Consider the following 72089-nt stretch of genomic DNA (forward strand, 5'->3'; position numbering starts at 1 on the left):
AGAAACTGACATTAGGAATCAGCCTGATGTGCCACTACCAACACAAAGTCAGCTTGGAATCATCACTCCAGGATTATTTCTGCAATAGCGAAGTGTCATTCACTGTTATATCCACACCCGTGAATTTGCACCAACGAATATTTTAAACCAACATTGACCGAACTGAGAAGAAAAATATCTCGACTGTTATTCGACAAGGACGTGTGACAGTTATTGGACAAAGAGAATCGTTAGATGTCAAAGGTTCTAGAGTAATCGGTGTGTTTTTGAATGAGAGGAGTGTCAAACCACCAGAACCGAAGATTTAAGAAATCTCGTGACAGAGATCTTTTATAACTGCATGTGCCAGTCGAAAATAAGAATTGGTAAGAAGTGCGCGTGCGTATTGCGCATGAGCCTGAGGAGACGGGATACGTTCTGACTACCGTGCATTTTAAGGTGGCGCTCTTACAGTTTTGTATTTTCGATAGGTTAGAATTTTATAGAAAATAATTTCCCGTGGTTTCCGCACTGGTTATACTGGCTATTTAAAAAAGACGTCGTATATCTAAGACACTGTTTAAAGAACCTTCAATTCCCATTATTTTGGTATATGGTTGATAGGTGTAATATGGGTTATAGAGTATACAGCTTGGCGTTACTCCAGATATGCACCTTTCAAAAATCTGCTAGCTCCACTTGATCATTCTCCCTTCCTGAACTTCAGAGACAAATTGTTAAAAAAGAGAGAGCCGATAACTGTTTTTACATTCTATATATTTAGTAATTCGTCCAATGCCCTTTTAGAAGCTGGTATTCTCTAGTTGGATTAGATTAATTTTCCCTATTGTAATAGGTGCTAAAGATACTGTACTATAGGCTAATTCAGGGTGATACTTTTCAGAACAAGGGAGCATTCATTTTATTTAGCAGTGTGCTTAGATCATGTACAATTTCCATAAGTACAATATTCAAAGAAATGTCAGCCAAATTACATCAAAGTAGCATAGAGATATGTCACTATTCTCTTCACTGCGCATGTTTCATATGTAAAGAACTTGACCTTACATACGTCACTCTCTCAAAAGTACATAATAACTGGCAAGCGCCCCCTCAAATACGCGATTGTCTTATTAATAAGAGACCTTTGACAGACCCATAGTCTTACCGGCGTGCAAAAAATTTATTGAAGCAAAACAACAGCTGCGAGATGAGATTACCAAGAGAACTGCGTTGATTGTAAATTACAAAAGCGCGTGTTTGATCATATACGTGCTATCTGTGGGTTTGCTGCGGCAACCACTGTGGGTTTTGGTGTGACTGGAATCACGACCACATTCACCGTTGTATGTGCACCAATCAGTATTGTTCTCGGGGCTATATAGTTGCCGGTGTCTCTGATGGCGCGAGCAAATTAATTTCGATGCCACAGCATTACTGATTACGCATCTATTCCGAATAGCTGGCTGACACACAAAGGAGTCTCAGTACGATCAGTATACTGTACTCGGTCGCAATCGAGTATAAATTAATCAATGCGGCCGAGTTTGAGACCGTTCTGGCTGAAACGAAACATCACAGACAACTCCAACCACAAATAAGAATCCGAGTTATTGACAATAAAAATCGAGTAAGAAAAAAATCTTCACACTGCGTGTATGTATTAATCGCTGTCATAGACTTGCATGTCTGAGTATATCATCACTCACTCACTCACTCTCAATTAGTACGAAAGTTCGACTGTTTGACCTTTTTCAATAGCCTATAGAGTTAAGGACAGCCGTAGGGGACTCTAACCCTCATGGCTGACTCACTCGTGTCACGTGTGTGTTGACACCTCCAGGACCCCTCAACAAAAATGTGATCAAATATATGTGGGCTGTGCGGGATAACTTATCATGGGGTGTTAGAGACGAAGACGGGTGTCCGGGGATACATAGTGTAGCTGGCGTAATTAGCATGGATATTTGTTGATGCAGTTTGTTTGTGGGGGGGGAAGGGTTGCATATCTAAAGTAAGGCCAAGCTGTACACTTTATAACCCAAATTACACCTGTCAATCAAAAACCAAAATAAAGGGGAGTACAAGTTATGTTAACAATACATAAGATATACAATACCTCTATAGTCAGTATAACCCTCGAGGAAAACTAGCGAAACTATTTTTCTTTAAAAATGTAAGTCATTGCAAAATACTAAACTGTAGAGTGCCACCATATATGGGCGGTAGCCCCATAGAGTCCGGGAACGAGATTAATTTCTTGTTATATGCTGTCAGTAATCCAGCCTTCAGAATGTTAACAAAGAAACTAATTGCCGTTACTATCAATCAATTGCCATAAAACGTTATTTCCTTTTTGCTATAAGGTGGCAGTACACATTTTTGCATATTGGCCCCTGTCAGATTTCTTACCTTAAGGGTATGATGTCACCTTTTCTGCTATTATTGTGTAATAATTAAAGATATGGACATATTTATGAATTTGGTGTAACCAGGTAGTGTTGTTCTTGAAACTGATGTTAGGCATGTACACCTCATGTAGTCACTGCCCAATATGTAGCCAGTGAAATACCAATAGTCGGCTAGGAAGCAGAGTTAGCTACTTATAGCAGTAGACACGTTGGTTCGAGGCAAGTAGAATATATCAAAAACTGATTGGATGAAAACTATTTTGAATTGCACCAAGCTATAAAGTACATAATGTTTTTCAAAATTATCAACCAGAAAATGGCTTGTGTTTGCACTGTGAGCACCACTTGTTCCCAGATATGGTCATCGGGCATGAAAAATGCATGTATACATTTGGGGGTTGGGTGCAAAAACTTTTATTCTATGAAATTCCATTGACTTGTTAGATCAAGTGAATGATCTTCTTATGTATTGTTTATTATACCTATCCAAAAATATGGACTTTTTTATCTCACTCATGTATTTTATATTTTATGAATTTTTACATTAGGTAGGTGTATGCAACATTAAATTTGTGGATAAAAACTGTCCCCTGCCCCCTAAGAGTTTATATATATATAATGAAATACTGTATTATAAATAATTATTGATTCCCTATTTTAAAAACTGCTAAAGATAGTGCACGTTAAACTAATTCAGGCTGATTTTTTTCTGCACAACTTAGCAGTTATTTTAGTTATCTGTGTGCTTAGATCATGTACAATTTCCACAAGTACATTATCCAAAAGAAATTTCAGCCACAGTACATGAAAGTAACAACATTTTCTCCATTCTGCCTGTTACAAATGTACACAACTTTACTTCACACCCGCCATTCTCACAAAAGTTCAGATTTTATGTAGAACGGCCCTTGGACCGGTACCCTGGTCATGTGCGGAGCTTCAAGTGAGGCCAGGGTACCAGACTATAGACTGGTCGCTCTGCGCTCTGCGTCATAGTCGCTAAATAAATGTCGATTTACTATTCAATTTTGGATATTATCCCTACGACGACTAGCTGTAAGTCTGTATGTTAAGAGTAACAAAATAGTTCCAAACACTTGGTCCAACTACTTGGTTCATTTTCCTGGCTTACTAAGGTCCTTCTGATATATGCCTTGATTATAATTTCAGGGAAGTAAAATTCTTTGTAATGATGTCTTTGCACATGTTTTTGTAAAACTTAATATTGCTCATGCTTTTTGGAGCACGTCCATTGTCTAATCTTTAGCTTCGAAGGTGCATAGATTCACATGTTGTCAAGCTCTTAAATTTCGGAGGCAAGCAAATCTTGCATGCAGACCGTAATCTCATGGGGGCGCTCTACAGATATTAAAAACTCGATAGAGAGAGAGAGTGGTCGCTATAAAACTCACGGTACTAATTAAGTTCCAATAGTAAACCTGTGCAAACACCATGATATTAAAAATTCAATAACTTAACATTTTCGAGTGCTCATGATCAAACGTATCTTTATCAGTAACGATGAAACCTGGATGTCAGCTTCTGTGTAGAGGAAAGGATACGAGCCGCGGCATTTTCTGGACCTGTATGTGTTTGAAACATGTGCTTTCAATTCCACACCTATAGCACAGGCACTTGATTCTGTGGAAACTAATACGTGCCTGTGACTGGCCTCTATAAGTGGGTGGGAGTAAGGCTAAGTTATTTTGTAGCAGTAATCATTCGCTTACTATTTGGATACATTCAGGATTTAAAGTAGGTTGCTAACAAGAAAGTTAGGATTTTCCATCAATAAATGTAAACAAAATTTGACCGTCACTTAAGCGTATTTAAAATGGCTCACTTCTTGTCTGATTAGTCTATCTATCTATAAATACGTTGACAGAGTTTTCTCTGACCCTTGCCTGTACCTCCACCCCCTTTTTTTTCGGGGGGGGGGGGATATCTGGACAATTATGTTGGCATGTAGGGTCAGAGTCAATTACCTATCGAAACGTTGGAGTTCGCCGACACCATTTGGTGTCGGCATAGGGTAGACGCTTTCTAGCCGGCCTAGAAAAATTGAACAAGTTTTCATCGAGATATACCTGCATGAAATCGATAGGAATATGATTTATTTTCTCAAAAATCGAGAGCATAGCATTCGTCATCTCTTTAATCCGCTGACAGACGAGACGGAAGTGCGTCGTTACTGACATTTGACCTGGATCTCGCTATGCATTCCGAGTCACATGACTATATAAATTTCTCAAGCTATATGTCAGTGGCAGCAGAGGTCATATAGTCACGTGCTATCAACAATAAACCATTTCTATTGTTGCTGTAGGAAAACAAATCGAACACATAACTGAAAGTCGTGTAATCTTTATAGAAAGGTAAAAGAACACAAACTTCTCAAAATATTTATTTTGAAAACAACGACGGGAAATCAGTAAATGTTGCAGCAACTTGAAGAAAACAAGATCCAATAAGCAGAGAGTGAATTTCAATGCGGGATTATGGACATTTCGCCATGGATGTTTCGGCCCAGGAAATTTCGCCCCACTTCAATGGACATTTCGCCCCGTTTCAATGGACATTTCGCCCTACATGGTATATGGACGTTTCGGCCCAGGACATTTCGCCCCACATCAATGGAAATATCGGACATTTATAGAAATTCACAAGCATTACACCAATCTATGGCTTGCTGACGACGGGTAACTGGTTTTCTGCAGTAAATGCACGAAGACATTGTTCAGTCTATTGATTTACCTGATATTAAAACAACTAGTACCAAGAAGAAAAAAAGACTCTAATTTATAGAGCCACTGATAAATTTCCATGCAAACACGTGCACGAGCTTCTATACCAAACGATCTGTCGGACAATGCACTTGAAGAATCATAATTTTTATCCTAAAACTCAGATTTTGATATACTAAGATCAAACGTTTATTTATATGTCATTGTTTTTGTTATTAGTGAACACCTTAACATCTGTGCTAAATTGTAATTTCCTTTTCATAAAAGCTTACACGACTTACTCAAAACCCTGGCTGCAGCTTAATTAACTTGATACCACATTTAGTAGATTATTTAAATATGAAGATCAGAGACGTTGCCTGGCTGTAATTAAGTCCTTTTAACACTTGCTGGAAGCAATAGTGAACGCCAGAACATTTTTTTTCTCTTTATGACACCAGACAGATGCGCCCCTACTTATAAAAAAAATAAAGTTGTTTTACATGTGTATGTTTTCTCCAAAGGTATGTCGTTTGTTTACTTTATAAAAGATTTTTGAACAAAAAATTTCAAAATTTTGTCGGGGTATTTATGTATTTCCCTAGTGTAATCTATAGGGTTGTTCATCCTCGTCTGGTTTTTTTCACTTACTCGAAATCCCTCCCCATAATTTCAAGTTGACCTTGGCTAGAGGAAGGACAGCCACTAAATCAAATTATCCATGTTTTATTATTATATTTTCTTATTGGATACAATCCATACAATGATAATTTTTCATTGTTTCATTATTTTAAATTTAATTTGGGATTTTTATTTTAAATTTAATTGGAATTTGGGCGAATAAATGGTGTATTATATTTAAACGACAAATACACCATATTGTTTTGTATGATTGATGATGTGTGTCGTTTCTTGCATTACCATTATACTGAAACAGGCTGTACTCGAGTGAGAGTTCATACTTTTTTTAATTGTACTTCTCCTGACTGGAGCAGGCCATCTCTTTAACTATTTAAAATAATGCCAAAGAATTCAGATCACATTGGACACTTAATTATATTTTTGAACATTTTAAAGTAAAATGAAGAACGTGGTGTAATGCTGATGAATTTCTATAAATGTCCATTATTTCCATTAATGTGGGGCAAAATGTCCTGGGCCGAAACGTCCATGGGATGAAACGTCCATGTACCATGTGGGGTGAAATGTCCACTGAAGTGGGGCGAATGTCTTGGGTCGAAACGTCCAGGTACCCCAACAAGTAGTTTCTCTGCCTTTTTTTCTCTAACATTACTGATGGGGAGGGGACCAGAAGCGTGGGACACAATTTGGGATGAAGCTTTCAGCATCCTTTCAGCTGCGACTATCAGCCACTCACAAGTAATTAATACATTTATTTCGACTGACCTTTGTATGCGGACATTTAGGTGAAATGCCTCGTATTTTGACCGATGGCCTTAATTTAAATCCTTCAAAACACTCACTTTTGTATTATCAATCCCAGTCAGAACAGAACATCTTTGTATCCATTCGGTTGTTGACCCCTTTTTTAACTTGCCAAGACATGCACGGACAGCAGCAGCATCCCAAGGCAAGATTAACTTGCCCCATGAAGAACTCATCCCTTGGAAAAGTTGCCTCTTTGGAGAACTCATCCCAGGTCTCATGAGAAGTTGGTGATACTAATTTAGGTATGTCATGTAATGGTGATTACCCCTTTATTATAGTGCCTCATGAATTATTGTATTATGTAATTGAGATTATAATTCATCGTGATTAACATTCTCACTAAAATGTGAATATACCCCCACCCTCTTCTTTTTCTATAGCAAGTGTTTGCTTAGGCCATTTATGTCAGACCATTATTATCAGTCATCGCAGAATCACTGTTTGGTGTTGTTAATGCTTTTTAGTACTGTCACCATTATGAGGCATTATATCAGACTTGTTTACCAAAAGCGAGATGATATGTCATCTGTTTGGTGTCCAAGATGGTAATAAATTCAGTATAGCTCCATTTATTACATCATATATCAGATTATTTTATAGTTTCTAATTTCCCACAAAAGATTTTGCTTCATTCCTTCAAAAACAGACCTTTCATTGTAACTGTTTATTTTAAATGAACCTCATTATTTTCAGTTGAATTTAATCTTTGCTTCTTATTGTAATAATATCAAAACTGTATCTCCAAATACCCTTTTTAATAGAAACAAACTTGGGTAAGAATAACTTAGTTATGTGGGGATTATCTGATCAGGTTCACTTCATCTGTTCATCCATTAACTTTGCTGATGTACCCCCCTCCCCCCCACCAAATCAAATAGGTCAAATGCTTAAAGAGTTGTAAAAGCCAGAGAAAGCCCTAATTAACTTTGGTTAAGAATTAATTAAAATAAAATACAACAATGCTTACAATTTGAAACTCGCTATTTGCAAGGGAACATTCTGTTAAAAGTACAGACATGATACTAACCCTTTGTTTTCATCACTCACAATATGTCTGCCTATTCTGTGCATGGCTTTGAAAAGATGTAATTTTTATGTGTCAGGTTATAGTAATGGAATTCATTACTTTGGACTCATTCTTTCAACATATCAACTAAGGAACTAGGTCAGGTTTTTACAGTTAGTTTTAGAAAATTTAGTGTAACAACACCACTAAATGGCAGATAGTAAGCACAAAAAACGATTTTAAAAATTTGATAAGTTCAGCATTTTATAAATTTAATAAGTTATTAAGTTGAAGAGAAACAACAATGAATAGATCTAGTGTGTTTATACCATATCCTTTATGACAGATTCAAATTATTGCAAAATTTGAAACAGAATACACACCTGGGAATTTCTTGACGATCTCGCTTGAGCAGCAAGTTGACAATAAAGTAGTTGTGGGACAACTTCTTGCAAAATTAGAAACTTGGATTAAGATGCAGTATTGTTCTGAGCTAAACATTTCTATCTTTTAAATAATGTATTTATCTGGATGATTCTAAATGGTAAATAATATGTTTTTTGGGTTACAAGTTGAAGGTCATGGGTCTTCATATTGACAGTGAGAAATCACATGTACATATGCATTTAGAATAGAAATATGGGGTCTTTTTGTACATTTTATGAATATTACTTACCTAAATTAAAGGATGGTTGTTCTTTCTTGATACAAATTGGATTTTTCACCAAAAATAACATATGATCTAATCATTCAGTGTTTACAGAAATGATGTATCATTGTGTAGGAAAGTGGTTATATATATATATATATATATATATATATATATATATATATACAATCACAGACACCACTTCTCCGTGGGACAATTTTTCTTAAAGCGAGTTATCGATGTACCTCAAAAATGGGATGAGAAAATTCAGAGGAAACCTTTTGACACAAGAAGTGATTTCCTTGCCCAAAAAAACTGTCTTAAACTTTTGTTAAAATGATCTAGTGCAAAAACTACATTTTCATTTAAACTTACTTATTTAAGATTTTTAACACCTGTAGAAATATCATTACATGCGTGTGGCTTTCCCTGAAATGTGATGTAATATTGCATTTATTCAGGCCTTGATTTGTAAGAACATGACGTTGGATGAACAGACCAGATATTACTCATTAAATGTTTTATTTAACATTTTTCATTGACTGCAAAGTTTTCACTTACCTGTATAATCACCTGTGCAAGATCAAACTTAATTATGATCATATTTTTGTCTTCTTTACATTGATACCAAATATAATTAGAAAATGGGGTAAAAGATCATTGAAAATGAAACCTTATGTAATTATAAATAGACATGTATCCAGTTTGTTTGGTACTGAAAGATGATGCAAAAGATGATGCAGGCAGTAGAGTTACACTCGCCAAACATTTCTGTCGTGTAGTAATTCTAGACAATACAATAAGAAGCAAATGAAAATATTAAGGGGAATAAAGGTAGGTAACATGACTTATGATTTTTCTCAGTATGATAAGAACACATTACTTGCCCTCAATGGTTGAGTTAAATGTGTAATGTCTCCTTTACATCCTGTGTATCAATATTGCTTATTTTCTGATATTAGTAGAAATACTGAAAAAAATAGAGATGTAGTTTGGATGGGCAGTACAACAGGTAGCAAGAAGCAAAAATGTTCCCAACATATTAAAAGTAGATAGAAGTATAGTTAGTGTTACTTACTGTCGTTGGTGGTTGCTTTGGATGTATAAGTCAGTGACAAGGAGTCGATTTTGTTTTAGGACTGTTTTCCAAAGCTGTTAGGAAGAAGTAAGTGATAAGGATTTGGCAGGGTGGTAGATGAGAGTTGTAGGGGAGAGTAGTAAGTTATGCAGGAGTTTTGTCGAAAACCCCTAGCGGTAGTGGATTGTTCGAGAGTTGTAGGGGAGAGTAGTAAGTTATGCAGGAGTTTTGTAACCCCTAGCAGTAGTGGGTTGTTCGGTAATTCTATCCGACTGATAAAGGAGTGTTAGGTCGGTTTTGCAAAGCTGTATGGGAGAAGTAAGTGATAAGGATTTGGCAGGGTTGTAGAGGAGAGTTGTAGGGGATAGTAGCATGTTATGGATGAGTTTTGTCGAAAAGACCCAGCGGTAGTCGATTGTTGGGTAATTCTATCCGACAGCGGTAGTGGATTGTTCGGTAATTCCTGTCCGATTCCAACCAAGTGATGAGTCTCACCTGCTTGGAGAAATAGTTTTCTTGCTTATAGAAGGGAGGGATTTATCGCCAGGTAAAGCCACGTTTTGGCACACGACAGGATAGACATGGCGGCCGGGAAATCCCGTTAAAGAAGCACCGACCACAATGGCCGAATGTGAGATTCGAACCCACTCAGACAGTGGTGAGATGGCAGTGATCCGTAACGGAGAGCGCTTTAGACCACTCGGGGCCCGACCTCCATTCTTGCATTTTATAATTTGAATTTTTTTCTTGTACATGTTGAAGAATGTTTCTCCATATTTCTTGAATACACAATATGATGAACTACCTTTAGCACTGGAAGCTGAACCATACTTCATATGGGTTTATATAGAGCATTTTCCACCCTAATCTTTGTTCATATTTTTGTGTGGATCAGTATTCAAACCAGTGCTGTCTCATTGGTGGAAGATTAAGGATTAGTGTCTGTCATTTTTTTATGTACTATATGGTGCTACATTTGCACAATTTTTAGCAAAGAAGAGCACCATCTAATGAATCCCACCTCCCATTTATAACTGTTTTTAAAAAAATATATTACAGTTCCTTGCAGATAACACATTCTAAATACAGATTTCAGTGCCACCTATAATCAAAACAGAGGAACATGTTACTGTCATACATTTTTTGTTTGTATGTTTGGACTAATTGTGTGTTTGATTTGGATTGTGTATGTAGCTTTAACAATTTGTCAGTCATATCACTATGATATCTGCAGTGTTGCAGTTTATAGTGAAGTCTAGCAATGGGGCATCATGCTGCAGACATATAGCATGATGTCCCAGCCAGTCACATTATCCTGACACCAGGCAGACCAGTCCTAACACTAACCTCTTAATGCTGAGCATCAAGCGAGGCAACTAGAATTTTAATATTTCCCACTTCCAGTCAGGACAAAGTTGATATGACACACTTATTAAGTCAAAAAAACCAGAGCACAGAGTCATGTATTTTGAGACGATTCCAGAACCCAATTTGGTTCCATTAGATGACCTGTTTTTAAAATCCTTTGTACAATTTGTCTTTCCGATTTATTTTTTTTGGTCTCTGACATTTTTGCAAAACCCTTGTGACAAATCACTTCAGGTTGACATGGAATTTGATAGGCATATTTATATTACATTAATCTAGCCTAATTAGCATGACTTTTGGTAATTTTCATCTTGTACACATTTGTAAACATTGCAGACTTAAATCTCTTTGACATAAATCATGTTAGGAAGATCAAGCTATAATCACTTGAGGTAGACGAATTAAATTTAGTTGGCATATTTATAATACATATATTTAGATGATCAGATTAAAATTTCAAGCCATTGATGCAAATTTTTTTGTTTTTTTAAAACTATTTATTTAAAGGTTGGTTTTGCATGTGTGGATATGTTTGCATCCTGCTGCCTTGTATATGTAGTCACTTTGCAAAAATACACGTGTATCCACCCAAAGGAATACTTTTCTTCCATACCCCAAGTAGGTGATAGTAACACACAGTTGATAAGCCTCCAACTGTTTTCAGTTCCTTGGTGAGAAATGCTTGTATGAGACCATATTTTCAACTCTTAAGCTTGTGTCGACTTTTCATGCTCCTGTGACTCATAGTACTATCTGCCCCCCCCCCCCCCCCATTTCCCAGTTCCCAGGGAATACAACTCTGTTATCACCAGGGTCAATGACTGAAGCTTGCAATGACTTCTCATGCCCCTGTAACTGTAAAATTTGAACAGACTACTGTTACAGCATAAAGATGTTTCCCACCAAGCATGGAATACAACTGCACCATCACTCGATTCCACATTTCATGTGCCCTGTGTTTGCCTATAATGTTGGTGTTAACTGCACCTTATTAACAAAGCCTAATGTCTACTGCAAGTCTGAGTCATCTGTAAAGACAGGTGAATCACTTAGACATACTTTTTCAAATTTTGTTCATTATTTAAAGCTTTCATTTTTGTTTGTTTAGTTTTGCAGTTGCCTTCTCTATTGGGATATGAAATAATATTTTAAAGTCATATCTTGAAATCCACACCTCAATAATTTATGCAGCTTACTTTTAATAACTTGCACTGCTTAAATTGTTTTTTTTATAGATCACTTTGTTTGCATAGTGAGGAAACTTGATTAGAGCATGCATCTAGAGCAGCACACATCATAATGTCTGGAATAAGTCACTGTGACATACTTTGCCCAGGTGCTATTATCATTATCAATGTTTGTTTTCACATCTCTGTCAACCAACAATTATACCAATACTTGTATATGAAAATGAAAATGAAATAATTCTGACTTTGCCTCTGATCTCCAGAGGAAAAATAAAATTATTTATTTTACAGTTTCGTGTGTATCAGACTTATATGGCAACTTTAGACATTTGGGTTACATATAGGATTTGGAATACAGCACACATTTATGCCTGGCAAAGGTAATACTGCCTTTTTTACTTTTGTGTCATTTTATATGTGAGTTGCATCAAGGCAATTTTAAGCCAGCACATTTAAGCCTGGCAAAGGTAATTCTGCCTTTTTTATACTTTTGTGTCATTTTATAATTGAGCTGCAAACTTGGATATCCCTTCCCACAACTGAAACTTACACAAGTCAACACCTGGCATTAATGTACTATATATATATATATATATATATATATATATATATAAGCATTAATTACCATCATTAAATAAAAAAAAGGAATAAGAAACATACAGAGCATATGTGCCCCCAAAAAACTGATTCGGAATCGACAAGTCAGCTGTACCTATTTTATGTATTAATAGCATAATCCTATCAGTAAAATGAAAGTAACTTTTTTAGGACTGTAGCTCAACATTCACTGAAGGTACTTTAATGAAACTTGTGTTTCAATCGTAACTTCTGAATGTGTCATTGATTCTTGTTGATAATTTCAATTTTTATATATTTCTGTGTCACGGCTCTAGTATTACGAGATGAAATTGTTTATTCATGCATCATGACATAAGGTCATGTCACATAAATTACTTATGATCCAATTTTAAGGTCATTGTCATTTATCATGTTTGGAGATCATGCCAATCTGACCTCTGCCTGCAACAGCAGCCATCTTTTTGTTTTTATTACTACACCAGATGAATATAAAGTATTTGATGCTGGGTTTTGACCAGAAATAAAAATTTCACAAAAAAATACAATTTCAGACACATTTCAATAAACTAAACTTTTTAATGATTTTTTGTAATAGCACTACGTGTAACTTTTGATTGAGCTTTCTTTTAAATATATTGTTGATTTAGGCTGCCTAAGGTCTAAAAGGGTTATAATTTGACCTAGCCACCAACCATTAGGAATTGGTCCCCAATTAGTGAGAAAGAGGTTAGTGTCATAATATATATAGATTGACAAATAAAATAATTTTAATTTTCCAGTGCTACTATAATCTCTCAATTTTGTTTACATGAATACATTAACCAATACACAGTAGGTGTTCACAAATTACATTAGGATTGAATTAATTAATATTTCAGTGAGAAAAGAATGTCAACAAGACTATATACATCATATTCTTACTTAAAAAGTATGAGAATTGTACAAGAACAATTTTTTATTATAATATAAACAACTCCTGTGTTCGTACTACCATGATTGACAGGTCAGCCCCTATGGGATTGGAACCCACCCAATTCTCCTTAGATCACTACCATCATGTTTCTTCACCCGTTCATAGTAATATTAATTTATATCATGAAGGTAAAACAAGTAAATTCAAAATTTCATTTGTTTTCATAACACGTAAATTCTAACACAAATCTATTTTGACATTGAAATCAAGCCTAAAACTTAATTCATCTAATATTGTATGTACATTCAACACTGCTTTGAAGGCAGTTTGAAGATATTTCATACATCAGGCAATAAAAGTTGTATCCTTTAAACATGACACATTTTTAAAGATAACACATATTTTACACCGATTACGTTAACACATTTGTTGAATATGTAATACATATAGCCTTACATTTTATTTCAGAGAAATTAGATGACTTTATTTGGAGAAACATGAAGAAAAGTCATGGAATAGAAAACAAACATCAGGAAATCAACAGCTTATAACATTCATGTACATTCTTTTGCATTAAATAGGTAAATATTCATAACTAAAATTCTCAGTAAAATTTATACATTTTTTTTAAATGTACATTGAGATCATGTATTGAGTTTTTATACATTTGCTAATAAGCTCTTTCTATGGATGTATCTGAATGGTATTCTGTAGTATACTTTAGGCCAAGAGGTCTTTGTAATTTCACCTTTCCAGTTTCCAGAACACAATCCAACCATTTCACCAATTTTAAACAAATTCTCAATTCAGCACAAGCTAAATATACTCAATTTGCATTCATTCAATTCCAAAACAATTTCTTTTAAATAAACTTCCTTCAGACATTTAAAAGTAAAAAAGGAAATCAATTTCTTGTAGTAACAGAAGCAGTATAAACTATCAGTGTCAGCAGTAAGATATTGTAGGCCTTAAAGCACTTCAATTTTCACAGTAGTTAGCTATATTCTAGTGGCCGAGTGGTCTAAAGCGCTCTTCGTTACGGATCACTGCCATCTCACCTCTGTCTGCGGCAGTTCGAGTCTAGGATTCAGCCAATGTGGGTATGTGAGAAAGTTTGCCAGTAGCTTCTCGTGGGTCGGTGGTTCTTTCCGGTGTTTTAACAGGTTCTTCCTCCACCATTAATTTTGACGCCATGTATAGCCTATCGTGTGCTGAAAAATGGCGTTAAACCCCACAACAGCAACACAACAAAGCTATATTCAGCCAAGGGGAAATAACTTCGCCAGGAAATGATTGGAGTTGGTCATGATATGTAGCCTTTCTTGTATTCTGAATTGTACTTTATTAAGTTTTTTAAATTATTTTAAATGGACCTATCCAGAGTCATTGTAATTTTGGATTCAATCTTATTTTTGGGAGATACAAATATCATACTTGTTAACCTGTATGGTAGTTATGGAGATTGACTCTTATGTCATGCTTCTTTGTTATGTTTTCACCAGAAAATGGCAGCTCATTTGCAAATATTGGTTACTGCATTTATATGGGAAAATATGAACATGTTTCTCGGATGGATATACTGCACGACCTTGCAAGTATATATTTTCACATACAAATGCAGTAACCTTTTTATTATATGCTCATTTTCTTATGCTACATAAGGCTTAATTTAATAAACAAAAATACACTACAGGAAACAAAGTAACTGAATTTATGTCATATTCCAAACTAAATACACAAGTGCAGATTCATCAGTACACAAGAACAGAACTCCAACCAGATAAATTTGAACTTAGTTGACATCACTTTCTAAAGAAAATGGCATTTTGGTCTACTTAAAATTGAAAATTAAAGTCATAATGTGAATGAATGCATGTTGAGCAACGTTTCCATTTGATCTGGAATGAATAGATTTTTATATTTTTTTTAATTCTACAAAATTTTGTGATTATGGGCTGGATTTATCTGTGCCAATTCAACATGGAGTACATCAGATTTCAGCAGCGAGGGAGCAGCATGTTGACATCTGCAAGTGTGTTTCTTTTCCTGTCATTGAATGTTTGGAATCATAATGTGGGAAAATATGAAGTCTTTCTGTTGCAATTATCAAAAAGATGCTTTGGAATATAATGTCCATTTTATTTTGAGTGCAGTAAAGAGGATGTAATTGCACTTGGAATGTAGTCGAAATTACAGGACAGTCTCGAAATGTATAATCAAGCTTTAGAACCCATGACATGGCTCATGTAATTCAGATATGCAGAGCTAAGAAACTACATTTTGAGGAAATAAAGAATGTAAAACTGTAAGTATATATTTTTGGCATTCTTATTACCAGCTAAAGAAGACAGTTTATGCCTTGTCACTTGCATGTTATGTGTAGGTTCCCAGCAATTTTATGACCTGTCTGGCATCTATCGCGAGCCTAAATCGGAAACGTTGTATCAAAAAAGTTAACGCAGAATGTGGCAAAGCACCTGGTATGTGGCAGTCAATGAAACATTTGCTTTAGTTCATTCAGAACAAATTTAATCAACCAAAACGTAAAGTGTCTACTATTTGAGTGTACATGACTTATTCACAAAGTAGTTCCTAATACACTATTGGGCACACGTCGTGCACACATGTGCTTTATGAAGTTCACATGAGTGCAGTATCACAAAATAATGCACGATTCTGACAATGTAAACTTAACAGAGACAAAAAAGAGCACATAATAAGGTCTGTTTTTATATTTCTGACTTTCAGACGGCTGTTTTTGTGGGGGTCCAACGATGAGGTCTATGTGCAGAATTATCTCCCTTCCAAAGGTCTTTAAAGATGGTTTGTCCAGTGGATTCATGAACTGCAAATCTGTAGGCCATCATTACTAAAGGTATATGTTCATTTCAATCTCTCTGATAATCAAACACAAAAGCTGACAGAAAATTCATTGTGTCATTGGCTTTGTCACCCACGCCATCTGATTGGGCCTTGCAGTAGTAGTTTGGGTTTTCTTAATACCCAGAACCTGACATATTTCTTGAAATAAATTACTTTAAAAATTAGATCCCTGATCAGTGTGTATGAGCAATGGTAGCTCAGATCTGGATATAAAGTTTCCAATCAAAGCTTTAGCTACATTCTGTGCTTCAATATTTGATATGTTTTGCCTAGTTTTCTTTTTGGTAAAGGACCCATACAATCAATTGCTGTTCTTTCCATGTGTAATCCCGTATTGTATTCTTTAAAGGGGGGGGGGGGACTTTGTTTTCTTTTGAGGCATTTTTCTTGCACATTGTACCAGAAGTACTAATCTTTATGTCATATTTAGCAATATCAGCCCAGCCATGTTTATTCATATTTTTCAACCATTCAAGTACAGTTTTTAAAATTGGAGCTTGTAATTGTAGGATTTTCTAGGTCTACGTTCTCCAGATCAACTAATGTAACATTACTACTTTGGGAATTACACACATCATTTATTTGAGTCAATTTTCTCAGAATTAGGATTTGATAAATCAGGTGCACATTTATTCTGTTTGTATCTGATATTAGCTTGTTCTGATTCAGTGACAATCTCATTCAACATATTACAGAACATGTTTTCACCTTCACTTAATTTGTAAATGCTATATTTTGACAGCCTGTACTATTTTGTTTTTGAGGTACATTTTGGACCAGATTTTTTCAAAACATTCCATTCATTTTCTGTATTCTTGCATAGGTGTTCTACCAAGATTGAACTCAAGCAAAAGAAAAGGACAAAAAATTGTAGCTGTTGTATTGGAGACTACACAGAGAAGTAAGAGCATACAAAGGATCATAATATTAATATTCTTTGTACACATCTCATTTATAGCACATGGCTCTGTCAAATCAGCAAGTTTAATTCATCCTTGTACATGCCAATATTATCAACCTTTAATTTCCTTGTGCAATATACAGTAGAGAATAAGAATACTTTAAACTTTGCAGATTTCATTGCTTTTGTTTCATTATTTACTGTTCCTTTGCAACATTCTTCAACCATATCACAATATTAGAGGAAATCTTGACATGTATTATTTGTGTCAATATTGTGTTTAACTTTTATCCATGAATGTAGATTGTAATGATCATTTGTAATATTACATAGCTAATTTTTGTCAATGATTTTACATTATATTTTAGGGTAATGATGATTTGTATGCTATAAATAGGTTCTTTATTTGGGTTTGAGTTCAGATCAAACCTTTTATCATGACCATTCTGAAAAAAGAGGTTACAGTTTGGAGTAATTTTCCATTAGGATGATTGAGTTACATTATGACACAATTCAGGTGGGGATGTACAGGGTTCATAGGGAGCCTAAAAACCTTTCTAAAAAAAGCCAATGATTTTATTTTAACCTAAAAGATCTAAACAATCCCGAAAAAGTTTATAAGATACCTTCTAAATTAAAAAAAGCTAAAATTATTCAACCTGAATCAGCAGTAAAAAGTTAAATAAAAGTTTTTTATATGAAAAGTCGGCACTGCATGATCAAGAAAAAAAACTACATTTGTCATACATCCAGGTTGTCAGTAACTTGCATATCTGGTTTATCCTGGCTTGCAGTAATGGCGAGCAAGACACGTTTTCAAAATGAGTTGGCTGTCCAAACCGCAGTACACTCCTTGATTGAAAAAATATAAAAATGTGTTTTCTGCTAGATGTAGATTGTGTAAATAAATTGTTCAGTATTATGAGATTGGGTGAAAGTGTCTTACAAATACACGCAAAAGGAATAAAACATCAAGCGAACAAGACAGCATATCCTCCACATTCGACTTGAAGAAAGTCTTGACTGTGAGTAAAAATATGCATCATCTTTGTGTCTGAAATATAGCGTCAAAAATAATTTTGCAGAAATCACATTGAATTTGAAGCCGGTCAAACTAATGACCGGAACAAAAGAAAATACTGGGAGCAAAAATAAAAACTAGTGAAAGGGTTTAATTTTCCAAAATATTCACTAATTTAGTATTTTTTAGGATATATATTCATTTTAATTACTCTTTACTTTTGCATAATTTTGCTTTATCATCATTATTATCTATGACTTAAGTATTTATAAGGGTATTAAAAAGGAAACAACTGTCATAACTGTAACAGTAGGTTTACCTCCTCTGATTTCAAATTGACAATTTATATCTAATTATTCAAGGTGTTTATCTTTTATTACTTTTACGGTGGGCTCAATTTAAATTAATAATGACAAAACTAAATCAAGTTAGAAAAGTAAATAGAAGTTGTGTTGAAACTCTTCCAACAAGCTATACATTGAGGTACACTGAATGCTTAGAAAGTACCAACAGTATAAAAATTATGGCATGAAAAAGGCAGAATTAAATTACAGTAAAATAATATTTAATATATTCTTAACAATATATAAATGTAAAACTTAAGTTGTTTCTTTTCTTTTTCTAGCACCAACAGCCTGATTTAGGAAAAGTACTGTTACCACAAAATGTGAATTCTCGACCATCCTGTTCGGTAGTGTCTACTAACTCAGCATCTCTCAAGATCATGTAGCAAAAGACACATTAAAAGCAGTGGCTTTATCTGGATTGGCTCCAGATTTTACATCTCTTTTGGAGGATCTGATAAAATGTGAAGAGTTTGTTTTTCTCTTTGATGAGAGCATGAATGCTGTCCTTCAAACTAAACAAATGGATTTCCTTGTTTGTTTTTGGGATCAGTGCACAGTCAAGACCAAGTATTTAACATAGAACTTCCTTGGTCATTGTACTGCCTCAGATATGGTCTAAGCATTTTAATCTGTGACAGCAAACCTGAATTTGAACAATTTGATTCCGTTAGCTATGGATGGGGTAAATGTTAAATGCAGGAAGTTGTTCACTTCACAAGGTCCATGGTGCATGCAAGACAGCAATGGATGCTGTTAATTGGAAATTAGATAAAATTCTGAGATCCCTTTTCCAGCTTTTTCATGACACACCTGCAAGAAAAGATGTAAATGTTATTGGTACTTCAACCTTTCCTCTTCAGTTCTGCAAACACAGGGGGTTAGAGAACACAACCGTTGCTCAGAGGGCTTTAAATCTGATGGAACCTTTAAGAAAATATGTTAGTGAGTAATGAAATCAAGTGTTTCTGACCTGAAGACCAAGTCCTTTAAGACTGTGAAAGAAACCCTTTTGAAGGATGAATTTTTGGCACCTAAGTTGGCATTCTTTATTTCACTTTCTAAGTATGTTGAGCCCTACCTTTCAGAATACCAAACTGATCCACCGATGCTACAGTTTGCTCATCATGATCTGAATGATGTTGACATAGGCCTTCTGAAGAGGTTTGTTATCCCAGAAAAGAATGAGGAAATCAGAACAACAAAAGACATGGTTACATTTCAAGTGACTGACCCATTAAATCATGTAACCAGAAAGAATGTTGCTGTTGGCCTTGTAGCAGTCTATAATTAATGAACTAAAAAAGGCAAAAAAGTGAGTGAACTTCAAATCTTAGAATTTAAGGATGCATGCCAAAGTATTATTGTTTGTTTTGCTGACAAATTCCTCGCAAAATCTCCACTTCACTATGGTTTAATGAAAGACATGGCATATCTTGATCCTGCTATCATTTTAAATAGTAAAGCAAAAGCAGAGGCTAAATTGAAGAGAATCATGCATTGGTAAGCAAGAGAAAGTTTAATATCAGTTGTTGTGATGCTGTTCTTATTAATAAGCTGCTAAGGATTTGGAAAAGAAGTTTAAGTCATATTATTAAAAATAATGTAAAAGTGATGAGTATGTTATTATTTGTGTGCATGAAAGTCTGAACACTGTGCAGTTCTTTAAACATAAATTCATATTATTAAAAATAATGTAAAATTGATGAGTATGCTATTATTTGTGTGCATGAATGTCTGAACGCTGTGCAGTTCTTTAAACCTAATTTTTTTACAAAGACCTTAACAATCTGCGACACAGAGTGATAGAAATGTATGTAAGAAGGAGGAAGTAAACAGTTAGTCTTTCCTATTCCTATCTTAATATCAGTGTTTTAGTGTTCAATTAAAATTTGAGATGCATTTAAAAACATTTTGAATAATATTTTAATACATCAAAACTGTTAGCACATTATCACATTCATGATTGGAATTCACTCAGAACACCACTGGAATTCATTTGGAACACTTCAGTTTGGACTTGTGACAGAACATTTAGATTATTTGCAATTTAATTCAAAACACTGCAAGTTTCTCTTAAATTTTCATTTTCTGACTTAGAGAATTAAATTATTTGTTGAAATTTACTAAACTTGTTGGTTTGCTTTTCCTGTTCCTGAGGTTAAGACCATAGAGAATTTATAATAACTTGTTAGATATGAAAGATTTTAAAAATAAGTTTAGCCATGCTTTCTTCGTTTGTCTGAATATAAACATGACAACACACTTCCATGCATCTTCCACACACATGATAGAAGGTAGTGCCTCTGATACAAATGTTAATAATTTAATCATCATAGTAACAAAGATCCACATTAATACCCTTTTCAAATGGAGCGACATTGGATGCCCGATCCGAAATTAACACCCCTCTTCAAATTGAGCAACATTGAATGCCAAACGCATAACACCCCTCTACAAACAGAAACATTCAATGCCTGATCCAAATTAACACCCCTCTGCAAACAGCAACATTCGATGCCTGATCCACATTAAGACCCCTCTTCAAATGAAGCAACATTGAATGCCCAAAGCATAGCACTGTTTTCCAGCACCAAAACTTTTAACAACATCCATAAGAACAAATATGGTGTTCTGCTGCATGTCAGCTGGTTTGTTGCCTCCACATTTAACATGAGGGGTTACAAAACAACCCATTCTCAAACCTCTATGGCTAGTGATTCTGGAAGCAAGATTTCCTTCACTAGTTCTACATAGCTTCCAATCCTCACGAATTTGGCGTGAATTTCATGACTTTCTACAGCGATTCATGGATTCACGCCACATGCAAAAAATCAAGAATTCCCCAGTTCTCAGTTATTTTAAATTTTCCCGTTAAGTGCTAGTCATGATGTTGGCAATTGCCAAAATGGTCCTGTTCTCCTAGCCAAGATATTAGCAGAAATATAGCCGATTCGTACAGTTGGACTGGTAGCAAGCATTTTAGCTTAATTATATATATATATATATATATATATATATATATATATATATATATATATATAAAAGAGTAGTTTTACAAATGCTTTTGTAAGAAACTGGACCTAACCGGAATTTTTCTCTGCATAATCGCCGCCAACACTGATTTGAATTACCGTTTGGCATCGCATCTTGAAAACATCTTCGCGACCAAAGAAAAAGAAATGTATTGCACAAAAAATGAAGTTTAGTTTGGAATATACCAAAAATTTGCCGTGCATACAGCCATCAAATACCGATATATATATCATGCTTTTTGCATATAGTATGCCACAAATTTTAGCATTGGACATGGTGGCACAGATGACGTGAGGAAGCACATTGGTAGCTAAAAGTTTATAGATGTTGGGAAACCACAAGAATACAGCTTTTTTGAGTGTTGAAATTTTTTAGATTGACAGATTAGCATATGTCGTAATTTGCTTGAGTTTTTTGCGCAAGCATCGACACCACTAAACGTTCACCATCCGATGTTTCATCTTCTGTATTAATACCATTTCGTAATTAAGCTACACTGCAGTTAAAATGTTTTCACCGCCAAGGAAAAAGATTTGTCTTCAACAAAAAGTGAAGTATAGATTGGAGTACGCCAAAATCTGGCCTAGCGTTCAGCCATCAGACATTGATGAACATTATGCTTTTTGCATAGTAGTGTGCCACGAATTTTACAAATGGAAATGTGCACAAGGGCTGGTATTGTTGCTTACAATTTACCTGTTATACATGTACCATGTAGTAATATTATTATATAGCACATGTATGACAGATAATTTGTAGGCAATGATACGAGCCCTTGTGGGCATGTGGCAGAATGATGTGAAAAAGCACACTGCTATAGCACCCCCAGCAAATTTCAGTTTTGGAGTACTTTAAGCCACCTACTCAAGTCCTGCATGGTACCAGTGCTAAAGCATTGTTTGTGAGCTTTCTTGTTGAACATAACCTGTCTTTCTCCGTTGGAGATCAGCTACAGTGACAGTGAAAGATGATTTCCTGTTGTGAGGAAAAATAAGACAAACTTTAGTGCCTCCTTAGGTGCTGAAAATCTGCATCAATTTTAGTCACCAAGATTAACCAGCAGGCAAGAAGTCTGAACTGTTCTGAAAACAAATTTACCATTACCTGAATGAGAAAGTTCAAGACTGCCACAGCATTATATCATGACTAATAGTGTGAAGTTTGTGTATATCAGTAAATTTGGCTGCAAATAAAGTAGTACATCTAATCAGTGTAAATAATATGTTTTACTTTTTGGGGGGATTTTCATATAATGCAGTACTGACGCTGAAGTGGATGTAGTTAGTGTCATGATATAATTTTTCACTAATTATGTTCAAAATTCACTAATTTTTTATCCCACTTTTCACTAATTGCATGTCGGGAGGGTTGGCAGCTCTGGTTCTATCTGGAATTCGCATAAATGAATATACCAGTTCCAAATTGTGAAGCATAATTGTAAAGTTCTTTCTACTGGTTTTTACTGGAGTTTTCCACTCTGAAAATGTATGATGGTCGAGTAGCATGAATTCAAAATGACTCTGGCTGTCCAGCCCATATGCAGAGACTTGGACAGCTGTGTGTTCCATTCCCAGTACATCGGTTTTGACAAGAATAGTGGGTTTTCGATCTGTCTTCTGGAATGGAATATAAGAATCATCAAGAATCTGGTTCTCAATTTTTTGGAAACATTGATGTCCTGTCCTTAACTTGTATAATGGGAACAATACCAGAAATGTTTTGAATACTGGGTATGTCTCTTGTTTATCATTCCCACTTTTGTCAGGTTATACAGAAATCCCCCACTGATTGTGTGTCCAAACTACTCGTGTTCTTGGAATTTTCCCTTTCCATCTCTGTTCACGTTTTGTCCCTCTAAGTATGACTTTCAGATTTGATTAACTCTCTTCTCCTCAAGTGGAATTGGGCTTTTAGAGCCTCTTCACATTTTTCTAATTAAAAAAAAGAACATTAAAGGAGACCAGAAACCAATGGAAATATACAATAATAATAAAAGTACTATAGCAGAAAACCTTATTCTGAAGTATCATCTGAGACCGTAATGCCAATATTTAAATATTGGCCCATCTTCTAGGAGCTGAATTTCCGTGACCTCGTATGCAAAATTTCCGCGCCTATTCGGTTACTTTCGGGATGTGACGTCATAGTAGCGACTCCAGCAGCTCAAGTGGGAGTTGCCAGAGTAAAACACAATACCGTTTTGCGTTGCTTACGGGTGTAATAGAACATTAAGAAAAGCCTGTGGACATATTTTTTTTTTCTTTTCCGAAAGATAAAGGTATAATGAAAGAATAGGTACATTATTACAAACGAGTCGATTTCAAAGCAACACCATACAGCACTATGTGCTCGTTAAATTTCTCAAAGGAATGTTACGAGAGGGATCATGAAAAAATGGCAGCTCAAAGATACGCAAATGCTAGGCCTAGACTAAAAGTTGGCACTCTTCCAGACATACCTTTGGACATTTTAAATCCTGGGAAAAGTGTTAAACGTGTGAGTTACGAAAATAGGCAGAAGGACGATTAAGTGACCACAAAATGCAACAACCAATCCACATATCTTTTATCTAAAACAGCAGTGCTAAAAACAAATCTGATAGCCCGACACCCTGGGCCCCTTCTAGTTTTAGTTCCGGCCCATCCTGTATTCAAAGTGAGGTGCCCGTCAGGCTTGTCGAAACAAAAATTGTTTGCCTGAGGAAACTTTGATCACGCTGGTGAAATGAGTAAATGTATTTTCAAGATGTTGACATACATGCCTTAACACGGCACAATCTAAATCAAATCACCACTGTCCTAGGTGAAATTTAGATTTGATTTTAATCAAATGGAAGCTTTGCTAAAAATAAGATTCTAAACCTGTCGTGTTTCGAGACAACACAATTTTCAGTAATCTTATAAAAATTAAATCTTTTTAACAAAAAATGCATTGTATACATGTAGTATGCATAAACGGTAATCTGTAATAATTGGAACTGATATAAAACTATTCCTTGGTCAGTTTAAAAAGCAGCGATTAAAAGAAAAGAGGTCAAAGTTTCACATTAACTGTCTGATAATAGAACTGGGGGGGGGGGACTATTTACCCTCCCCCTTGCCCCAATGTGCGACCGCCCATTTGACGTGCCTTTTCTCCCTGTGATACGCCTTATTATTCCCCCATGACAAGCCCCTTTTGCATATTCTGGTCAGTTCTGGCTAAATTGCAAAATTGCTAAAGTTTTGATTTAAGTACGTAAACAATAAAGCCGGTGTGACTAACAAATATAATCCTTATCCTTGCATTTTTGTGAAAAGGACTGCCCTTCGGACATACTTCAAAGAAACCATGTTCGACAGTGTGTGTATGTGTAAGCACCAGCAACTGATTGCCAAATAAACGATGCCTATTTTGTTGTTACTTACGATGCCATGGACTTCATTTTAACAGTTCAAATCTGCAGTCACAAGTTAACGTACATGTGGCAACTGTTTTTCTTACGTTTTATGCCCCACCTTATCTTCTTAGGTTTAAGTATTAATGCATGTAACACTGTTTGCTGAATAAAATATTTATTCAGAATTAGTTATTTAGGGCCACATATACTGCATGGTATATTTTATTTTATTCCTTGTATTTATTCCTTCATGGTAATTAAACTTTTCATATACGGTAGAGGAATGTCAGGTGTTAACTGGCCGAGTTTCTTTGGCGGAAACGGAGATGAGATTTTGTTTGCATAGAAAATTTCAAAGTGATCATTCATTTAAGCTAATTGGTGACAATTTTATTCTTTTCATTTTTTTTTTAGTATAGTACTGTTGTAGTTGTTTAAAAACATCTGGAATTTACTTGAATAATGTTTAATCTTCACGTTCTATTTACTGAAGAAGAAAAAAAAGAAGAAAATAACTGTTGTATGATATTAATTATTTCGTCCAGTGCCGGGTTTAGACGTGTGTGCGTGTGATTTGAATTTTTAACGTAGCTTTAACAATTTTTCAGTCATATCGCTACGATGTCTGCAGTGTGGCAGTTTAGACTGATTGCATACGTTATATCTATTTATAAATGGTTTGGGGTTGTTTTTTTTTTCATGACAAATGAAAATTGACAGACATAATGTAATAATCGGGACTTCGCTGCGCAAAATTGAGAGATATTACGAGATTGGGAGGTAGATGAGGAAATATCCCCAAAATCGGGAGTTTTTTCTCCCGGCTTGAGAGTTGACAGGTATGAGCTGTCCGGGCTTGTGGAATTTCATTCAGGACTTTAGTTTATTTAAGTCACCAGCCCGGGGCCTGTGCCTAACAAATTTCTTTTAGCACTTACCAGTACAGTACATAAACTATTATATCAGACTGCAGATTGAACTTTTGAATGTGCAACCCAAATGTGGTCTCCTCTTGTCTGCCTCGCTCGCCAATGTTTATGTTTGGCTAGTATTGCGTCACGGTACCATGTGATCTGTCGTCTCATCAAAACTCGGAAAAACTCGGCAATTTACGGAATCGTTGTATCTTCCACGTAATATAATCACTACCCGCTTATGATATTTAATTTATAAACATTGCAGTCGAATTAAAATTTGTAGAAAATTACATACGTAAAAGGAAAATTTTGATTTCTAGTCTCCTTTAAAGATAGATTGTTTGAAGTATCTGAATGCCGAAAGAGACATAATAAAATTGTTGTGATTTGCTTTTCCAGCTTCCAATTTGATGATATAATGATAATTCCTACATATTTTAATTTAATTTCTAAAAGAACATTTCCTGACAGTAAAATGTGTTTCAGTTGTTGCACTGACGGAAGCGTAATGTACATTTAAAGAAGGCTAAATACCCTGTTTAAGCTACACATCTGACATGTGATGTGTTCAGAAGTGTTACAAATATGTGTGATCAGCTACATGAACATTTTGCTCGTAAGAAATGATGGAATGTTTGTTTCCAGTAAATGTTATATACATACACTCACACAAACACAGAAACATAACCACCTGAACTGCATTAATCTATAATCCATAACCACCTGAAATGCATTAATCCATAATCCACAACCAACTGAACTGCATTAATCCAAAATCCATAACCACCTGAACTGCATTAATCCATAATCCATAACCACCTGAACTGCATTAATCCAAAATCCATAACCACCTGAACTGCATTAATCCAAAATCCATAAACACCTGAACTGCATTAATCCATAATCCATAAACACCTGAACTGCATTAATCCATAATCCATAACCACCTGAACTGCATTAATCCAAAATCCATAAACACCTGAACTGCATTAATCCATAACCACCTGAACTGTAATCCAAAATCCACAACCACCTGAACTGCATTAATCCAAAATCCACAACCACCTGAACTGCATTAATCCAAAATCCACAACCACCTGAACTGCATTAATCCAAAATCCACAACCACCTGAACTGCATTAATCCATAATCCATAACCACCTGAACTGGATTAATCCATAATCCATAACCAACTAAACTGCATTAATCCATACATTTTGATTTCATGTTCATTACTAAGACCTTACATGATCTATTTTTTTTCAATATTCGGTATCATATACCTATTATACTCGGTGAAATGATACACATATTTAAGAAAAACTTGTGATTATATATAGTAATAAAATTGCTAAAGTACCGATTTAAACAGTCACAACAATCATAATGAGATCTGAAAATGATGGATAACTCATGCATTGATGAACATAGATTTCAAACAGGAATTAGTGTGCAACCAGTGTTCCTGAAATTGACAGCAAGCTTGCCAACAACCAAAATCTCGGGTTTTAAATTCAGAAATAAACACAAATAGAAGCCAAATTTTCTACAAGTAAACTCATGATCATCAAAATTTGTCAGTGTATCAATCCACACAAGAAATGTGTTAAAGAAAATTAAAATTTTCATTTTCACATGAAAAATGTCATTGATTTGACAAAATAGACAATATGATGTATTATTTATACAATCTAAATTTGTAAAATGCTGCTGTCCAAACATTGTAAGGTTTCCAAACTTCCTTATATTATTGCAATAATGCAGTTGTGTATCCTACTGGCACAGAATGGAGTAATGTGTGTGTGATTTGGATTTTTAACGTAGCTTTAAAAAATATTCAGTCATATCGCTACAATGTCTGCGGTGTGTCAGTTTACAGTGATGTCTAGCACTGGGGCATCATGCCACACACATGTAACATCCCACCCAGTTACATTATCCTGACAGCAGGCCGACCAGTCCTAACCCTAACCTCTTAACGCTGAGCGCCTAGCGAGGCAGCTGTTAGTACCATTTTTGTAAGTCTTTGATATATGTCAGCTGGGGATCGAACCCACGACCTCATGCATCCAAGGCGGACTCTCTAATCACTAGGCCACCAGAGCGGTTAATGGAGTAATAAGCCCATGAAAATTGAAGGATTTTATCGTAAAATGTATGATAAAAAGTAAATACATGTACAGTATAAGGAAATATTTCATGAGTGATATCAAAATGTTTCCATTTCACGTGTAAAATATTTCCATATATGTACTTTAAAAAATTGTAGATATCCTGTACGTATTGTTACCTGGTCAGAACAATCTTAACAAGATTAAACCAGATTAAGCCAGGCAATCATTCTGTTCAAAGAGAAAAAAAATAAATGTAAGAGGGTTTTGTCACAGCATAATTAAAAAGTCACGAGTTTTCAAAAAAGGATGATCTAAAATAATTCAGGAGTTTCACATAAAAGCACCAGTCTCAGAATCAAGAGGTAACTTCTATTAGTTCACAAGTCTGAATGTAATATGTGTGACACAAAGAGATTAGAAATATTGATTTGTAAATTTGAAGCATCAAAATAGATATTCAGCAATGATACAGACAGCATTCATTGATAATACCATGGAAGTAAGAACCGTCAATTCCGATAGCTTGTTAAACAACAACAAAAACTGCATCATGAAATTGGATTAAATTATGAGTGCAAAGCTGATTGTTTTCAGCTAAATGTACAATATGAATAGAAATTTTCATAAACCTTGCATGATCAATCTACAAAGGTTTAACAAAGATGAACAGAATTCACAATAAAGGAATCAGAATATTAAGTAGCTATTTTTAAATCAGACACAGGAATGGAAACATTTGACATGAATCTGAAATCACTCATGAATTTGAAAGGATTACAATAACTCTGCAGATGTTTCAAAATAAAATTTCAAGTCCATGAGTGTCCTGTTGGCTTGCTGATAACACTTAAAGATTTACTGAAATATTGGAAATACAGTTGCTTGCACAAATATCAATAAATGGTGTGGACAATTTAAATGTGGACAAATAATACAAGAAAACTAAACTGATTTGAAATTATGGTTAACTGGGCAATCCGCTTACACATTAAACAATCAAATTAGAGAAAAAAAGATTTCCAAACTGAAGGGTCTATGTTAGTCATGTTAATGATGAGTGGCAGGCAGACATTGCTGACATGCAGAGACATTATAAGTATAATGATGTGTACAAACACATCTTGACAGTGAGAGACATATTCTCAAATACGCTTGGATTAAAATGTAAAAATAACAACAGGAAATGAAATACATGATGCTTTTTAGTTAGGTACCATGAAAACTTTCACACAATGACATACAACAATCTTCTACTCGTACCACAATACTGCTAAGCAGTTTGTGTTTTATCAGATCAGCTGATTTTAGTCACAATATGTTACTGTAGTAGAGCATATCCATTTTTAGATGTCTCTCCAGATATCAAAATGCTTGTTACCCATTCGCATATTTTGTACAACAATACAAGATTGTTAAATTAAATCACCTGCTTAATTAGTAGAAGATGACAGTCATATATTCGGGTAGGTTTGTCATGATTTATCTTATCTTCTAATATGTGAATTTAAAGGAACTGAAGCATGGAGTTGTGTGTGTATTGCAGTCATGAGGTCATGTTCCATCAGCATGGTTGATTTGGATTGACCAATCAATTGCAATGCCAACCAATCCATGTTTTATTTACCAGAATACTTACACATGTTGAACTTGTATGTAAACAGCATCATCGTTCAAAGTAAGGGCACAGATAGTAGAAAGCTAGAGGAGAGAGATGGGAGGGATAGAGTGTGACCCTTATAGATCCAGCACCTAGATTGAAGAATATAAGATTGAAAATGAGAGATGTAATAGATCAAAACATTTAAAAAGAACAGTTCCTGCATTAAATCTTGATGAACGGTTTGGAATGAAGAATTCAAACTATAAATTCTCATTAAGCAGACAAATTTTTTACATGCAAATTGTGGGTTGGATATTTTTTAATTCTAACTTTATTTTTTATTAAAAAAATAGCCCACATTATATTGTTAGCAAACAGGCTGAACCTTAAGAATTTATGAAATAATCAAGGCAACCCAACTATGTTTGTAATATAGTTATATTTCTGCATTTAAAATTGAAAATGTAAACCGGTCATGAGTGTAATTTTCTTTACCTATCATCCTAGATAAGTACAGTAGAACTTCATTTATCTATCAGAGTAAAGGACCAAGACCATGATGGATATGAGAATAGACAGATAATAAAATATGTACATTAAAAGTATTATACAATAGACCAAGTCATAAAAAATCAGAATACCTACATATGTACATGTACCTATTTTAATATTTTGACATACAATGACCTGACGGTTAACAGAGAATGACGGTTAATTGGGTGCCGAATAAGGAAAGTTCTACTGTACGAGAAAATATTAAATAAATCTGTTCTAAACTTTTATGTTTTTTTGATAATTGCTTTTCATCCCTATCAGCTAAAGTCAGTTGAACCCCTTGTAGCTTCAAGATCTGGAAAATCTAAACTCGTGACTAACTTTCCAGACCACTGAGATTAAAAGATTTGATGTCAGAAGTAGGATGACAATTATCTAATGCCATAACACAGTGTTTAAATTTTATGAATAAAATCTTATCTTCTGTCTTGAAAATCTAATCGAGTTGATCTTCCTAAAAAAGAGGAAAACAATGAAATAAAAATCTGATTCCAGGAGCAGTAGTAGATAATTTTGTTTTTACTAAATGTGACTGATGAGGTTTGGAAATGGAGCAAATGCTGATTTTTTTTTTATAGTTTGGAAGACATAGATAGGAAATCTTAAGCTAAAAGTGAAACTGAGAGTGCGACAACAGACACTGACGATAACAGTGATGTAATAAGATAAAAGGGTTCAAGTCCCTATGGTAAACTGGAGAGTAATTTACAAAAACAACTGTTTAGCAACATACAGTAAGTTAAAGATACAGTACTCTCCCTTGCAGTAGCAATCTTACTCTTTGCTTAATGAAACTGAACCAGAACAAACAAAACATTGCAATTCGGTTAAAGTGCTAAATTGAAGATATAAAACTTAAATACACAGGACTGAACTTAAATCTTGAGTTTGTAAAAAGGGAGAATCAATTTCTGAATTAGTACAAAGCATCATGAAACTGACCTGACAGGAATATCCTTATGCAACTGGTGATATTATTTAAATTGTATCCCTTGACAATTTTATTGATGCCATGCTGGACTCGGGAACTAGAATGAGATTTAGAAAATATGGTCCTAAAACAAATAATGAGCTAATTAGGACTGAAATGATAGCTGTTAAAACGGAAGCTCACAAACAAGGTGGCTGATGAAAAGAGACAGAAAAATGTGAGCTCCGTCTCTGAAAGAGAAACTGTACATAAGGAAGGCAGGCTGGTTGTTGTTGTTCTAGGGTTTAATGCCATTTTTCAGCACAAGATAGGCTATACATGGCGGCCAGTATAACTGGTGGAGGAAGAACCCTGGAAAACCCAAGGAAGAACCACCGACCCACGAGAAGCTACTGGCAGGCTTTCCCACGTACCCACGCTAGCCGAGCCTTGGACTCAAACCCACGCAGACAGAGGTGAGATGGCAGTGATCCGGAACGGTGAGCGCTTTAGACCACTCGGCCACTCGGGGCCCCAGAAGGCAGGCTGGAAAAAACTGTACAAAAGCTAGAAAATTTGTATGAAACACTTGAAAAATTGCAATCAGAAACACAAAATAAGATGATAGGAATGACAATGTCAGAAGAAATGATCGCAAAAGAAATTACAATGGAAGATGGTTTGAAAACTTTACAAACAGTACAAACAGATGTTACAAATCTATGCTCTTAAAACAAGTAACAGAAAAGAGTGAAGGCAACAAGCTTTGTAAAATTTAACAAAGAATTTTTTTCCTAAGAATACCAAGTGAAAAATGAGAAAAAGGAACTTAGTTTTACGAAATAAATACACAAAATAATACAAAACTTACAAAATAGATGTCCTAGCAATAAAAAGTCCTGAATGAAACTGAGTTTGAGTCCCGGTGAAATTCCAGAATGGAAGACAATGATGTATATTGTGGTCAGTGAAGTCCTGATGTGTCAACAGTCTCTTGTTGAATCACAGAAAATATTATTTCAGTTCTGAATTCAGTATAAATTCCAGTGAATGTTTTTGTACAAGAATTATGTCAGAGTACTTACGTATTTCAGGGAAAAGAATCACTTAAATCCAATAATTTGAAGAAAATAAAATTTCAAACCAAACTGGTCACAACATAATAACAACTTAATGTGTCAGTTGTTTGGAGCCCAATTGCCTAACTTCTATCAAAAACAATAGTTTGTTACTACATATCACGTAATCCAGGTATGACCTTGACTTAACTTTATGATTCTTACTCTTGAGAAAGATAAAAAAATGGTTGTTTACCAAAACTGTCACAGATTCTGAAACAAGGTCATCATCTAGATGCAGTGTTTCTATTATTAGTTGTTTATCAATGAAATAATAAAAATAGGTTAGACAGAACTGAACTCAAAAGTTACATTACAATAGCATGTAATGGAATTAAAAACATTTAAAACTAACAAACAAACTATTAAATTCAATATACATAACACTGAAAACAAATTTTTGAACAGAGAGAAACCAAAATCAAAAGTACAAACAAATCCATAGTTTTATAAATAAATGTGGAAAATACTGATAGTCCAAGCAGAGAGGTCATGGTCAGAGCAGTCTCAAAATTTGTGGAGAAAACTGGTCTACTAATAGCAAATGTTTTAGTACATCTTAAAAATGGATACATTCTGCTGAGAATAGCAAATTTAAGAGAAAAACCAGTTCAGTTTTATAAAAATAATGTTACTCCCGAATTACAACCAATTCAAGTTGTACACAGTACACATGCTGGTGCAATAAGCCAGAAAAGGGGTTGAGATCAATTATCGAACGGAAAACTGAAATGACTGTTAAGGTCTTCTAAAATCTGGGTAAAGAACAAACGGAACATTTAAAACAATTTTTGATAAAAAAATCAGTGTCCTTTCTGCATTTTCAAGTGATATAAGCCAACTCATAAAACATCAAATTGATGTCAGAGATGCAAACCCTGTCAAACAGTATCCCAACAGAATACCACTTGCTAAAAGGCATGTTGCTGAGAACAAAATTAAAAAGATGACAGAACATACTTTCAGCATTTGTGTCCTCGCATCAAGATGACTGGTATGATTTGGTGATGATGGCATACAGATCAACAGTACATGAATCATCTGGAATAAGTCCCAGTATGATGAAATCTGGTCGAGAAATACTTCTTCCCATTGAAATGGTACTTGGAAAACCTGAATGATAACGAATGAAGATACAAAACAGACTATGCAAATAATCTCAAAAATAAAATCAGAGAAGTACACGAGATGGCAAGAAAAAGACTGAATTTGTTTAGTAAATGTATGAAAAGAAATTATGACACAAAAACAAATTTTAATAAATACAAAGAAGGTGATACTGTTCAGTATTACAATCCAATCAGAAAAAAAAATTGAGTTAAGCCCAGACCATGGAAAGGTCCATATCAAATCCTGAATAAAGTTAATAATGTATTGCACAGAATAAAAGAAGGACCTACACAATGACCAAAAGTGGTTCACCATGACAAACTGAGGCTATATGAAGGTGCAAGCTTACCTCTATGGTTTAACTGACTAGTGTAAATAATATTTTTTAAAAGTCTATTATAAGTTAACACATCTTATTTTTTATACTACTTGTGAAAAATAGGAACATTGAATATTTAGAAAGTTAGATTAATACAACATTTCTAAATCATTAATACTCAAAATAGTTGAAAATCTAATAGTTACATGAATAATATTATTTTTAAGTACTGGTCTTGTCTTACTACCTTCTCCAGAGTGATATTCCAGTGAGAAGCAGGTAGGTTTGAATCCCACCAGGGCTTTATGCAGTCATGCATTGTATAGTTTTGAAAACCAAAAAATTGTTTTAGCTGAATTTTTTTAAAAAGTATTTGGAGATTAGCATCTGAAACTAAGTAAGAAGTGTGGTATAATGTTTTCCTATGAACTGAATACTGCTTTGATAATGATGAAATGAAAATAGATATTCTAATGAAAAATGAAACAGAAGTCTGGATATCATCTATGAAACTAATGTATGAAAACAGTTGAAAACATTAAAACTGGTTCCTATCTTGGAGTTCACCGTGATACATGTGATGTGATGTGATTTTGATTTTTAACATTGCTTTAACAATTTTTCAGTCATATCGCTACGATGTCTGCAATGTGGCAGTTTATAGTGATGTCTAGCACTGGGGCATCATGCCACAGACATGTAGCATGATGTCCCACCCAGTCACATTATCCCACCATGATACATAGTGTGAATATTCATCATGGATGTCTTTTTCCTGGGATTAATCCTATAAAAGTGACATTCAGAACTTTTCGGAAGAAGGATAAGTAATTGAAAATCTATAAACTTCTGGAATCAGTCTAACTTTACATAGAACACTTGTCCATTAAGCCATAAGATTTACAATTATAATTACAGAATGTTAGTATGTAATATATTCTTGATATGTTTTAATGAAAAAATTTCATGCAGGTAAGCATGAAATAGTATATCCATAATATATGTAAAGCATGTAAAGAATGATTTCAGTATAAACACAAGCCATGTAACTAAATCTATAAATACATTTCATACTGTTGATACAGGTATTTCATGATAAATGACAGGTGTGGAATAGACTATAAGTGATTGGTGTGGAATAGACTATAAGTGATTGGTGTGGAATAGACTATAGGTGATTGGCGTGGAATAGAATATAAGTGATTGGTGTGGAATAAACTATAAGTGATTGTTGTGGAATAGACTATAGGTGATTGGTGTGGAATAGAATATAAGTGACTGGTGTGGAATAGACTATAAGTGAAAAGCATCATTATCAAAACCGTATTCAGTTCATAGGAAAACATTATATCATAATTCTTAAATAGTTTCAAATGATTTTTTCCAAATACTTTCTTTTTTTAAAAATTCAGCTAAAACAATTTTTGGGTTTTGAAAACTATACAATGCATGACTGCATAAAACCCTGGTGGGATTCAAACCCACCTGCTTCTCACTGTAATATGTGTTTTGTTTTATGCACAGACATTTTATATTGTTATAATACATATGAATCTAATGAAAATGTACGGTTTTGTTATGAAGATACATACTAGTATCATCTAAATTTAAGTTACCAGCAAAGTCCAATCAAAGTTCTATAAACTTTAACTAAAATCAGTGTTTGGATATATCAGACAAAATTTGTTGAGAGAGAGATTAATCTCATGCACAAGGCGTATAATGTTAAGAATGCTTTTACTTTTTGTATTTTGTTTGCTAATGTTGAGCTTTAAAGCATTATGTAATTAGGGAAAAATTTTAATCACCGCCGGGTACCTGCGGTTTTGCAGATTTTAGACAGCCATGTTGTTGTATAAGAGTATCCGTTTTGAGATGTCCCCTCGCACATCAAAATGCTCGTTGCGTTCGCTTGTTTTTACAACAATACAGGATTGTTACATTAAATTACCTGCACAAACAGTCGAAGATGATAGTTATATATTCGGGTAGTTTTGTCATGACGAATCATATCTTCTAATATGTGAATTTAGAGGAATTGAAGCAAGGATTTGTGTGTTTACTACACAGTAAATTACAGTCTTGAGGTCACTTTCCAACGTAATGGTTGATTTGGATTGGCCAATCGATTGCAATGCCCACCAATCCATGTTTTGTTTACCTGAATATTTACACGTGCCAAATTTACATAAACAACTTCCCTGTTCGATGGAAGTGGGTGGATGGTAAAGAGTGACAGGAGAGATACAGTGGAACTTTCAAAGATTGAGCACTTAGAATAGAAAATAACATATGTTGAAAATGAGAGAGGTAATAGATAAAAACATTTAAAATTAAGGATTATGTATGAAATTTGTATATACCATTTGGAACCGAGAATTCGAACTATTAAGTTCTTATTGCATACGAATTTTTTTACACGCAAATTTCGGGTTAGATAACCTCTTATATCAAAGAACATAATTTGCCCACATTATATTGTTGACAAACAGGTTGAGCCCTAGGAATTAATGAAATGGTTTAAATAATCGAGGCACCCCCACTGTGGTTGTAATACAGTAACAATAGCATATAATATTAATTACATATTTGAAGAAAAAAATTATTTTGAGTTTATCTCAAGAAAGATAAAAAGAAAAGAAAATATCTCACCTCGGTAGAAAATTGCAGCCCCGCCTCCCGAAATTACATAATAGTAAATAAATTTGGTATGTGTATGCTAACAGTTGCATAACTTATATTCTAAAACCTGCAACTAAAGTGGGATGATTAAGCTTACACTATAGCCGACACCATGAAAAGGCATTATACTGACGTTAGAGAGCTTGTTGAAAAATAGAAAATACTGACACTCAAATCGCCAATTTACTCGCCACACTATTCTTATAATAAACAGGAAAACTGAGTTATATGCTAAAACACGGGAAAAATATTTGTCACAGAGAGCCAGTAAAAATACATTTTCTATTAAGCACGTTCTATCCTCTTGACGGTTAGATAACTGTTAATGCATTTGGCTGTTAGGTCCATGGCAGTCAGGTGAACGATATCAGCTACTGGATCATATTGTTCTTCTACTTAGGTTTCCCTTTTAACTCTTAAATGTCGAGAGACGCAAATTTGCGTTATGAGGTAGTACTCTTATTCCAGGGCAGGTGATGTCATCGCAGTTCACGATATACGCAAGCGGGTGGTATTAGAGAAAAATATAGACATTCATAACCACATATAAAAAACAATGGGAGAAAACGCTCAACTTTGAGACACAATTTTCTTTGCAGGACCGGTGATTCAATGTCCTCTCGTAAGATCTAAAGCAGACCTGAACAAACTACACAAAGACAGAAGAACGTTTGTAAAAACAAATGGGTAGCTTTGGAACCTGGTATTAAAGAGAAACAGAGAGCAGAAGTGATAGGTCCAGTACGAAGAAGAAGAAAAATGTCAGATTTTTCACATATCACCTCATGCTCTGGTCCGATAGCAAACAACCTCTCTTACATATCTCAGCAACTGGTTAAAAATCCCTCTGAATCAAGTGTGCTTGGATTTCATTGGACATAACATGAAGAATTTCTCTTCTACTTTGATTTTAAGCGAAAATGAGGAAAAGCTCCTGGCCATAATGGGTTGAATTAAATATTAATTCCTTACAGCGTAAGAATGTCATTATGTTTCTTTATTTATTTATTTGTTTGAGTGGCACTTTTAGCAGATAAGTGCCTTTCCCAAAAGACACAGATGCATTATATATATATATATATATATATATATATATATATATATATATATATATATATATATATATATATATATATATATATATATATATATATTGATTGCACTTTGAAAGTTGGTACTCTTGTTATCGATATTGTTATTATTATTATCAGTTTTATTATTATTATTATGATTATTATTATTACTTTTATTATATTTGTTATTATTATTTCGAATTATGGGGATATTCTGGTCAGGATTTTAGTCCTAATATGGAACATGCGAAAGTAATTAAGTAATAAAATATTCTGGATACGGTGAACTCAGTAAGCCCTGCGGAGTTTTCTCCCTTGACGCCGTGTCTCTGAATGACAACTATAAAATAACTAGAGAGTTTTATTGAAACAAAAAGATGATGATAAGTTGGAAAGCCAGCTACGTAATCTTATGAGGATATTATTATCCTCTCCATGGCATCGTCATCACAAATAACAAAATAATAACAAATTAGTCTGTGGAGAGAGGATGGGAGGGAGTGTCAATCTGGCTTAATAAAACAAAAGTGTTTACTTTAGCCATGGTCATCCATTCCCTCTTCGGCTTTCATATTCTTTCCCAGATATGGCCTTGACAGTCGAATGGCTGACTAAATTATGCTAAAATTACTGAGGGCAATAATGTATAAACCATTTTAAAACTCTGTTTGCTCAGTCATTCACTGTCACATACATTTTATTCATAGATTCATTTATTCGGTTATGTATGTATTGTCGAGTTAAATTTTAGATATGTCAACAAATCAACAGATCAGTTTATATAAATTTGATTGGTCCAAATAAGCACACGATATTATTACGCAGTATTCTTATTATTTCTTGGTAGTTTTACAGGTCACTACTTTCTCAGCTCTGTCCTCGTGGGCATGAGTCTTTCCTCGACCAGCTTGGGTATGTGAAACAAAGCTTACCACTAGTTTCCCATGGGTCATGGTTCTTTTGGGGCTCTTCCTCCATCAAATCTGCTGGCCGACATTGCTAAATATGGCGGTAAGTCATAAATCATATCACCAATGCCAACGCCGTTATGAACAACCTATTTCCCTGTATTCAAAATTAATTTGCAAGACTTTTATGTGATTTCGCAAAATAAAATCAGTATTTTATGTTATCTGGTAAATGCAATCCTTCATTTGGGCTCATTACGTGGATCGCAAAAGATGTACATTTTTCTTATTTAATAAATTTCATCTCAGATAAGTACTCATATGGGAATGTCTCTGTGTCAAATATTTAATATACATGCAGAGAAAGAAATTGAAAATTCTCTTGAAATCTTATTTAACATATTGTAACTGTTAAGTTTTGATAGAAGAGAGTAATATGAAAATATTAATTATCTCCACACTTTGGGGGGGGGGGGGGCAAGGTCTGTCCGTAACTGTCTCTTTGAGAATCGATGGGTAGAAATTCACAGAACCTCGTGCATAGGTCACCATCGGTAAATGGAATATACTTCTTAGGCCTCACGACTGGGGGTCTTGACGCGGTGGTAAAAAGGTTAAATGTACAAAACTTTCAATCAGATCCATAACATTTGTGAATATTTTTTTCTGGCCAACCTTTATACCAGTAAAAAATGTAATTGGACATATAATACATGGAGTGAATTTGGGATTACGTCTGCTAGTAGACCAGCAAGTTGTTCACCTTTTTTTTTTTTCTTTGACCGCCGCCAGTCAAAGAAAAAAAAACAGGTGGAGAACAACTTGCTGGTCTAGTCTGCTAGTAGTCCTTATATTTTTCTAATGCTTTGTCTGTCACCGTTGAAATTTTCTGTTTTGTTTCTGACCAAAACTTATGTGATGACATATCGTCCCTCATCTGACGTCTGTCCCTTAGCAGAAATTTGTTATTAATACTCCTAAACTGTTTGAGAGAGAGAGAGAGAGAGAGAGAGAGACATACAACTTTTTCTTGATGAGGTCTAATTCGTCCTAAATGAAAATGGTGTTGACTTCAAACATGACTGCCATCGTGGTAATTATGACCATCTTAGTATCGCTACTTCTTCTGTGAATGTGGTCATATCCATATAATGTTCTCACAAAATGACTTATAATATGCACAAGGTTCCAATTTAAAATGGCGTCGATCTGACCTCCAACATGGAAATCATGCACAAAAATCTCCGTCGTCTACCAGCCTGAGATATAATTTTGAGAGTAGGGCATGTGAACTCCGAAGCTCCTGCCTCCTCAGTCCTGCTTATCGTGACGAAGACAGAAGGGGTTGGGGGCATGGTAGAGGCACTATTTTGACCTTGCTGTGCTAGAACCGGGTCCGATGACATGACACGTGCTAGCTGCGGTGACAGACGTACTAAAAGAGATATAACAATTGTGGAGAATATACTAAGGAGGCGTATTAATAAAGCCATTTGCAAGCTACAGGTAAAACTGAAATCCGTTTAGGGATTTGGATTAACTGATAAGCAATGCATTATATTTACTGGTATACATTTGAATCTATTTAGAAAATTGGGGTGAATTATATGCAGTTCATCCTAAGCATTATATCTACTAGCAGGCGTCTGAATGAGGCGTAATATCTCAAAGTGAATATAACGACGGATTTAGGACTAATGAAGTCTTGGCTGGTCGGCCAGTTTTACCATTAATGAACAATAGCGCAAGTCCCACTGGACAGTATCGATGATTTGATAAACGATATTCTCAATGAATTAACTACTGCCCAGCTTGTGACCCCACACCAAACAAAAAAATAAATAAATAAAAAGAAAGTCTGATTATCTCACATGTTGCCAAGAGGATCCACTTTTTTTAAAGCCTAGCAGAAAGTACAACTCTTACATAATGCAGCAATCACAGCTGGTGTTGTTGTTCATTTCTGAATACAATGTTCCTACACATTAAGCTCCACCCACCGGGACTTGCGCAGTTGGTACCGTTATACCTGTGAGTAAACTATCGAAATAAAACAGGCATGGAGTTTGCACGAGATGACGCCAAACACTTTGCCATGCCCAGCGGAAGTCCGCACAAACGAAGCAGAAGTCGTTAGTGTATGGAATCCCATAATGGAGCAGGGGCCAGTTTTTATCACAGGTGCTCGACGCGAGCTTGATGTTGACAAGAAAAAAACAATGATCTAAAGGAAAAAAACATCCAGAGCGACAAAAATACCTTACATTACCCCCATGGCCGTTCTGAAATAGGACCCTCTTTATCATAATATATAAGAGAGAAGGTACGGAACTTCCAAATACTTCGTTCCACCTATGACCCTCGATTTCCTTCTGCTATTTCCGTCTTTAAAAGCACACGACCATACTATATGGCTTGTTTTACTCCTGAGATATTTTTCTATCCATCAAGCCATCATTGACTTTTCTGCGTTGTACCAAACTGAAGTTACGGGCTCCGATACGTGCGATTTTCGCGAATTTTTTGATTGTGGACAAGTGCGTGCACATATGAAAACCGGTGAAAAGACGTACATGTACCGTCTTTTCAACTCTGTGGTGCATACCTTCTTGAATTACAGAACAGTGGTATATGAAAAAGTAAGTTTTCACTTACCATTAACTCGATTCAACTTTAGGAATCCTGTTCCATGCAAGAATTAGACATTGTCTTCTTCACTGCACATACATTGTATACATGCGACTCTATTTTCAAAATAGGTAAACTCTGTGGCACACACGTCAACGGCAAAATATGATTGGCTCAAAAGGTTATACTTTAATAACATCCATGGCTCAGAGAATCGTTTCACGATAAAGACTATTTGTATCCCGGCAAAAATAATAACATGATCGGATCATGTTAGGAATCATTTGAATGTGTTAAATTAATGACAGTGTACATTAAAGTATAACCTTTTGAGCCAGTCATATTTCGGCGTTGACATTGTCTACTAAATAGCTTGATGCAATTCAGAATAGTTGTCATCCAAGCCGTTTTTGAGATATTCCACTTGCCTTGAACCCACGTGTCTATTGCAATGGGAGGCTAGCTCTTCTTCCTAGCCGACTATTGGTATTTCACTATTAACATACTACAGAGCAACTATGGAAGGTGTACATGCCTGACATCAGTTTCAAGAACCACACAAGCCAGAAACACCTATTTCACAAATATATCCATATCTATAAATACTAAACAATAATAGCTGAAAAAGTCACACCATAGCCTTAAGTTAAGAAATTTGCCAGGGGCCAATTTAGAAACTGGACCCTGCCACCTAAGGGCCAATCTTGCCACCGCTGCATCGTGTGGTATTAACACATTAACCCCTAGCGACGAGTTAATGTGGCATGAGGTAGTAGCCTACTGCCGAGCTCTGTAGCGTCATGGTCATGCAGGATACACTAAAGTAGGTGATATTATAGAAAGGTAGACAGATGTAGCTCTACAATGATACCAAATAATCTGGAATATCTAGTTGCACTACAAAATATAGAGTTTTAAAAATTCATTTCTTGGACCCGATTTTTTTCTACCCAAAATTCGCCGTTAGTCGAAATCCGATTTTGTGTCCGGATTTTAGACCTTTTGGTCTCACATCTACGACAAACCGGTATAAACTGCAAACAGACAGATGAACCTTTGCAAAAAAGTAGGATAAGATGGGCATTTGGAATAAAGAGTGGTCTCGATACAAAAATAATGGCTCTGTTTAGCAACAAAAAATCCCACTTTTACCATTCTGCTCATGCGCAAGCCAAATAGCCAATGGTAAACTATGTTTCTAACACAACTAGGCAGTATGTTATTGAAATATCACATGGGATTTGGTGTTTTCGGATCTTTTCAGAAATAGCTTTAAAAATGTGTTTCCTTCTCGATTTTCAGGCTAAAGGGGGCGCTCACCCGTTAATATGTACTTTTGAGAGAGTGACGTATGTAAGGTGAAGTAGTTCGCATTTAAAACATGCACAATAGAGAGAATGTTGGCATACCTCTATGCTACATTAATTTAATGTGGATGATATTTCTTTGGATATTGTACTTTTGGAAATTTTGCATGATTTAAGCACACTGCTAACTAAAATAACTGCTCCCTTGTGTTAAAAAGTCAGCCTGAATTAGTCTAAAGTACACTATACACAGCAGCTTTTAAAATAGGAAAAAGAATTTTGCCAGACTAGACAATACCAACTTCTGAAAGTGCAATGAATGAATTACCAAATATATAAAATGTAAAAAAAAGTTATCAGCTTGTCTTTATACAATTTACCTCTGAAGTTCAGGAAGTGAAAATGTCCAAGTAGAGCTAGCACTTTTTTGAAAGATGCACATCTGAAGTAAGGCCAAGCTGTATACTCTATAACCCATAGTACACCCATCAATCATACATCAAAAAAAAGGGAATTAAAGGTTCTTTGAATTATACCTAAGATATACAAGGTCTTTTTTAAATAGCCAGTATAACCAGTGAGGAAAGCCGGGGAAATTCTTTTTCTTTAAAATCCTAACCCTGCAAAATACGAAACTGTAGAGCGCCACCAAAATGACAAAAACCTCCAGAAGTTAATGTGTTCAACGGTGCATTTTGATGACGTCACCAAATTTGAATATTCCTTTCGTATCTAATCACTTATGCATCGACATTGTACATAAATTACAAATTTAGCCATTCCTTGACGATTTGTAAAAAAAAAAAAAATTAAAAATCCTTGTTAACACATTAACCCCTAGCGACGAGTTAATGTGGCATGAGGTAGTAGCCTACTGCCGAGCTCTGTAGCGTCATGGTCACGCATGATACACTAAAATGGGTGGTATTATAAAAAGGTAGACAGATCTAGCAGTACAGTGATACCAAATAATCTGGAATATCTAGTTTCACTACAAAATACAGATTTAAAAAAAACCTCAATTTTTAGACCCGATTTTTTCTACCCAAAATTCGCCCGTGGTCAAAATCCGATTATGTGTCTGAATTTTAGACTTTTTGGTCTCAGATCTAAGGCAAACTGGTATAAATTTCAAACAGACAGATGAACCTTTGCAAAAAGTAGGATAAGATGGGCATTTGGAATAAAGAGTGGTCTCGACGCAAAAATAATGGCTCCATTTAGCAAAAAATAAAAAAAAATTTAAAACAAAAACTCTAACTTTTACCATTCTGCTGATGCGCGAGCCAAATAGCCAATGGAAAACGATGCTTCTAACACAGCTAGGCAGTATGTTATTCAAAAAGATGACCTGGGATTTGGTGTTTTCGGATCTATTCAGAAATGGCTTTCAAAATGTGTTTCCTACTCGATTTTCAGGCGAAAATGACAAAAACCTCCAAGGGTAATGTGTTAAACCGGGCGCTGGAGCGATGAAGCGATTGCCATTGAGCGATTGTAATTAAATCGCATCGCTTCAGCGCTCCATCACATCATCGCGACATGCGCACGGGGTGAGTTGTGATGTGATGTGATTTTGATTTTTAATGTAGCTTTAACAATTTTTCAGTCATATCGCTACGATGTCTGCAGTGTGGCAGTTTATAGTGATGTCTAGCACTGGGGCATGATGCCGCAGACGGAGCTGTTCACGGGATGAGAATAAACTACAAATCATGCGTCACTAGATTAACCGGAATAAATATATTTACCGGAATAAATTGATGAATGGATAAGAAGCTTGATCAAAAATAGCTATTCATACACCCAAATAACAATACCTGTACAGTTGGAAATTGACATTATGAGGTCACTATCCATTTTCAGTCTTGTTATGAATTAATAAACGTTTGATAGCGATTAAAGGCTTACTTGTATGTTGAAGATGCTGACATATGATTTTTCTATCGACATGGTGAAATGGGGGGGGGGGTTAATATGCTCTTGATTATCAGTAAAAATTTCTCTTCGTGACCATAAATGGAGATCACAATAATTTTATATTAAACAGATGATTAGCTTACGTTTATTTTCGGGGGTTGTATATTCCTAAATAGAAAGGCGGGGGGGGGGGGAGGGCAACTTTTCAAGACGAGAGGGCAAACATCTATTCATTTAAACATAAAGGGGCTCTTAATTTACCAAATAGTGACCTGTTAGCCGTCTGGTGTCTGTGCACCCGTCCATACTTTCGTTTCCGCAGGATAACTTTAGTTCTAAGTAATGTACAGTTATGAAACTTGGTGGATAGGTTCCTCTTTAGGTAACACAGACTCATATTTGTAATTTTTTTATACTTGGGCACAGAAGTCAGGAGTCAACCGGGTCTTGAAAGTGGATGGAAGGGTGCCCCAGATGACAGGACTTACTTTTCTTGCCTAATGTTGCAACAATTTCTATGTATTTTTGTAATGAGTCGAGTCCGCTCAGGTTATGAGTATTAACTAGACTTTTTAACAGTTATCGCTATTTCAAGTGAAACCTGCCGCGTCTTGAATTAAGAAGACTTGGAAATTTCAACTCATATAATGTCCAACGTGCGCTTTGGGTAGTCCTGTCTTTGATTAGAGTTCACCTTGTAGAAAGGTATCTCAGTAGTTTTTAAAATATATATGTCATTTAAAGCTATGCACTATTAAGTCGTTGATCAGGGGGGAAGCAGACCAAAAAAATATGGCGACCGATTTTTTGGGGAAACCCCTCATCAAGACCCCCTTTTTGTAAAGTGAGGGCTAAAAAACGAAGGAAAAAAAATGTTGTTTTAGCCAAATAGTGTTGACCCAAAAAACTATCCAAAGGCCAATGAGAGTACGCTACCGATTATTTTTTTGTAAGGGAGAGAGGGGGCCACTTAAAAAACGGCGGTCGACAAATTTATCTGACCTAAAAGAAATATAGCAGAAGGAAGTGCTCGTGAATAGGTTGAATGACGTTGGATATCTGTTAACTTTTGGGTAATTGTTATATTTTTCTTATTCCATTTCAATTGTTGGATCGCTAAGTACGAAAGAGGGTTATTGGTTTGTTAGTTTGTAATCAAGCACAAAATGTTCCATTTTAAGTTGAAAAGCAACACAAATTAGCTAGCCTGTTTCCATCGGAGCAAGAACAGCTATGTCTTGTTCATTTAAACGATAAATTGCGTAAACAAGTGCGAACACTGGATATGCATTATTATAGTATGATTTGTCGATTCCGGTGAAAATACCCGATTTAGAATTATATTTTTAACGTGACGACATTGTTATGTCAACGTAATGCCTAGACAGGTTCGAGTTTATCACGAATAATTCAAATCGGACTATCTTCACTAATATGTTCGACAATAAATTTTATTTTGAATATGTACTTGCTGTCATCAGCAAAATTATTAATAACAGTAGCCGCTTGTTTGTCATCCATTGTGGAATCAATAAATGTTCCATCGCCATCTATCTTAAATGTTGAAAAACATGAGCAGCACCAGCGATGATAAATTCGTTCTTCGCCATTTTGATAAAATCATGCAACTTTAGTTCGAATGGTGGCTGTTATATTATGTGTGTCTTGCGGCGAACGAAAATATCGTGCGCTTAAACGATATTACGAGAAACAAAATGCTTCTGATGACATCAGAATAAAAGACGCAAAGACTTATCTCGAGAAGTATTCCTCTGCTGTAAAATAAAGTTATATTAGAGAACGAGAAATTTATATAAATCGAAACAATTGAGAAAGAGATTGATCTTGATGAATTTAGATGTCATCTGATCTACGATAAATATGAAGCAAGCAGAGCCGGAGTTCTAAGGCATTGTGGCATTAAAAAACAATCGGTAAAGTCATCAATACAATTTACATATAATTTAGTATTGCGATCCCCGGCGTTAAAAAAAAATTGTATTACGCACATAGGTTTATTTGTGTGTGTTTTAATGGAATAATTAATAAAGGTCTTGTTGTTGATCATATTAATTCAAATAAAGAAAGACAACCACCTTGCAAATTTACGAGCAATCACACCAGGTGAAAATACAAGATATGGAAAAGCTGGAAAACTTGGTAAAACACAAAACCCACCGAACCCAGTAAAATCCATTAATTTTGATGTGAAATACTAGAATTTAATTCGATGTAATATGCTGGAAAATATTTTGATATTCATCCCCATTTAATACAAAAGTAGATAAAGGTATAAACAATACAGGGATACATCAAAGATGTTAAATCAAAAAATAAAATTTACCTACATCACACAATAAAAAATCATACTAGTCAGTGATTTAATATAACTTGATTTTTTTCTCCAAATACAGTAAATTACCGCAATCTCAATTAAACTCACAGTTTAGCCACACCCGCTATCACGTGTCAAGCAGCTAAAAAGTACCAATGAGCTCTCAATAACACTCAGGGTTTTCCCGACATGAGGTCACGTGGTTGAATGTGCTAAATACGTTAGCGCTATGACTCGATGGGATTTTACAAGGAAAAAATCGATTCTTGTACACCCTGTAGAGAAATCTACGTGTTACATGAAATATACATATTTGATAAATAAATTATGCGATCTAAATACATGTGTATGTTTAATGTCTTTCTGTCTGTTCAATAAGCGCGTATATCATATAAATTAGTTTATCGTATACTCTTAACTGAGACAGTGGCTGAAGTAGTTTAAACACAAACTTTCGATAGATGAGTGAAAACTACTTCATGAGTTCGAATCCAAAAAAACGCGATAGACATATGGTCAGCATCTGCGACAGATGCTATTATAGTAGGGGACCCGCGATGCATTAAAAAAAAAACCAAAAAAACAACGAAATATCGTTAAATGGGTAATTGTAAACTTATTAAAATAAAACTAACCCAGGTGCACTTACCTGGGCCCCTCCGAACCCCCCAAAAGGTGTTAATTCCATAGTACCTGAAGTTCACTTAGAGGGTGTGTATATCTTTTCTAGTGATGATGGTGACCTTGAAAAGTTTCGGGGTTTTTTATATAAAGAAAGAAAAACTGATTCACGTAAGTGCCATGGCTTCATTGGTCTTCTTCTATTACGACTCCTTGAACTTAAACTAAGTAACAGAAAGGAGAATAAACCAAAATATTTTGTAGAATTCAACAAATAATTTATTTCACTACAGTACAAAGTGAAATAAAAAATACAGTATTATGTATTAGATCCCAAATAGTACGCAGTGGTGCACATTTTTTAGAGATAATTTCACAGTACATTCTGTCATGGTCAGCGTGAAATGTAAACATTAAGATTGACTTATAGGCTGGGCTCGCAATAAATTGTCGACTGTGAGGAATGAGATCTGCTCTGTTTTGGGCAAGAATTGAATTTTATTTAGAGTCCGCTCCATAACAGCCAGAAACATGGAAGAGACCAATGTTACTGTAAGGTCAAAGCGGAAAATGACGAGAATTGAGACAAACCAGATAAACTTTTAGGAAATGTTCGGGCATTTGAAACATGTGTCATAAAACGATAGTCTCCACGATAATTAATAATAAAGGCTGTCTTGAGAGAATAATTCTGACTTCGATAGGAGTGATACAATGTTGGGCAGTTATAGAAAGTAATCCTGATTGGATAAGCTAAACGATGGGTTTTTGGGCTCCCACACGGAATTCAGGCTTTTAAGAAATTCACCTCGCGAAATTAATCAGCCTAAGTTATGAGGCAAGTCAGAATGTAGCACTGAGAATTAGTATAAAGTAGTTTTCTCGTTAAATTGCCTAAGGAACGCGTATCGAAAAGTGACGGAGCGGTCCATCAAAGAATTAAGTGTGGGTCTCTTTGAGTGGAAGACCTGATGGACATCTCGTTGTGATTATTACAAAACACAGACTTTTGTTCAGAAGTAGGTTCATTTACTTATAAGCGTTTACCTATATATACCTCCACCACCACCCCATTCCTGGTGTATGTGAAGTTAAGTTGACCCCAGTAACTAGTAAAACGCTGCTTATCATTCCCAGTATTAGCAGTATATCATCATTATTAGCATCATCATCATCATCATCATCATCAGCCAACAAAGTACCACTTTGGAAAGCCTGTTACAGAACACATCTGTATGTACAACAAAAGTTTGGAAGTTTATCAACAGAGTAAGAAGACATCTGAATATTTGAAGAAAAAAAAAATCACATCGAAAAGGGTAAAACTTGCATCTCTACACTCTACATTGTTATTGTCTTCCTTTATGCAGGGCCGTAGAGAGCGATCACGGGCCCTGGGGTAAGAAACAACTGAGCCTATCCTAGTTCTTGTTCAAACAAACCTTTTCTTTTATAAAATTAAAATGTGCTGTTGGCTTCGGGGATGTATGTACGCGCCCCCCCCCCCGTCGGCCCTGCCTTTATGTATGTAATTAGCTCGGTTTGTATACTGTTTTCATACTCTGTTGGTGACCTTGAAAGGGCCTATGACTATCTCAGAGGTTTCACACACACACACACACATACTGTATATATATATATATATATATATATATATATATATATATATATATATATATAGAGAGAGAGAGAGAGAGAGAGAGAGAGAGAGAGAGAGAGATGTAAATTTTGTTGTTGTTCTTGTTGTGGGGTTTAACGCCATTTTTCAGCACACGATAGGCTATGTATGGCGGCCACTATTAATGGTGGAGGAAGAACCCAGGAAAACCCCTGGAAGAACCACCGACCCTCGAGTAGCTACTGGCAAGCTTTCTCACATAACCACATTGGTCGAATCCTAGACTCGAACCCACGCAGACAGAGGTGAGATGGCAGTGATCCGTTACGGAGAGCGCTTAGACCACTCGGCCACTCGGGGCCCCAAATGTTGTTGTTGTTGTTGTAGGGTTTGACGCCATTTTTCAGCACACGATAGGCTATACATGGCGGCCAGTATTAATGGCGGAGGAAGAACCCGGGAAAACCCCGGAAAGAACCACCGACCCACGAGAAGCTACTCGCAAGCTTTCTCACATATCCACATTAGCCGAATCCAAGATTCGAACCCACGCAGACAGAGGTGAGATGGCAGTGATCCGTAACGGAGAGCGCTTTAGACCACTCGACCACTCGGAATGTAAGCAGATAGATACTGCTTGCTTAGACGATGTGATGTGATTTGGATTTTTAACGTAGCTTTAACAATTTTTCAGTCATATCGCTACGATGTCTGCAATGTGGCAGTTTATAGTGATGTCTAGCACTGGGGCATCATGCCGCAGACATGTAGCATGATGTCCCACCCAGTCACATTAACCTGACACCGGGCCGACCAGTCCTAACACTAACCTCTTAATGCTGAGCGCCAAGCGAGGGAGCTGTTAGTACCATTTTTGTAACTCTTTGGTATGACTCGGCCGGGGATCGAACCCACGACCTCCCGCATCCGAGGCAGACGCTCTAACCACTAGGCCACCGGAGCGGTTTGCTTAGACGAAGCCTTGTTTTTAAAGTATGTATATAACCGATATATATTGTAGAATAAATAATGATAATTAGTGTGCATGAATGCGACATTAAATCTAGCGGGTGATAATTTTGTTAGAAACATATGGTTCGTTCAGTATTGAATTTACGTATTTTATTATTATTATTATTATTATTATTATTATTATCGTAGGAAGGCATGGCCGATTTCAGTAAAGTTATTTTGTGATTTTGCAGTCATTTTCCTCAGTAGTGTTTCCTCACAATGTAATTTCCGGTAGCAGATATCTTGCGCAGTTCTTAAGTTAGGAATAGGTAGACAAGAAAAGGTAACTAGTGCTTTAGAAAAGATCTATAGTTATTAGTACCGCTTTTTTAATTTGTCCACCCATGCGTAAAGCATAGCGCATTCACGGTAAAAGCATTGCAGTCTAATCCACATTTCATCGTCGAGTTGCAACGCATAATAAGAAGAATTTGCACATTTCTCTTCCTGGTAGTTTCGCTTGGAAAATATACGCAGTGTCTTGTTAAGGGCAAATGCTGAAAACTTTGTCATTTAATCTATAGCGATTATACAGATAGAGGAATGGTCGAAAAATAAACCATTCCACCAGTATATAGATAAATTGCAAGGAATAAGCCAAGTTTTGACATTTGATTCGTTCTAACCAAGACCTCTTGTGAAAGGTACTCTCTCTCTCTCTCTTTCTCACGCACACGCACGCACACAAACACACACACACACACACACACACACACACACAAAACATAATCACAAGCAAGCACAAACAATAAGCATTAGAACAAATAAACTGTCCTACGTTGGTAGGCAGGCAGGTAAATATATACATAGGTAAAATACTTTAAGTCCATTATTCCAGATATTAGGGTTGTCATGCCTCCTCTTTTTTCCTTTTCGGTCTTTAAATCTCTAAACAGATACAGTTTCAGACACGCCCACTATCAGGAGTGTCCTCTTTTTGGAAAGTGCAGAGATGGTAACCCTACCAGCTATTCCATATTTGAGTCATTATTGTGGCCGTCTTTGGTTTGATTCACCTTAAACCGATTCAGTGAACTTCGTGCATTATAATTTGGATGGTTGAAAATATTACAAGCGTTTATTCAACTTTCCTCTAGACAGACAACTTTCTCATTTCTTCAAATGAAGAATATATTAATGTTGCTGGGAAACCACGGGTTGGGCTCATTTAAAGAAAATATATCTGGATTTTGCAGTCAGGACCAGTTTATCCAACATCTTCTTTATATACTAGCAGCTGCTAGTACCATTTTTACAAGTCTTTGGTATGATTGACAGTATGCAATTATCATGTTTGGACTTGACAATACAGGCAAAGATATGGAAGATGATGATTGTATGATAACTAAGATGTTTTCAGGCCCACCCTACCCCCAAAAATGGTTTGTGATGAATTTGTCACCATCTGTGTAGAAGCTTATCGTGATTTATATTTAGAAACTGATGCATTAATTATTGCTTCTTGATCAAGAGTTTCAGAGACGTTGTTTTTTTTAAAAAAAAACATGAGCTATGGCCATGTTACTATATACGTGGTGCCTCATTATCATTTCGATGCTAATTGAAATAAGCATCAAAATTATGAGATGGATACCTAACATGCTTGTACTGTAGAATCAGTAAGCACTGCCTTTTAACAACATGGTAAACCCCACCACCACCACCTACCCAACTCATCCACACCTTTCCAAAGAAACAAATTCACAGTCATTTGAAATCTTGTTCATTCGGCGTTAAAGTTTGAAGATATGGCTTTAAGTTCCAAAACCATCGGGGCTGGTTGGAAGGGAAATGGGGAGAGTAGTAAACATACTACGTGGCCTGTAGAATCAATCAACACAGCAATTTTATATCCATGCACACCTACTTTTTTCTCGTGGACGGTCATTGTCGTTTAAGGTCTTAGTAAACCTCTTGGCTAAAGATTTTGCTCTGCATTGTTACAGGCCCAATACCCTTGAATGGATAGATAGTTGACTTGAATCGTACAATCTTCCTATGACTCTAAGGCACGGTCAAGTTAATTTGAAAGGTTTGGTTATTTTTTCGATTGAAGATTTTTTAAAACTTTTTTCCAGGTGGTATCAGGTCCCAAATCCTGAGAAGAAATAAAGTGATGCTGAGACCAAAGAATCAAGAAACTTTAAATCTCAGATAACCTTATCTTCACTATGGCACTTAAGATTCAAAACCTTTGGAGGAATAGCTGTCAGACTTGAACTGTAGAGTTGGTTGGTTTTGCCCATAATCTTTATGCACCTAACCTCCCTCTGACTCTCAGACAAGGTTAATGTTACATTGTTTCGTTATGGTTAAAAGTGTGTGTGTGTGTGTGTGTGTGTGTGTGTGTGTGTCCTACGAGGTTGCAGAGCCTACGATGACTATCATATTCGGACTGCAGAATTAATCATCCCTGCCGTTAACATTTACATGCCTCCACAACTTAAATCAAGATCGATGTTATTTAATTCTTGTTTTACATTTAGCATTGTTGTTTACCAGTTCTACTTACACATTGTTACGGGTTACGCTATGAGATCTAAGAGCAAGCAGGAGTTGGGATGGTGTGAAGGGTTATTTCCTACTTACACATTATTACGGGTTACGCAAGGAGATCTAAGAGCAAGCAGGAGTTGGGATGGTGTGAAGGGTTATTTCCTACTTACACATTATTACGGGTTACGCAAGGAGATCTAAGAGCAAGCAGGAGTTGGGATGGTGTGAAGGGTTATTTCCTACTTACACATTATTACGGGTTACGCAAGGAGATCTAAGAGCAAGCAGGAGTTGGGATGGTGTGAAGGGTTATTTCCTACTAACACATTATTACGGGTTACGCAAGGAGCTCTAAGAGCAAGCAGGAGTTGGGATGGTGTGAAGGGTTATTTCCTACTTACACATTATTACGGGTTACGCAAGGAGCTCTAAGAGCAAGCAGGAGTTGGGATGGTGTGAAGGGTTATTTCCTACTTACACATTATTACGGGTTACGCAAGGAGATCTAAGAGCAAGCAGGAGTTGGGATGGTGTGAAGGGTTCTTTCATCCCTAAGAAAGAGTAAATGTAAAAAAAAATATAACAAGAAATGCCAATGAAATACATCTCGCTCTTTTCCTCTTGCTTGATAGAGATATGTTTTCGTTTCCAAGTAATACTGACCTTGGTTAATGGTCAAAAGGAGGGTAGGGGTACACGAATTTTTGTCTTCTAATTTTAATGCCTTTTCTATTGAACATAAGTTGCCAGGGTTTTACATATTCCCCAAGAAAACTACCTAATCTGGTACATGGAGGCCTACTTAACTGCATTGTGTCCTGATCGTTACATACATTTGCTTAATAAAACGAACATGTACACACATACATGCATTTATACGCACCGACACATACATACTAACACACTAAAGTGTTACTGAAGTGCCTGTTTTCTTGAAATGTGCTATTTTTTTTTCCTTTGGAAAGACATATAAAATCTTTAGATTAAATGAAATACGCACATTTCAAGTTGAGATTGGAGTCGATTTTGCCTCAGAATGATCAAGTCTATTTCTTATAGATTACTTATTTTTCAGCCTTTTTTGCGATGAAACAATTTTATTTTTTAAAAGTATTTTTTAAGCATAGCGTCATCTGTAATAACAACGAAATAATATTAGTAAACTTGGATAAATGTAAATGGACATTTTAGAGTAAACCCATTCATTTCATAGTCCATGTATTATAGCTTTATTTGAACATATGGATATTCAACACATGAGCCAAACACTTAACATAATCTTTTAAATATCCCCAATCTTGCGTGTAGGTCAGAGTTTAAATAGGGATGCATGTGCAAAGTAATTCATAGTCCAGATTATTTATATCCCTTCCATGATATGGGGATTATTACCATGCAGAAAAGCCTTAAACGAACACGTTACCATACCATGGTTTTAAATAACTTGAACTTGCCTCTGAGAGAGAGAGAGAGAGAGAGAGAGAGAGAGAGAGAGAATGGGCATCACTTACCATTTCTACGGTCCAGGTATGAAAGCTATCTCTTTCAGTCTTTGGAACTTACCACCATATACATAAAAAATTCAACGAAAACCTTATATGAGCGCCGTTGCCGTAGAAATGAGCGATACTCACGTATTACTTTTGCTAAAGCAGACGAGACAACAAAATTAAAGTGTTTTCATGGAAAACTCATTCCTTCGCCACTTCCTCTTTTGTATGGCCTTCTGTTCAAATATGGAAACTAACCAAACTGCAAGACATAAGTGAAGTCAGATCAGCGTACTTGGATATCAAAGTGACTTGGTAGAAAGGCATTGTGTGAGTGTTGTAGACGCACTCACACAAGATTTTCTCTGTGGTCAACGATGCCAAAGAAACTGACCAAACTGCATAGTTTTACCAAGGTCATTAAAGAGTTAAATTTATGCAACATTGGTGGTAACATTGTGTTGTATTTACCAAGACAACTAAAATGTCTGAGATACTGACTTTAAGGCAAACCTCTCACAGATATTGACCTGCGGATTTGCGATTGTAGGGGCGGATATACAGGGTAAGACAATATGCCCCTTCCACATGTGTGATATGGTTTAAAAAGGAATTTTGTTTTTTATGAATTTAATCAGCCAACATCATCGGTAGAAATAAGACTGTATCTTGTCAAATATCCGGAACATGAAACGGCTGGTACAAACACAACAATGCGAACTGATTCCTGTCTTTAGCCAATATCTGGAATCGGAAAGCTAATTAAGCAAACAAGTAAAAGGGGTTTATTCACATCCATTCCTTTGTTAATTCGAATGAGCGTAATACGAAAATAACTGATTCTGTATACTGTTATGCACGAATTCAGCATTATTTATTTCCACAATCGTAATCTACGTCATAGCGAAAAGACGCCACTGAATGTGACGTGAAAACGTAGTGAGAAGGCAATATCGCATTCAGCACAAAATAAATATGCGGTAGAAAGGATGATAAATTATGAAGGAATACAAGCAGCAAAGAATAATATAATGTCTCAAAAGCTTAAATCAAGCTTTTCTTTCATTGATGAGTATCCTTTTACATTAGGTTACTGCTCCCTGGCAATGATGCCGTACGATAAAATTATAAATGAGTAGACCATAAATCCATACTTCAGGTACACCAATATACATTTTTATTTCAAGAGCCAATATAACACTTTTCAGATAACCAATGAGCTTTTCATTTCCAATTGGCGTCATTGTTCCTTTGAAGCCAAATATTGTTCGATAGCATGTACCCTCGTTTATTACAATTCTCTACCGGTCGTGGAGTCGAGTTCTAGACTTGCTGTAAAGTCTGTTATCAATGCATTCTTGATCGTATTTCGTGAAGGCTGTCACTGCAAAAGGCACATTCTGGTTGATAATCAACGTCTTCCCGAACGTACACGAAGTCACCAGAAACGAACTAGTGAGACAAAATTTCGCAAAACCAATGCTATTAAAATAGAGTCGACGAAAATATAATTAGTAATTTATTTTCTCTTGTCTTTAAATATGAAGCAGTGGTAATAAAGAGCGTACTCTTAAAATTTCTAACGCACATTAAAGATTTGCTAGAATATACTTTTTTGAATATCATTTCACAAATTTTTGATCTTTTTCAAAAACAGATCAGACATGATGCGCCGAAGGAAGAATAAAAATAAAGACAAGAAAAGCGAGGTTTCTTCTGCAAGGCCTCGTCAGAAACTCGACCAAACAGCGTTTGATCCGACCAAAAATACCCATCTTTGGACCATGTGGAGAATTGCAGTCAATGAAAAGCTTTTGAACGAGCTTAAATCTCATGATAGTGATTCCAGCCATTTTCCATCACAGTCTTTGACCAGGCCCCCTTTGGCAAATTACATTCGGGTCACCGGAACTACTCGCAGATTGGCGAATATAAAGATGGCGACGAGGGATGACATTTCAAATAATAATGATGATAAGCTGGAAACTCAGCAGTTTATATATTATGGTATTCCAAGGATTTCTATTAAGAATCAAGCAACCCAACGTGGACCGAACTTGAAACATGCAGCCGATTCTGGTACTGGCCGCCAGTGACGATTTTTGGGAGTCTTTTGTACGGCGAAGTTTTGTTCTGGACAAAGTTAAGAGGCACATATTTTTCCATTTAAACTCACAGAGTCATTAAATATTCAATAAGCATAATAAATTCATTATCTGCTTCAGAATTCTTCCATTTTCGAACATTTTTTTTTAAAAACCATTTGTGTATTGTATACCATGCATGATGCACGAATGTCCATATTGTAAAATATAACAAAAACGTAATAAATTGGAAACAAATTAACCTGCAAAGAAATACAATCTTTTTTTTGTACATATCTAATATCACGAAATTGCGGACCACTTAAACAAAGATTAAATGACTGTTAATCTTTATTAGGTTGTTTCCAGGTTTTAAAGCAAGCATCCGGATACGTTAATATCCTCTCTGTTCTTTCGTCCGTCCATCTGTCCGTAACGCCATCTCCTAAGCCGATGGTAACTCACACAATTGTACAGCTACGTTGCATTTGAATATTCATTTGCAAGTATGGTGTCGTTCTTTCTCCCACCCTTAAGGTCCCTTGAATGGTCAGAGGTCAGAGGTATACAATTTACATTCCAATATCATTTTAAAAATATGTTTGATGATCAAACTGGATACATGCTGTCATAGCAGGAAGTTGCAACATATATGTGACTGATTTTGCATTGTGGCCGTAGGCATGGCGTGCGTAATGGGGTCATAGGGGTAGGAGTACGGAATATGCAGTAAAAACGCGCAGGGATTTACTGTTGGTCTAGATTTTTTATACGAGTGCAACTTTCGAGTCTATCACTAGTTACCTGTATACATTTACCATTCATTCACCTTATATCCAATTTCTTATTTGACCACAACGTTTACGCATTATTGGTTTATAAGTATATAAATGTCAGTCAAAACAACAACAACAAAAAACCTGATTGATCACATTTCTCATGAAACCATGTTATTATAGCCTATAGAACAGTAAAAAAAGAAGGAACAGTTCACAATCATCTAGAAATCTTTAAAGGTTTGAATAAGTTGCACGTTTCCCTCCCTTAAAATATTTGCGGTTTTTTATTTCTGCTTTGTAATGGTGGGTTCAGCAATGGGAATGTAATCATTAAAAATACTGAGCGAAAGAATTGAGCTTAAGCTTTCTTATTGCTGGTCGAAAATGTTATTTTAAAGGTTACCGATAAATGTGGTCATCGCGGCGAACTTAATCTCTATGACATAATTTGAAAAAATATTTGTCATATAACTTTAACACAAAACTTAACCTAAAATACTGCTGCCGCCGTTAGAGCGATCCAGTAATTCGATTGCTTTAACAGGCGAAGACAAAAAATTTAAATGTAAAGAGCAGGAAATCAAAGCGAGTTATGATGACACTGTAAAAAGTAACGTTACAAAATGATTTACATGTATGTACTTCCCATTTAAAAGCAATTGATCGTCCTTGATAAAGAAGGAAGAAGACAAAACACCCCCGAAAACGCTCTATACATATACCCAATGCTGCTACCTTGTCTTATTATACATTATTTCAATGGAAAGTACATCATCGAATAAAGTCATCTATGTTTTTATCAAGTTCCGATCAAAATTAATTTTCATGCTCCGCACAGGGACATTGGAACGATTTTGTCTAGAAAAACAAAATCATTTACCTAAATCCATCCAAACGCAAATTTTTGACCTAATAATTAATTCTCTGAGCAGCCGATGTCGTTATGCACATTCGATTTGTGTATATGTGGTACAGTCCGCTGATCCATATGATCAAATAGTTCGGATAAGTGGCGTCGTTCGTATAATATACATAATACTGTATTAGGGGTGACTCCTTATATATATATATATATATATATATATATATATATATATATATATATATATATATATATATATATATATATATATATATGGTGCTGCCTTCAATCTTTATATGTAGTGTTCTGGAACAAATTATGGTGGGCAGGCGTCACCTTCTTTTCACTTTCCTCCTCCTCCTCCACATTACCTCGCCTCCCCGGCTCCAGTGCTACTTTTGTTTACCATCAAATAAAGTCCTAAATTTAAATTTCAGCATTAAGCTGAGTGAGCATTTCAAGCAGATCAAACATGGTTTCATACAAAATTCAAACTTGTGTTATGTCAATTTTATTTCAGATATAAAACCTATAGAAAACATATGTAAAAACATGTAATACGTTACAAAAAAGAAAAAAAAAGTCACCGATCGGAATGTTAAACATGCAGTTAGATATAACACTTCCTTATAATTAGACCACAATTCAAAAACATGTGTGCAATGAATCGTATACACAACCGTATATCATGATGTTAGAGGATATTACGCGAGTCCACATTTCAACCATAATGTATCAAACGGGTCGAATAATTTCTGTTTGCGAGCCTTGGCCTGGCTTTCCTCGAAGCGTACAATGCAAACTAACTGATCAGAAAAAAAGAAAAATATCTTAATCTTAGATACTCTTTGTTTTTACACACAAAAGAACACACTTCTTAAGATTGTTTTCCCGCACGAAAGAGCTCCGTCGCACAGGATGGTCTTTACTAAAACACAACCCCATAAAACCATATCTCACTTCTGAAAGAGTTGATTGACAATACAGGTTACAAAAATGAACTAAAACACTTATCATGACACTAAATATTCAAGCACTAAAATAACAAATGTAATATTTTAGTCTCTGCGGAATTAGAGGTCGATCCTTGAGGAAGTTTTATACTCTGACCATGCCGGGCCTTGTCCTCTAAAGTACTTATTGATAACGTTCACTGAGAATTTCCATCAAGGGATAGCTCCAATGCATCAAGATGCTTACATATGGTCCCACAATGGATATCTTCCTGAAATGGTCGTTTGACGTTATAATGGTCTTCGTTTAGCTGAGTTACTGTCAAACTCACCTTGTCCATTTGCTGACTAGCAGGAACATCATTGACCTCTGCTGCAGGAGGCATTTGTTGACTCTGTGCTCCTTTGGTACGAGTCCGGACTCTTTGCACCCAGTTAGGCACATGTTCAGAGTAGATCGGTTCCAACTGGTTATAATGAATTTCCAGCCCTCTTGACATCCTTGATTTTGGTAAGTACTGATAGTAGTAAATGGGGTCACATTAGGGACAATGGGACCTAGCATTAAAAAGACCCCTGGGTCACTTTAGGGACAATGGAAATTTAACATGGAGAGAAATCGTGGGTCACTTTAGGGACAATGGGAATTTAACATAGAGTTTGGGTCTGTCTAGGGACAAGGGAAATTAACATGGGAATAGAGTTTGGGTTTGTCTAGGGACAAGGGGAATTGAATATGGGATTTTTTTTTTAAAAAAAAGTTTTTTAAATTTAAATTTAAATTTAAATTTAAAAAAGGGGTAGGCAATTGAATAAAGTCATTCTCTTTTCGAGAAATATGGCTGGCCCTGAAAAGGGCCTTTGGTTTTTCTTCTTCTTCTGCTTCTAATTTCTTCTTTTTCTCCACCAACTTCTTATTTTCTCACCTACACTCTTTTTTCTTCTTTTTTTCTCCTCCTCTTCTTTCTTCTCTTCCTCCTCCTCTTCTTTCTTCCTCTTCTCATTTTCTTCTTCTTTTTCAATTTTTTCATTCCATTTTCTTATTCTTATCCTTTCCTCTTCATCCTCCTTCTCCTCCTTTATTTCCTTCATCACACCACTTATCATGTCCTTTGCTTTTCTTAAGTTGTTAATCTCCATTTTTACTCTATGCGGACTATAAGAATAGTGGTCTTCATTGAGTCGTACTAGCATTTGTTCTATCATGCCCAAATTGTCAAGGACGTCTTGCAATGTTTGAAATTTATCGAGGTGGTTCGAAGCCATCTTCTCTGTAGAATGGTTTGAACGACGAATACTGTGGGTTCTTATACGAAAAGCGTGGACGTGAAGGAAAACATCCCCCTAAAACATAAAATTAATATTACCTAGATCATGACCTAACATCGTGCAGACGTGAAAGAAAACATCTCTACTTTTCTCATTTCATATAATATACTATCCACATAAGTGAAGCAACAATAAACAAACCCCAAATCTACTATTTACACACGCAAATCATTAAAACAAAATCCATAATCTACTATCCACACAATCGTACGTGAGCGCTTACAAAACCCAAACTATACTCTTCACATACGCTAAGAAACAATAAACAAAATCCATAATCTACTATCCACACAATCGTACGTGAGCGCTTACAAAACCCAAACTATACTCTCCACATACGCTAAGAAACAATAAACAAAATCCATAATCTACTATCCACACAATCGTACGTGAGCGCTTACAAAACCCAAACTATACTCTTCACATACGCTAAGAAACAATAAAGAAACCCATAATCTACCATTCACACAAACTTACGTGAGCAGTTACAAACACAAACACACAAACACATACCCTCGCACTATGAAAAAAGAGTTAGTGTTTATAATCACACAACTCTACCTACACACACAAACACACACACACACACACACACACACATTGGCAAATCGATAGTTATTTCTTTTCTAGAGTATTGGGTAGCCCTGAAAAAGGGCTGTTTTTTTTTTTGAACTCCAGATGCAACTATCTAATGATTGCACCTTCCTGGCCTGGCGCCACACACGCATCTTCTTCCCCAGTCTCCTTTCACCTTTCTTCTGGGGAGCGCAGAGGGAGGATGATTCGCTTCAGCACCCCAATCCTCTGTCTCGGGAATATTGAACGACATCCTCTCTTCTCTTTTCTTTTCCTCCTCTTCCCTCTGTCTTCTCTCCTCCTCTTCCTTCTTTATTCTTTCTTCTTCTATTATAGCCTCCGCAGCCAGTTCATTTACCAGACGCCTGACATATTCCAGATGTATCTGGAGTTCAAGAAGTTTGCTTATTCTGCTACTATTCATTCTTGTGTTGATCAATCAACAAGGGTAGCTAGACTGACGAACGAGTTTCAATTTATAGTGAAAGCGCGTACGTGAAGGAAAACATCCCCCCTAAAAACATAAAATTGATCTTACCTAGATCATGACCAAAAAAAAAACAACGCGCGGACCTAAAAGAAACACTCACTCACTTTTTTATTCTACCCATCACTATTTTAAAATTTTTTATAAATCACTTCAATTGACTATCCACATACTCAAAGCAATCCAATCTAACCCCGAAATCTACACCTCAAACACCAAAAAAAGACATCATTTTAATCTACTATCCACACCAACGTACTTTATCACTTACAAACACACAAACTCACAAACACATACCCTCACATTTTTTTAAAAAGAGTTAGTGTTTATTTTCACACTACTCTACCTACACACATTGGCAAATGGATAGTTATTTCTTTTCTAGAGTATTGGGTAGCCCTGAAAAGGGCTGTTTTGTTTTTTTTTGTTTGCTATGGCAATCTTTTAGTTTCTAAGAATGCGATGTCCTCTGAGGATAGACTTTCTGGCGATAGGTCTGCTTCTTCGGAAAGAGAAGAAGAACTCTTTGGTGTCGATACGACAATCGACAAAGCCTCTGTCAGCTTCAGGTTCTTGTTGCTGCTGTTGTTGTTGTTGCTGCTGTTGCTGCTGTCTCTGAAGTCTGTACTTCTCTGTCCATTCTTCTTTTTCCCTGTTCATTTCTTCTCTGAAAAGCTCTTCTATCAGGTCTTCAGTGATTTTTAACATTCTCACATTCTCTGTTTCTTCTGGCTTCGGTATCAGACTGTGTCTGACCCTATGCAAATTCACGTAGGCTTCGTTGAGCTTGGCTAGTTTGGAACACATCTTCTTAGGAGGATGAGTCGACAATGGATGGTTAGACTGGAAACAAACCGGTTCTTAAAGTCAAAGCGCGGACGTGAAGGAAAACATCCCTCACACGGTTTTCGAGTCGCAATGTACAGTGAGTGTCATGAGAGGGATAGTAAGAAGTCAAAGAGCATCAATCCAACATTCTTATAGCTAAACAAAAGACAAAGGCATTTTTTTCAAAACACAACATTTTTTATTCAAAAATCACTTAACACTAAACAACAACTCTAACATTTTTAACAATAATCCAACAATATAACATCAAACAATTTTTTCAAAACACAACATTTTTTATTCAAAAATCACTTAACACTAAACAACAACAACTCTAACATTTTTTAACAATAATCCAACACTAAAAGTTTCTCCACTAGGTAAAGAGGGATAACAGTCTTCCATGGTTTCTAGTAATCTAGGATGACTTCTCTCAAACTGTTGATTTCTATGGTATTATCGAATTCTGCATACAGGATGACGTTCACCGTTTCATGAGGGTCTCGGTCTTTAAACTGAATTTCCACACGAATCTGGCCGGATTTTATAGGGTGGAAATGTCCCTCGTCGCTGCCTTGGTCTGGAGTGAAATCGAAAGCCCACAAAGCGTAGCCTCCTGCATAATCCTCGTACGTAATACCGTGACTGGTATTGGTTCCTAACTGTCCGGTGGCTTCGTACAGGGACATGTACGATCTCAAGTAATTCTTCTTGGTAAAGTCAGGTTCGAAAGGTCGGGTACACAAGGTCTTGCCATCGCGACTGACTTCGATTTTGGACACGCCAAAGTGTTGAAAGTAGAAAGGATTTTTTTCGGCAGCTCCGTTGAAGGCTGTATTCTCGACGATACCAACGATCAAACGTTTGGGTAACTGTCCTTGGAACAGATGATCTTCGATCATGGATCGCTGTCCCTTGGGAATGGTGAAGGTTTTCACTTCCACGCGTCGTATGGGATACTTGGCAGTCGTTCTGCTCAACGTCTGACTGATGTCGTTTCCCACTTTAGGTAACACTTCCACACGGCGTACGTAGAGTCTGGCTTCTAGGATTTTGGTTTTGTAACCGTCACTATCAGCCATCAAATGGAAAGCGGCACTGCTACGATTCAGTCTCAGGCGGACATCCACCCCGTTCAGCAAATACTTTTCTTGCAACTACATGTCCAAATGCAAACGATCCATCAGTTCTAAACTTGTGTCGGCTCCCGTGATTCTCTTTCTTCGTTCTAGAAATCCATCATTGTTATCTTTCTTTTCATCAGTTTCCAATATTTCAAACTTGGTAGGTTCGTCAGCTTCCCATACCACACAGGCATTGAGATGAGTGTTCTTGGCATCTATTCCGTACGTCAAGAGATTTTCCAGGTAGGCACGATAAGGGTAAGTACCCATGCTGCTACTGACCAGTTTGTTATTCAAGTACAAGTCCACTCCACTGAACAAGGAATGCATGAAATTGTTGACGGGAGCTACTGCTTCATCGTCTATAGCACCTCCAGTCTTATCTAGAATTTTGACTTTCAGGTACAAGTAACTGCTATTCAGATCGATGTAATCTTCGGGCTGTCCTTTGATTTCAAACTTGATGGGAGCGGAATCGGTCAGTGAGGAGACGGGGTGAAATTCCACCCACTGGGATTCTTGCATCGTCATCATCGTGGGGGGCATGGCAAACAGATCCAGTTCCGTCTTGGAACAAGCGCAAGATTCTCGGTGCATCATTTTTTTGTCTCTTTTCTCAATAATCGAAAACGTCTAAGTCTCGAACGGTTCTTCTTTTCTTGGCCTTTCTCGCTTGAAGTCTGGTGAAAGGGTGTTTTCTTCGTCGTCTCTTTCTGCCTTGTCCTTGCTGAATGCCTGACTCGGTAGCGTGCAGGGCATTTATAGGTGTTTCTCGTTGGCCTAAAATGTCTTTGCCCGTTTGCAGCAAGACATTTTTGCCTGCCCTCATGAAGGCTTCTTTAGGGTTTTGTTTGTCGATGATGACATTTTGGAGAAATTCTTTGCCTTGCGTCAGTGCCGCATCTTTCAAGGAGTGCAATCCGCGTGTCACCATCGGTTTCAACACCGGGGCCACTGAACGAAAGGCCGATTTTAACATATCTCCTAAACCGTGTCCTCGCTGTCGAGCAACCCCTCGGTACACTGGATACATGACTTACGAATCGTGAGAAAACCGTTTTCGAAAATGGAGTTTCACCGTGACTTTTCCTTTGGTGAATGGAATATTTTGTCCCAAATCTCCTTTTATAGTAATGTTGACCGTGTCCAAATACGACTTACTGACAGGCAAATAGTGAGGATGTACAAATTCGCGGTGGACGTGGTAAGTGTTTCCACCTTCCTCGTCAGTGTTCGTGGCAGAATCCACTTTGAAAGGAATGACACGCAGTAACGGTACGGAGGTGTGTCCCACCACGTTATACTCCACCACATCGGAGTATACAAACATCAAATTCAGTCCTTGGTTCAGTTCTACCGGGGCACGAAATAACTTGCTAAAAGACTCGTTGTCGTAAACGATGGGTAATTCGCTTTTCTTCATCATGCTCATTCTCAGGTTCATGTCTCCGCCCAACATGTCATACAATTCAGGACAAAATAAAATGGACAGGATTTTACTCCGTTCAAATTTCATCAAGAAGCGACGAGCTGTTTTGTGGTACTCCATGGTGACACCTTTGTTAACATGCTCCAAAGCTTTCAGAAACACGACATTAAACCTGGAGGTTGTGGTGCTGACCAAATGTTGACCACTAAAATAATAGCCTGGGGGAATGAACAAGTGATAGGTGGTGTACTTTTGTGTACGGGTTTTCTTGTCATATTTGACATTGCTATCCATGCACTGTTGCACTTGCTCGTCATGAACTTCCACATCAAAAAAATTTTGATTGGGAAGGACATTGAGGACTTGGGTCGGGTGAATCATTTCTACTAAAGCCACTTCCCAATGGGCTTCGTGATCTAACTGGATGGCCTGAGGTAATTTGGCCGTGTAACAGCACAACGTGTTCTTGGGAAACACCTCCATGGAACTGTCACTGGGTAAAGTTAAGTAAAATTGGTTTTGGTGACTCATAATTCCAGAGTTCTGTGGCTGTCCGAGGGGTTACTGGACGTCAGAGGCGTGTCTCCGTCTAAAATGGGGTTCTGGTTGTGATTGAAGTGGTGACTGGCACTGGCACTGGACACAAGGTTCCCGGGGTTCCCGTTCGAGGTGAATTTCAGGGAGGGATTAGGAAGCAGGTAACCGATGCAACTGCTCAATAAAATGGTCCACAATTGTTTGTCTCCTTGTTGCAAACTCAGATTGGCGATGGCTGCCCCGATGACACAATACACCACGAAGATTTGGCAGAAAAAGACGATTTGCGTTTTAGGCACACGTTCTCCACACCACACCCACAAGGGTTGTTTTTGTAAATCTTGCACAGAAGAACTAGGTGAAGGAGGAGTGGTCGACGTAGCTGCGTCTGCTGTGTGAAAAGGCATGATGGTCACTTCTTTTTATAGTCGATGACTTGCGAAGCGTCGATCCAAGAATCAAAACTGGGCGGATATCCTTTCCAACGTACTTTGACTTCTTTGACACGTCGTTTGCCCACTTTACGGGTTCTGCGTTCGAGAATGCTTTCGATGTCGTACACGTCGTCTTCTTTTTTGGTCACACGTTGTAACTCGGGCAAATAAAACGTTCCTTTGAGCACTTCTCCGTTCATGTCTTCCAATTTATAGACGGCAGGATGACGACCATGCACTCGTCCAGTGACGCGAAACAATTCGGTCGTCCAGTTAGGTAAGTAACCTTTGTCGAAAGTGCGTTTGGTTTTGCCAATGCGCACCCAATCTCCTACGGCCAAGTCACCACTTTTCTCGGGGACAGCCCTCGTCGGGGACGTACCAAACAGGCGCTCAAACACTACCACTTCGTTGTCGGGAGTCACGTCTTGCGGGGCACGTCCGATGCTTCGATGGTAAGATTGGTTGTACGCTTGCACCAGGTGCGGTAAGATGTCGATGTACTTCAGAGTGTGGTGATGCGTAAAATATTTCCACATGCGTTCTTTCAAAGTGCGTTGAAAACGTTCCACGATGCTGGCTTTGGTTTCGGGATTCTCGGTGGTAAAAAAATGAATGTCACGTTTCTTTAATTCTTTTTGGAAAGCTTGGTTCAGAAATTCGGTGCCTTTGTCCGTTTGCCATCGAAGAGGGTGACGACCGCTTTGTTTCAACACCCGTTGCAGGGCTCGCACTAACTCGAGCAGCAGGGGGGGCGAATCGGACATTTTGTCCAATCGTTATTTTGCTTAATTATTACTTTCTGCACTCAACGATCTAGTGTCGTCAGCGCCTGGTAAAAAAAAAACGACGTCGGTCCATCCTACACGATGGTGACGTCATTTGGTTTAATTAACACCTTCTGCGCGTCGATCCCCAGCGTCGTCAGCGTCCGGTAAGCACATCGACGACCGCGTCGATGTCATCGCCCCCCCCTGCTGCTAAGTGGTTATTTACAACTAACCGAATATTTGGTCAAGTCCGATACGATATCGTGTCCGAGGATCATGTAAATTTATCGTTACGAATCCATGTGGGGTCGACTGAGCATGACTAAAAAAGTTTCGAAAAACATTAAAGTCCATGTCACCGCCGCACCATGTCTGCCAAATATTTCGTAGCGTGTGTGTATCAACGCCGTTGAACACAGCAAGAATATTACAGTTGTCTCTAATTACTTTTGGAATCTGAGTGTATCGTTGAGTGACATATATCACGTCGGTGTTTTCATGCCTGCCTCTGGAAAATATCCTAGCTGGGTTTTTCTGATTGTCTAACATAACATCATCGTATACGACTAGATTGTTAACGTCGCCATCAATATCATGAATACCCGGTGCATCATTGATATCTGTAATAAACTCGATGACATTTTTTTTAGCGATCGCTGATGCATTCTCGTTGAAATCTTTCAACACCTCGTAGCATCGTTGATCATCTACGCTAGGAGCAACCAAATACAACTTATCCCACTTCATCCATCTCATTATTAAATTGAGTAACAGTTGCGTCTTGCCGGATCCAGATGGTCCGATGATAATCATCCGGATCGAGTTTGGTAACGCTGCAACATGCTTAACTGGTTCTCTTGTTTTAGTCGCCGAAAAATCAATTATATTCATATTTCTATACATAAATTATGGATCTATATTGTGTGAAGTGTAGAGTGCGTACTGGCACAAATGATATGACAACCGTTACAACAAGAAATAATAGATCGGCGCTTACTGGTAAGTGTGTACAATGCGGTACAAAGAAATTTAGATTTATTTCTGCTAGACCCGGAGATGTTTTAAAAAAAAGCGAGGAGGTGACATCGCAGCCAAATTGGCAAAACTCCCCGGAACACCGTGGGCAAAGTATCCAGGAGAAAAACACCTCCCAGGATATAACTACTGTGGCCCCGGAACACGATTAGATATTAGACTCGATGATCAAAATCAGCCCAAACCCGGTGAGTATCCAATAAACGCTATCGATAAGGCGTGTCATGCTCATGATGTTGCTTACAAAAGTAGCGATCTGCAACAGCGTCATATCGCGCATGTAAAATTAATTCACGCATTAAATGCTATTCCTGATAAATCCGTCAAAGAAAAATTGGCCTCATGGTTGGTAAAATCGGCTATGAAAGGTAAATTAATGATGGGCGCTGGTAATTAATAACAACATGGAATCCATCTATTATTCTCCGAGAGGATACTGGAAGGGGAAGGCCGCAATTGGTAAGCTTGCAAGCGCTGCAAAGGTAACAAAGACCACTGCGGCTAATTGGTTATCCAAACAGGCTATATGGCAAATCTATCTACCACCGCCAAAACAAATCAACTTCTCGCGCTTTGATGTCAGCGTACCTAATGAAGTTCATCAGGCTGATATACTATTTTTGCCGCATGACAACGGTTACAAATACGCGCTAACCGTAGTTGATGTTGCGAGTCGATACAAACAAGCGGAGCCGTTAAAAACAAAGTCGGCAACTGAAGTAGCCGCTGCGTTTGAAAGAATTTATCGAAGAGGCCCTCTGCGCTGGCCAAATCTATTACAAGTTGATCCCGGTAGTGAATTTCGCGGCGCTGTTTTATCAACGCTGAAACATCATAGCGTCGCGATACGACGAGGTCATACTGCGCTACATCGTGATCAGGCAATTGTTGAACGATTCAATCGAACTCTCGCTGAACGGTTATTTGGATATCAATACGCGAAGGAATTCATCCAAGAAAAACGATCTCGTGAATGGGTTAAAAGGTTGCCAGGTGTAATTGCAGCGTTAAATAACGAGATTACCCGAGCAATCAACATGAAGCCCAGCGACGCGATTAAATACGAGTATATACCCGGAAAATCAAAAATAAATAGCGTTTCCAAGCCGATTCTCGGCGATGTCACTGTTAGATATCTATATGAACCAGGAGAGCTTGAAGGCGGTAAAAAAAGAGCTACTGATCCTATTTGGAGTGTTACCACACATAACATATCAACGATAACACGATCAACTGGTAGACCACCGATCTACAGACTGGATTCAACTGCTCCTCAGCGCGGATTTGCACGCGAGCAACTACAAGTGATACCTGACGATACTCAATTACCCCCGCGTGGTCTTAACTAGCGCCGTTGCGTCTATTACACTCAAGACATGTCAACCTCACATTGTTTTTAACATGACCGAGACTGTTATCGATTCTGTCCACGGTAAATTGGCGAGCGTCTTTATCCGAATAACGCCAGCGCATTACACGATTACAACTCGCGCAGTGATTATTCTGTTGTTGTCGTAACGCAATTATTAATTCGGCATCAATATCAAAACGCCGCTGTTTTTTTTTTATCCTGTTGGCGGTAACCCGAGAGTTTTCTATTAATGACGCTTGCATCGATAGTGTCGTTGTCGTTGGTGACTCCGTCAGTGACTCCGTCACTGACTTCGTCAACAACAATTCTTCGAAGCTGATTTATTCTCCGTACTCGGGACACTGCAAGATAGACTAGATTCGACCATTCGATGCGATTATCAACCATCCAAACAATTGTGTCCGTGATGGTTAGTCCCTGCGAGGAATGTATTGTTGTTGCGTATCCTAGCGTCCACGGGGATTTATAAGCACGTAGCGCGTCCTCGACGACACCGATATCAACGAGCACGATATCATTCAGCACGAGAATTTGTTTTTTTGTCCCCGACGCTGTCGGGGCTGGAATTTCAACTTCAATGTTCTGCCGCCGTGTATCCGAGGGTCTATAACATAACGGCACTGGGCGCGTTGGAAACTTTTCCTTATGCAACGTAAACAACCTCCGCTGAAGTGTGTCTCTGACTATCTTTCTACTCGCTACAATCAAATCGTTTGGTTTCCATGTTTCCCAGAATTCATTTAACGGCGTTTCCGGAATCACCTCGCGGATTATTTCACATTGAATTCTATCCGGCTGTAATCTGATTAATTTCTTAACCTCGCGCAGTTGTTCATCAAGTGCTCGGTAATCAGTATCGGTTTCTTCATAATAGTCTACGAACCCGCTCAACCAATCATGTGGACCCTCGCCGACAAATGGTGGTGGTTGGCCATGGTCCCCACACATGATTACCGCTGTATTCGCGCGCAGCAACCACTCAAGAAACATTTGTAAAGTATCTAACGAAACAGTACATATCTCATCCCAGATGATAATGTCGGGAATAAATTTTTCACCCATTCGATGAGGAGTCCACTCACCGCCGCTGTATCGAAAAAAGCTGTGATAAGTAACGGCGTCAACATTTCGTTGTTTTATCTCTCGCGCTAGTCTATGGGTCGGTGTAAGCACGATTATACTTGCCCGCGTACGAAATAATTCAATTGCCCGAGTCGTCTTTCCTGACCCGCCACAGCCGCTTAAATAAACTGTTTTGTGTCTACAAATTGGATCAGAACACGATGGTGCATTAGACCATTCTGACAATTTATCACCGCGTAAGTAGTTGTTCTCAACGGTGACATCTGCTGACGGGGAATAATCGCGTCGTATTTCATTTTTAATTCTCCATGTACCCCAACTCTCGTCCGGACTAGTAAACTCGGCTACGTTTTCCTTATACGCTACGTCAACATAAAATGAATCAACGGCTACTCTAACCGCGGTATCGGGGAATCTATTTATCATCGAGAATAAATTGATAGCGGCATAACCCAGCATAGACGCCCTCAAATGTGGATACGCCGGGCTGTCTCCGTCGCTGTAGGTAACAACTGTACCCAACCTTGTTCCATTGGACAAGAAAGCTGTTTTGCAGTTCACGTATCTATTTTTTGCCACTGCGTCCTTGATTACGAAATCATATTCTGCGTCATCTATAATCAGCCGTGAGCAATATCGTTTGTAGTCGTGGTTTTTTCCACCTTGTGTGAACTTACCAATTATTCTTCTACCGAGATCTTTTGCCTCGCGGTTTCGTTGGTTAAATATCCTCCTGGACCATTCGATGATATATTCCTCGTCGGCATCAATGTTTTTTCTGGACTCGTCAATTATGCTATCTAGACGCTCCGGTTCTGGTAACCAGACTTCAGTCTGTGCCCGGTATGATATAATTGCGTCACTGACAATCAACGAAACTAGCATGCTACAATCAATCATATACCGTAGCAGCGCTATTGGCAACCACTTCTTTTCAGCTGTGTGTCTACCGATCCAAATATAGCAACAGCGATGGAGTCCTGCCGCGAATTCAAATGATACTATGCGAGCGAATCCGGTTAAATCAAAATCAGGCAGTGGTCCATTAATAGCAACACGAGTCATTTCATGACTGGGGTGTCCAAATCGTCTAAAGTACTCAGCGGCGGATCCATACCCGAGAAAACTCGCTGGATAACAGGCAACCATATCAACCGAGATCATAGCGTCGCGGCTGTATTCAGTGTTCCATAGTCCACCGTGATAGTATTCCAAACAACTGGATTGTACATCCGGCAGAAATTCCTTGCGCGTTGGTCTCCACGCATTTTTCCTTGCTGCAACATGAGCTACAACCGATGGAATCGTAAAACAATTTGTTAGCAGTTGTTCATCATGCTCTTCAAATTCCATGGCGGTTTTTTTCATCCTGTTGTGAAATGCTTCAGTGCGATATAATTCGCCGTTTGGTCTTACAAACTGATCAAAGGTATCCGCATCGTTTTCAGCGCTGCGAAGTAACCACACTGATACAGGGTCGTTTTTACACAAGTAGGCAATAGCATCAAATAGTTTCCTCTCCGCGAGAAAACCATCCCTGGAGAATTGTTCTCCCAGGAATTCTTCGGGTATATACTTTACTGTTCTATCCCGTGGAAATATTGTGATCGCGGGCGTCCATGCGTGTTCGTTATGATCAATAATTTTGATTGGGGCTCCCTTCGATTTATACTTCGATTCGTATAATACTTCACCGGTTATCGTTGTAACGGTTATTGGAAATCTCAACGACGTTTCTAATCTCGCTATGTCGCTGATGGTCGCTCCACGCTCTTTTACGGTTAGTTCCCACTGGTTGATTTTGCTACGTCGTAAATCAGTCAATTTGTTTCCTCGACATGCATTTGTAAAATGCTCTATTATTCGTTCTGCTACACAATTTATCCCCGTTGACTGTTTCATCGGTTTCAGTTTTCCGATATCAGGTTTCTTATTTAACGGGTATATTCCATAAACAACTGCTGTTTCAGGATACGCTCGTTCATAGTATGGTCTGTCAATTCCGGTTAACAACCCCGGCTTGGAGTCGCGGCTGACAGTGACTGTTTTCTTGTCGCTGAGAACTGGTTCAAATTTATCACGTATGATCCAATCACCTGATTCCACCCGGACAATGAATTTTACTCTGAAGAAATACTTTTTACCGTCAAGTTGTGATATTATCGTTGCTGCGCGGTTGTCGTTCATGGTAGCATCAACAACACCATCAATTCGAAATGTTGACCAACTATGAGATGCACCATCACGTTTGAATTCATTGATACAATCGCGTATTTTACTCAACAGGGTTTTATCGTTTATTAACGCTTTTGGTGTGTCCTTGAGGACTCTATCGAGATTGAACTTAATATTTTTCCAGGGCTTAATTGCTGCTAATCTCTCAAACTCATCCATATAATTAAAACAAGTATTTAAATAAAAGAATATAGTATAATGAATAAATGCAAATGGTTGATGATTGGGTCGACAACCCCGTGCAATAAATCATGCAGAGGTGAATTCTGCGGGTATCATTTACAAAGCGTTCGTAATGGCTCTCTTGGCCCCCTCCCGTGCTTGGTTTGCCACGTTGGTGTAAGAGGAAAATCGCAGTTGTGTATTAATTGTGGCGGAAAGCGATACAGAGAGTTAAAACGCTATTATGACAAACGAATTAAAAACGCCGTCATCGACCCCACCGCCGACTCCGTCCTTGACTCAGTCAAGGACAAAATCATCAAAACTCCTCAAGACTACATTGAAAGGTTTATAATTAAACCAAATAAT

General features: G+C 36.9%; 1 protein-coding gene and 2 long non-coding RNA genes across 27 annotated transcripts; 2 read left to right on the forward strand and 1 right to left on the reverse strand.

Annotated features, from left to right (window-relative positions):
• Positions 1-3385: 3385 nt before the first annotated feature.
• Positions 3386-20622, forward strand: LOC149807765 (uncharacterized). Of its 21 annotated transcripts, XR_016423387.1 has the most exons (7): positions 4657-6493; positions 6618-6804; positions 12142-12230; positions 13811-13923; positions 16091-16217; positions 17049-17126; positions 18773-20197. It is a non-coding gene; the product is annotated as an uncharacterized LOC149807765 (long non-coding RNA). The 21 variants fall into 21 exon arrangements; XR_016423389.1 differs by lacking the exon at positions 12142-12230; XR_016423397.1 differs by lacking the exons at positions 4657-6493; positions 6618-6804; positions 12142-12230 and adding an exon at positions 3386-3446.
• LOC149807766 (uncharacterized) lies at positions 18696-38315 on the reverse strand. 5 transcript variants are annotated; one of them, XM_089970225.1, is made up of 4 exons: positions 38237-38315; positions 33081-33233; positions 22632-23143; positions 18696-19304 (listed from the first exon to the last, which is right to left on the reverse strand). In XM_089970225.1, the coding sequence occupies exons 1-3, from the start codon at positions 38255-38257 to the stop codon at positions 22853-22855; spliced, it is 465 nt and encodes a 154-aa protein (XP_089826351.1). In that variant the 5' UTR covers positions 38258-38315; the 3' UTR covers positions 18696-19304; positions 22632-22852. The 5 variants fall into 5 exon arrangements, 4 of the variants coding, with proteins under 4 accessions (XP_089826351.1, XP_089826342.1, XP_089826359.1 ...); XM_089970216.1 differs by lacking the exon at positions 38237-38315 and adding an exon at positions 35501-35643; XR_016423386.1 differs by lacking the exons at positions 22632-23143; positions 38237-38315 and adding an exon at positions 35368-35493.
• An 11726-nt stretch (positions 38316-50041) lies between these two features.
• Positions 50042-56004, forward strand: LOC149807767 (uncharacterized). Its single transcript, XR_016423425.1, has 2 exons — positions 50042-50299; positions 55299-56004. It is a non-coding gene; the product is annotated as an uncharacterized LOC149807767 (long non-coding RNA).
• The last annotated feature ends 16085 nt before the right edge of the window (positions 56005-72089 follow it).

Source organism: Sinohyriopsis cumingii, chromosome 1, assembly GCF_028554795.1.
Source record: "Sinohyriopsis cumingii isolate HCF-2022 chromosome 1, ASM2855479v2, whole genome shotgun sequence".
NCBI lineage: Eukaryota > Metazoa > Mollusca > Bivalvia > Unionida > Unionidae > Sinohyriopsis > Sinohyriopsis cumingii.

Coding starts and splice junctions, on each gene's coding strand:
- LOC149807766 (XM_089970216.1), bottom strand. CDS start 35,560: ATGATTCGTCATGACAAAACTACCCGAATATATAACTATCATCTTCGA. Junction 33,234..35,500: donor ATCTTCGACTGTTTGTGCAG/GTAATTTAATGT, acceptor GTTATCATTCAG/GTTTTCCAAGTACCATTTCA. Junction 23,144..33,080: donor CGAGGACACAAATGCTGAAA/GTATGTTCTGTC, acceptor ATTCCATTCCAG/AAGACAGATCGAAAACCCAC.